The sequence below is a fragment of the Schistocerca nitens genome, chromosome 3 (assembly GCF_023898315.1).
Source record: "Schistocerca nitens isolate TAMUIC-IGC-003100 chromosome 3, iqSchNite1.1, whole genome shotgun sequence".
Taxonomy (NCBI): Eukaryota; Metazoa; Arthropoda; class Insecta; order Orthoptera; family Acrididae; genus Schistocerca; species Schistocerca nitens.
In genome coordinates, this window is record NC_064616.1 from 155,648,636 (window position 1) to 155,720,724 (window position 72,089).

General features: G+C 42.5%; 2 non-coding genes across 2 annotated transcripts; one reads left to right on the forward strand and one right to left on the reverse strand.

The window, feature by feature from the left end:
* Positions 1 to 41,077: 41,077 nt before the first annotated feature.
* Trnat-ugu (transfer RNA threonine (anticodon UGU)) lies at positions 41,078 to 41,152 on the reverse strand. Its single transcript has one exon. It is a non-coding gene; the product is annotated as a tRNA-Thr (tRNA).
* A 12,794-nt stretch (positions 41,153 to 53,946) lies between these two features.
* Trnat-ugu (transfer RNA threonine (anticodon UGU)) lies at positions 53,947 to 54,021 on the forward strand. The gene has a single exon. It is a non-coding gene; the product is annotated as a tRNA-Thr (tRNA).
* Positions 54,022 to 72,089: the final 18,068 nt, after the last annotated feature.

The window sequence follows — 72,089 nt, forward strand, 5'->3', positions numbered from 1 at the left end:
TTGTCACAGGCATGGGTTGGCGGCCGCAGAGGCCCATCGTTAGGAGAGTTTGGTGCACCGACAAGGGAACCTCCCCATCGCACCCCCCTCAGAATTAGTTATAAGTTGGTACAGTGGATAGGCCTTGAAAAACTGAACACAGATCAATCGAGAAAACAGGAAGAAGTTGTATGGAACTATGAAAAAATAAGCAGAATATACAAACTGAGTAGTCCATGTGTAAGATAGGTAACATCCAGGTCGGTATAAACTCGTGAGCGCCGTGGTCCCGTGGTTAGCGTGTGCAGCTGCGGAACGATAGGTCGTTGGTTCACGTCTTCCCTCGGGAGAATATTTTAATTTCAGACAATTATCAAAGTTCAGCCACTCACATATATATCAACTTCGCTCTCCAAATTTCCAGGACATGTTCAGATTTGCTTGGACATATGCAGGATTTGACGGTCTACACACGGAAAAATTTGAAAACGTTAAAAACATATGTTTTGACAGAGCACAGACAAAACTGTGCGACTGTGAAACTGTTGCATTCATTTGTTGCAGTTTATGTGACAAACTCTTATGTTTTCACACTTTCTTGGGAGTGATTATCACATCCACAAGAAAACCTAAATTGGGCAAGGTAGAAGAATCTTTTTACCCATTCACCAAGTGTACAAGTTAGGTGGGTCGACAACATATTCCTGTCATGTGACGCACATGCCGTCACCAGTGTCGTATAGAATATATCAGACGTGTTTTCCTGTGGAGGAATCGGTTGATCTATGACCTTGCAATCAAATGTTTTCGGTTTCCATTGGACAGGCACGTCCTTTCGGCTACTAATCGCACGGTTTTGCGGTGCGGTCGCAAAACACAGACACTAAACGTATTACAGTGAACAGAGACGTCAATGAAAGAAACGGACAGATCATAACTTCGCAAAAATAAAGAAAGTAAACTTTTCACTCTACGGAAGATTTGAACCAAGAACCTCTCGTTCCGCAGTTGCTCACGCTAACCACGGGACCACGACGCTCCTGAACTCGGACTCTCCTAGATGTTGCCTATCGTGCACATGGACTACTCAGTTTGTATATTTTGCTTAGTTTTTTCATAGTTCCACACAACTTCTTCCTGTTTTCTCGATTGATCTGTGTTCAGTTTTTCATGGCCTATCCACTGTGCCAACTTATAACTAAACCTGAAGGGGGTGCGATGGGGAGGTTCCCTTGTGAGTGTTTAGTCACACTTGTATTCTGCCTAGCATGAAAGTCTGATGTTAGTTCCGACACAGTTCGCTGTCTGTTCTGTTTTACCAGTATGTCCATCCAACAAAGTCCAACACCTGTAATGACGGATGGCCACCCAACCCCACAACATCTGGACATAGTGCCACCTTGGTTTGATCACGTGTAGAAGACAGTCACCACAGTACTACTCCAACACCTGACAGGTTTCATGAAATTCAAGCGGTATTTATTATCATGATGTGTAATTAGGACATTGGGTGGTTTTCGATCTAAGTTCTAAGGCCTCCGATTTTTTATCTAATTAACTACTCACCCGAAATCGATGAAACTGGCGTTACTTCTCGACGTAATTTCCCTGCAGACGTACACATTTTTCACAACGCTGACGCCATGATTCCATGGCAGCGGCGAAGGCTTCTTTAGGAGTCTGTTTTGACCACTGGAAAATCGCTGAGGCAATAGCAGGACGGCTGGTGAATGTGCGCCCACGAAGAGTGTCTTTCATTGTTGGAAAAAGCCAAAAGTCACTAGGAGCCAGGTCAGGTAAGTAGGGAGCATGAAGAATCAATTCAAAGTTGTTATCACGAAGAAACTGTTGCGTAACGTTAGCTCGATGTGCGGGTGTGTTGTCTTGGTGAAACAGCACACGCGCAGCCTTTCCCGGACGTTTTTGTTGCAGTGCAGGAAGGAATTTGTTCTTCAAAACATTTTCGTAGGATGCACCTGTTATCGTAGTGCCCTTTGGAATGCAATGGCTAAGGATTACGCCCTCGCTGTCCCAGAACATGGACACCACCATTTTTTCAGCACTGGCGGTTACCCGAAATTTTTTGGGTGGCGGTGAATCTGTGTGCTTCCATTGAGCTGACTTGTTTCTGGATTGAAAAATGGCATCCACGTCTCATCCATTGTCACAACCGATGAAAAGAAAGTCCCATTCATGCTGTCGTTGTGCGTCAACATTGCTTGGCAACATGCCACACGGGCAGCCATGTGGTCGTCCGTCAGCATTCGTGGCACCCACCTGGATGACACTTTTCGCATTTTCAGGTCGTCATGCAGCATTGTGTGCACAGAACCCACAGAAATTCCAACTCTGTATGCGATCTGTTCAACAGTCATTCGGCGATCCCCCAAAACAATTCTCTCCACTTTCTCGATCATGTTGTCACTGGCTTGTGCGAGCCCGAGGTTGTTTCGGTTTGTTGTCACACGATGTTCTGCCTTCATTAAACTGTCGCACCCACGAAAGCACTTTCGACACATCCATAACTCCATCACCACATGTCTCCTTCAACTGTCGATGAATTTCAATTGGTTTCACGCCACGCAAATTCAGAAAACGAATGATTACACGCTGTTCAAGTAAGGAAAACGTCGCCATTTTAAGTATTTAAAACAGTTCTCATTCTCGCCGCTGGCAGTAAAATTCCATCTGCCGTACGGTGCTGCCATCTCTGGGACGTATTGACAATGAACGCGACCTCATTTTAAAACAATGCGCATGTTTCTATCTCTTTCCAGTCCGGAGAAAAAAAATCAGAGGCCTTAGAACTTGAATGCACCTCGTACTCACTCGGTGCCCTGTAACCGTGCCGGCAGGTGTGGACGACAGTGCGGCCAGAGCCTGGTCGGCTGAGAAGCTCGCGGGCAACTCAAAACGGTCGCTAATACATCGCACTTTATTCCATTCCTCGGTGCTTACATTACTTCGTCATGGAAAGTGGGGAGTGGATAGGAGGAGCACTAAAAGGGCTTCAGTCTCAAAGGGTGCAGGTGGAACACAGGAAGAACGTAGATCTAAGAACCGTCGGTATAACAGTTGTAAATTGTCGTAGCTGTGTTGGGAAAGTGCCAGAGATCCAAGCGCTAAGAGAAAGCACTGATGCTCAAATTGTGATACGCACTGAAAGATGGCTCAAGCGGAGATAAGTTCAGCCGAAATTTTTGCAAAAGACCTAATGGTGTTCAGAAAGGATTGGCTAAACAGAGTTGGCGGAGGCGTGTTTGTTGCTGTTAGAAGTAGTTTATCTTGAACTGTGATTGAAGTAGATAGTCCCCGTGGGTTATTATGGGTAGAGGTCAGTAATCGGATCCATTTTACCGACCTCCAAACTCGAATGATACAATTGCTCAAAGGTTCAAAGAAAACTTGAGTCTAATTTTAAACACGTACCCGACTCATACAATTATAGTTGGGGGTGACTGCAATTTACTCTCGATATGTTGCCGAAAATACATGTTTAAATCCGGAGGTACGCATAAAACATCACCCGAAATTGTGCTAAAGGCATTCTCTGAAAATTGTTTCGAGCTATTAGTTCATGAGCCCACTCCAATAGTAAACGGTTGTGAAAACACTCTTGACCTCTCAGCTACAAATAATCCTGAGCCAATAGCGAGCACAACACGGATACAGGGTTTAGTGAACACAGCGTCGCTGCAGCAAGATGAATATCGTAACTTCCAAATCCTCCAAAAATAAACGAAAAATATGTCTATTTAAAAAAGAAGACAAAATTTCGCTTGACACCCTCCTGAGAGGCAATCTCCACTCTTTCCAAATTAACAGTGTAAGTGTAGACCAGATGTGGCTTGAATTCAGAGAAATAGTAACGACAACAATACCAAATAAACGAACAAACAACGGAGCTGATCCTCCATGGTACACAAAACAGGTCAGAATACTGGTGCAGAAACTATGAAAAAAGCACGCAAAATTGAAACGAACGCAAAAATCCAAGATTGGCTATCTTTTACAGAAGCTCGAAATTGAACGCGAACTTCAATGCGAGATGCTTATAGTAGTTTCCACAACGACACTTTTTCTCGGAGAAAATCCAAAGACATGCTGGTCGTATGTAAAGTATACTAGCGACGAGACACGTTTAATGCCTTCTATGCGCGATAACAATGAAAATGCTATCAATGACAGTGCTACTAAAACAGAGTTACGAAACGTAGCCTTCCGAAATTCTTCACCAAACAATACGAAGTAAATATTCCAGAATTCGAATCAAGAACAGCTGCCAACATGAGTAACGTAGAAGCAAATATCCTCGGAGTAGTGAAGCAACTCAAATCACTTAATAAAAGCAAGTATTCCGGTCCGGATTGTATACCAATTAGGTTCCTTTCAGATTATGATGATGTAACAGCTCCATACTTAACAATCATATACAACCGCTCTCTTGACGTAAGATCGGTACCCAGAGACTAGAAAGCTCCACAGGTCACATCAATATTCAAGAAAGGCAATGGGAATAATCCACTAAATTACAGGCCCATATCATTAACGTCGATATTCAGCAGGATTTTGGAACATATACTGAGTTCGAACATTATGAATTACATAGTAGAGAACGGTCTATTAACACACAGTCAACACGGATTTAGAAAACATTGTTCTAAAATACAGCTAGATCTTTACTCACACGAAGTATTCAGTGCTATCGACAAGGGATTTCAAATTGATTCCATATTTATCGATATCCAGAAGACTTTTGACACCGTACCTCACAAGTGGCTTGTAATCAAATTGCGTGCTTATGGAATATAGTCTCAGTTATGCGACTGGATTCGTGATTCCTTGTCAGAGAGGTCACAGTTCGTAGTAATTCATGGGAAGTGATCGAGTAAAACACAAATGATTTCTGGCATTCCCCAAGGTAGTGTTATAGGCCCTTTGCTCTTCCTCATCTGTATAAACAATTTAGGAGACAATCTAAGCAGTCGTCTTTTACAGACGACGCTGTCGATAGCAAAGTCATCAGAAGATAAAAAAAATTGCAAAACGATTTAGAAAAGATGCCTGTATGCTACGAAAATTGAAAATGGTCCCTAAATAATGAAAAATATAAGGCAATCCACATCAATGCTGTGGTGTCACCGCCAGACACCACACTTGCTAGGTGGTAGCTTAAATCGGCCGCGGTCCATTAGTACATGTCGGACCCGCGTGTCGCCACTGTCAGGATCGCAGACCGAGCGCCACCACAAGGCAGGTCTCGAGAGACGTACTAGCACTCGCCCAGTTGTACAACGACGTTGCTAGCGACTACACTGACGAAGCCTTTCTCTCATTTGCCGAGAGACAGTTAGAATAGCCTTCAGCTAAGTTAATGGCTACGACCTAGCAAGGCGCCATTAACCATTTGTAACGTTGCATGTATCTCAAGATAGTCTCACTTGTATCATCAAGAATGCTGTATACCAAAGGACGATATAAAAGTTAAGGGTTCTAGTAGCTACGTTCTTTTCTTTATCACATTCATTACGTATCCTGTTCCAGACTTCGCGCCAGTCGGCGTGTGTGTACGTGTGCCCTTTCGGCTACTTCACTGTGGACTGGCTGCCTTAACAGTCCACTACAAATGCTAAAGGGAATCCGTTAAACTTCGGTTACACGATAAATCAATCGTCTATAAAGGCGTTAATTCAGCTAAAATCTAGGAATTTCAATTACGAACAACTTAAATTGTTAAGAACACGTAGAAAACGTTTTGTGGAAGGCGAATCAAAGACTGCGTTTTATAGGCAGAACATTTAGAAGATGCAAAATATCTACTAAAGAGACTGACTAGACTGCGTTTGTCCGTCCTCGTTTGGAGTACTGCTGCGTTGTGTAGGATTCTTAACAGACAGGATCAACGGAGTAAATGGACAAAGGTCAAAGAAGAGCAGTACGTCTTGTATTATCGAAAAATGGAGGGGACCGTGTCACGGACATGATACAGGATTTGGGGTGGATATCATCAAATCAAATGCTTTCTCATTGCGGCGGGATATTCTCACGAAATTTCAATCACCAGCTTTCTCCTCCGCATGCGAAAATATTTTGTTGACGCCAACCTGCATAGGGAGAACGATCGTCATAATAAAATAACGGATATCAGAGCTGGTACGGATAGATATAGATGTTCGTTTTTTCGGGGCGCTGTTTGAGAGTGGAATAAAAGAAAATTAGTGTGAAAGTGATTCGATGAATCATGTACCAGGCACTTAAATGTGATTTGTAGAGTAGTCGTGTAGTTGTAGATGTAGATGAATATCGCTAGCAAGATCAACATGTGACGAGACATATAGACAAGGTAAAAAACTTACAGAAACTGGTATATCAATTAACAAGACAAGAGACAAGAAAGAAGAGAAACCTGTTTAATTTCATCAGCGAGCTAAGTAAAATATTGTTAGGTAGATTAGATGAAGCTAATGCTAAATATTACAGTCTACATGTAGTGAACATGGACAGAAATTCGAAATATCTATTGAGATTAACCAAAAAACAGGTAACAGTGGCCAGAACAACGTTATCAGGGGTAAACAGAACAGTAAGCGTGATAAATGACAATAAGGATCAACTAACAAGGGGAGTTCACAATGTTCGGATGACGGATTTACTTCAAACTTTGTACATCTTTGTTAGGCCATTAAAACAACATGATGTAGTAAGGTACACTAATATGGCAATTCCGAGAAAATCACGAGAAAAGTTTGACGCCTCTATTATGTAGCGGATGTATCTGAGCGTTGGTGCACTTGTTAGAGTTCATGGTGGTCAAATGGTTAGCATTCAAGCTAGATCAGACGAGCGTGTCTGAGGCGACGGTTAGAACCCCGCTCAAACTTTAGTTTTAGTCTATATATTTTCATCACTGGTCATATTACTTAACTTATATCACATTTGAGAGGTAATATGATTTTTAAAACGCCACGTGTATTTGCATGAAGCTTTAGTGATTTTCATGTTATTTGACTACTTACTTTTTTTAATTAAATGTAATTCTTAGAACAAACACACTTATAACTATCGACAAGTAAATGAAGAGACGCGTAGAGTTTTCCTGAAAATGTATGCCTGTCGTGATTTGCGAAATCCCTTATACATGCTGTCTGATACGGTACTTTGCATCTTTCCGCTTCGAGCTGCAGACACTGACGCAGGCCCCCTTTGGCAGTTAACCTGCGTAATGGTGACGTTGCTAACGTAGAAAGAAAGAATAGTGCAGGTGTAAATTTTTTGACTATCACAGAATTTACACTTGAGCTTTAAAAATAAAGGTTTGAGTGGGTGTCGAAACGTCGCCTCATATACGTTCGTCTTACAAAGCTCGAACGCTAACCACGTTTTTTTAATACTAAAATTTTCCCCTAGGAAGTATAAAAGGGTTAAAAAAAAGAAAAATTGCCACCGCCACTTTTGCCCTAACTAAGAAAACAAACCACCACTTCAGGCTTTGACCTCTATCTAATTCTACTCTCAGTACGACTAACCTAGAGCTATGGGGGAGCAAAAAGGGATAAAGGGAACGAAACCGCAGGGGAGCCATGAATATTAAAAACAATTCGTTTTTTATTTATCTTATTTTATTTCAACTTTTTATTTTTATTTATTTTTTTAATTCTTGTTTTATTTATGAGCGTCGGCCAGCACGTCCAAACGTGTCTTCTCGTTGAGTGGGCGTAGATCGATAATCGGTTCTGTTCTGTTCGGGTAAGTTCAGATCAGTTTTCGGCTTCTCATGGCTTGGAGGTTCCAACTGTGAGACGGATCATTACAGTTGCCTACTAAGAAATAGGAGAAGTATTGCTGATAGCTTGGCTTGCGTATGAGGAAGCAGTGTCGTTCGTTGAAATAATACCAATATCCTAGCACTGATTTATGGCCAGAATTAAAAAGCTAACGGATCGTGTGGCCACAGATCCAGTTGAGAGAGTGAGTATTGGTGGTGGGGTGAAAAGTCCCCTCCAGGAATAATATAAATCTAAGCGGATGTTTGGCGTGTAAGAAACGCCAAAATACGCCGGGCAGAGGTCCAGACGTCGGACGCTGGACTTCAGTGGAACCGATGGTCAACTATGTCGTTCACTCCACAGTGGGTGCAGTGGGGTGATTCAGCTAGAAAGATGCGATGCGATGTTTGCCATTCACTGTGATATACCACGCTGATTGGACGTCGGATTCGAGAAAGCGGGCGTGGACCGCTTTCTGTATGTGCCGCTACACATACTGGGGATACTTAATTTCGATAGGTTTGTGTGGGTGGCACTGTTGTAACGCATTGTAAACTGTTTTCGTCTGAAACAAACGCGTAAGTGGTAAAGACTGGTAGACATAACTGAACAGCGCCGTGACTGTGGTCGGCACATGTGTTAGTCCAACCCCACCACTGTCCTGTGGGAGTGTATGATCTGACGAAAGAGCCCAATGCCATTAACAGACGGCGGACTGGGAGAGTTGGGATCGGTAGTATCTGAGCCACATGTGATATACGGGAGGTATGATAGATGTTCACATACTGGGCGCGCTGAATAATGTCAAGGGCTCATAGCGGGTGATCTCCAAGGCTAGCTCTGATAGTCTGCAGCAAACGCCTACCGTTAATAACCGCTGATCGACGGAGATCGGCTGTGAAATCTGTGCCAAGACATCAATCGATGGAGGCAACGCTAAGGGGGGCGACACTTCTCTCCGGTAGGCCCTCAGCAATGAGCAAGACCTTGAATTTGGACATGTAGAGAGCTGCCCGATGCTTCGCCGTAAGTCGCCACCCATGTTAGGGCTGCTCGAACTTCATCCTCACTGCGCAGATAAAGGATGAGGTCGTCTGCATAGGCCATGCAACAGAAACAGTGCCCATGGAACGTCATACATTCTAAACGTTGGAGCAGTCCCTGGAGCAGGGGTTCCAAAGTGAAAGCATATAAAATCGTGGAGAGGGGGCAGCCTTGCCGGACAGATCGCGCTAGGGCCAGGGGCGACGCGAGGCGACCACTGTATATGATTCTGGAGGTCGTACCGCTCAAAGGCGCTAAATTACCGTGACAAAACTGCTGGGGAAACCTATATGTTCAAGAACGGTCCGCAAACAGGAGTGGTCTACACGGTCGAAGGCCTGGCTAATGTCTAGCGACGCCAAGGCACCAGGGAGATGTTGCTGACGGGAAAATGCTGTTAAGTCTCAATAATGGCAAAGGGCCATACGGATATTGTTGTCACCTCCTAGGGAAGTCTGGTCGTAGGAGGTGACGTGACGTGCGACTTTCTTGAATCGCGATGCCAGCAGCGGTGTAAATATTTTCGTATCACTGTTGAGCAACGTGTTTGGGCGATATTCGTGGACGCTCGATCGGCCGTGCGGTTTGTGGACAGGTGTAATGCTGCCCTCGAGAAAGATGTTAGGCACCACTGTTATCGGGGACATAAACTCTTGTGCGATGGACGTCCATTTGGAAGCCAACAAACAGTTAAAACTTTTGTAAAATTCGATGGGGATACCATCAGGCCCTGGCGATCTGTTATCAGATCCCACTGTGATAGCATCGAGTACCTCATCCACGTCTTCCTGGAGTTTATGCGGTACCTCCACCAGTAGAGCGCTCGTAGTAAGTCGTGCGACCTCTATGATCAGTTCCACGGAATGCGGTACAGCTGCGTACAATTCGGCGAAATGATTGTGGAGAGCACGGCCGATGGTTTGCCAGGTCTCATGCCAGTGGCCTTTCACGTCCCTTTCACGTTGAACAGAGCTCTGTGTTGTAGTTGTCTTTCCTGGAGGGGGTGGTACAAATGGTTCAAATGGTTCTGAGCACTATGGGACTCAACTGCTGTGGTCATCAGTCCCCTAGAACTTAGAACTACTTAAACCTAACTAACCTAAGGACATCACACACACCCATACCCGAGGCAGGATTCGAACCTGCGACCGTAGCAGTCGCGCGGTTCCGGACTGCGCGCCTAGAACCGCTAGACCACCGCGGCCGGCGGGGGTGGTACATCGACAGATGTTATTGAGGTATATGGTTAGAGGTCGGAGATCAGACTGCAGTGCTTTCCAGGTGACGGCACATGAGCAAGGAGATCTGCGTCTTTGTTCGATGTACCACTGTCTGCCTGACTGGCGAAAAAGGCATCGTCGCACAGTCACGAAGAACTGTATAATAAAAGTTCAAGGTATTAGTACGCCATTCCTTGGCTTCCTTACCATAGCTCATCGATGATTTATGAAGCGTCGGCTTTCACGGGAGAGCCACCTAGATAAGATGGGGCTATAGGCGTCACGATGACGCCAGCATCGTGCCCATGGATTCTGGATCATGTGGCGACAGTCTGGGGAGGTCACGTAGGTGACACTCATTTTCCACATACCATGAATATGCCACACATGCTGTCGGGCAAGAGTGACGTCGCAGATGTATGCTTCATGGTCTGAAAAGGCTATGGGCCAGACTTCTGGTTGGCAGGTGCCATTAGCAACTGGGCAGGTGAGGTAGATGCAGTTTGTGTGGCTTGATGAGTGATTGGTGTAAGAAGTGTAATCCAGTTGGGTTCCATGGAGATTCGTCCAGCTGTCAATCAGTCGCCGGTGATCGATGACCACCGAGAGAGCCGCACAAGGTGAATGCTGGGGGAGTTGGTCAGCAGGCCCTTGTGTCGAGCTGAAGTCCCCATTGAACACCAAATCGTCTTGTGGGCTTGTGAAGAGCGGTGGGACCTCATCAGCGAAGAATGTATATCGGTCATGACGGCAGCTTGAGCCAGATGGTGCATAGATGTTCATGATACTCCCGTCAAGTAGGGTGAGGGTCATAGCCCATGCACTGGGGATGTATGAAACATCCTCTGCAGGGAGCCTGTCACGTAGAAGGATGGCGACACCGCTACCAATACTGAAGGAGTGAGAAACATGGATTGGAAGTCAGCGACGAACACCTGCTGTAAGAGTGCTCCAATATTAGCATCTGAAGAGTAGATGGTGTCCCAGAACATGGCCAGTTTGTGGGGGGGTTCGGTTGGTGGCAAGATCCATTGTGGCGACACGATATTGCTGCGTACAGTCCCTTTCAGACGATGCAAAATGCGTGATGGAAGCATCCTGCAGGTCTATACCCGCCGGGTCTGCCGCATTGGTCATGGTTACTGGCAGAGCACCGGCTCAGGCGCATCAGTGGGATGCTCTCGCTTGGACACGCTGGTGGTCTGATCCGCTCCCCTGAGGATGCTGGTGTCGAAGATTTGTGACAGTATTTTACTGTCAGAGTGGGGGAAGCAAGTGTTGCGACAAAACCTGTGGGGGATCTGTCGTCCACATGTAATGGCAACATTGAGTATGTATTCTGGACAGAGAGGATCCGTTGCAGGAGGGCCGTCAGCAGCGGTCGCCTCATGTGAGAGAACACAATTTGGAAGGTCACCATCAGACATCCGGTCGTCATGTCGCGAGGCCATCTGAAGGAGGGCGTCATCAGAGGGTGTTATTCAGCGTTTCTTGCACTTCCTGCGCGACCGTTGTTTCCTAATGTATTGATCCGAATCAGAATGTGATCGCCCATCATCCGATGCTATACGTGTCTGGATAAAGGCAGAAGTCGGCACGACATCTAGCTCGACTTCTATGGTTCGAGTATGGTCGTTCGTCATGGTCCTGAGATTGGATGGTACTGGTGTGAGCAATGGGGGTTATGCCAGGCTGGTCTCGTCGGCGTGTTGTGGTGCGGTGGGTGGCGTTGTCGAGGCTTCAGGCGTATCCTGAAGTGGCGTGGTCGGGTTCTGTGCTACCGCCGCGCAGGTGACAGTTGGGGACGTGAACGTCGATGCTGGAGTCACTTCATCCAGCTGTGTCTGTATCAAAAGTCGGAGTAAACATTCGGACTGGACATGTCCTTTCTTCACACATCCGGAACATGGTCGTGGCTGGTCATCGTACATGACGATGGCCCGCACACCTCCACTCATCAAATACGATGGAACGTGTTTCGTCAGCTCAGTTTTGATCTGCTGGACGCCATAGGTCGTAAATGTTTGCCACTTCTCCAAGAGGTGACCCAAGATGTTGCCATATGGTTGGAAAGCGTCAGTGAGTACTTCTTGAGATACCTCGAAGGGAGCTCAATCACCCGCAAGGTTCGGAGCCCGAATCCCGCATGGTTCACTGTCACTGTACCTACATGTCCATCAGAGTGTTTAAATTTTAGTCCGACGGCACGTCGCCGGACAGCTTCAACGCATAGCGCCTCCGTCAACATCTTGATGTACACAACACTTCCTGTGATTGAAAAATGTATTCCGATTACGTCCAGGAGGTTTAAACGTAGATCCTCTCGTATGAATTGTTCAACTTCAGAGGCTCTTGGCCGTGGATGTTCGGCCTGAAACGTTACTTTGATCGTCGCACGGCGGTAAGAGTGCGCCATAGATACGTTAGTAGTGGATTCTATAAACATAAATACCGCGACGCGGAAGTAAACAACGCCGAGAACGGAGTGCTGGCTGGCGCACGGGGTAGTTCCGCACGCTACCTCGGCTTACAGCCGACTAACCACTTGACCATCATTAACTCTCACATGCTGCACCAACGTCCAGTACCTGCGCAGAGATATCTCATTAATACACGCGTAAGACCTCTCTTACGATTTTCTCGGAAGTAGTGCACATTACTACTTGCACATTCCGTTGTCTTAATGACCTACTAAAGGTGTACACTGTTTGAAGTAAATCTGTGATACCAACGTCATGCCCACCCCTCGTAAGATTTGGCATGGAGAGGTTAGAAAGATTTATTAAGACATATGTTGAGGAAACATATAGGATTCAAACGAATTGCCACTTTGTAATGACACATGAACAAGTATTGAAACCGTCTGATTTATGTGGAGATATCGAATCAGAGTATGAACAAATGATGACTGCTGTAGTTAACGAGCAGAAAGGTATTTTTCAACCTCACATAATAAATCTGATACAAATAATGAATTTCCTCAGCTTAATACGCGATGACGTAAAGCACGTAATGTCCTCTGTTCCACGAGCCGAATCATCAGAGTACCTCTTGTTAAAGTTGATCAATATAGATGTATTTATGTCAGGAGGCATCCCTTAGTAGATGAAAGTATGTTTATCTTATGTAGGGTGTTCCCGTTACCAAAAGAAATCTCTTAGTTAAAAGAATAGTATATGTTTATCCAGCCAAAAAAGGAATACTTGATTAGTGATGATGCAAAATGACAATATGCTGAACTGCCTTTGGAATTTGTTGCGAGTTGAGTAAGGACAGAAAGATTTGCAGGCACTATTATCAATCTCTGGTCAAGAAGAGTGCGAAGCAAACCTGCTTCATGTAGTGAACACGATACCAAGTGATTGTGTAAAGAAAATTGTCTATTTAAATCAAAGCATTTGGACAAGTTTAAATAATAATGAATGGTTATACGTAGTTTCTGTAGAGGAAGGTCTGACAGTGCTGTGTCGACCCCAGGATATATTATTAACAGTAGTTGGAAAAATAAGTTTTTACATTAAATGTAAGGAGATGTGGTATTCGAACATTCATAGAGACAGATCAAACAATGTGCACCAAAACGGCTAAGAAGGATGTAAAACCACAATTAGAGTTGGACATTAACTGTTCCGTAGTGAGTAAGGAAAAGACAAATATTTTCTTTTTAAATTTAGATCCACCACTAGATCATTTGGTCGCACAATTGGACAATTTGAATGTCGCGACCAACACGAAGGAAGGACACGTCCTCGATATTTAAAAAATTATCCCTTTGCATTATATAAAAGCTTAACTTCTCTGCAGTAATAATGTTAATTTGTTGTTGTAGACAATGTAAATGTTTTAAAGAATATTTTATGATAATATGGAAATATTTTTAAGACAGTGATTGTTACAATAAGATATGTGTACGAATCACCACAGTAAATCAAGGAAATTAAGGAGCAGAAAACATCCTGGATAGACGACTTCTTGACAGGAAATAGTAATCTATGAAAGAAGTCGACAAAGACAACAGCATTCGATTTCTTTTAGAAATAGACGAGAGACTAAGGAAATAAACTTTCTAGTTTAAGATGCTAGGGGAAACTGTTAAGTATGAGAAGAACAATTTTATTACCGTGTACCAAAAACTGTAACATTGTAACGTGTAATGAAAATTTTTACTTTACCTATGTAATTGTTCTAAGAGATCATAGTTGTGACCTTACCAAGTGTGATGAAACTTACTAAGAAGAGTTCATGATTGTAAAAACAGAACATGTTAACTGTAAATAAAAGATTTAAGTGGCGCTATTCTCCAGAGTGACATCAACTACATGGGCTGGGTAGGTGTCGTATCCACAGAGGAAAAGTACCAAGTCTTGTAACGAAAAAGTAAGTGAGATCCAATGCGTAGCGGTGATCAGCGGGGTGTCAGGGTCACTCGTCGGCCACACGCAACTGGCACCGGATGGCGGTGACCACCGGATGGGATGAGAACACAGCAGCATTACTTGTATCCTTGTCAAGTATACTCAGTACACATCTAGATCAAAATATGAGAACGGAAAGTTTTCCAAAGTGACTGCTAGAGGAGGAAAGAGAGGCTTTCTGGAAAGGGAATCTAAACGTCATGCGAAGGCAATAACAGTCTAGAAACGCAGTATATGGAAACACTACTCTCCCCTTCTACCCAGCCTATGGAAAGTTAACCCTTAACCGGAATCGTGGGTCATTTTGGACCCGCCGACAACAATAAAATCGTCTAACAATGGAAACGCGAGGAGTTTCAGCTTTGCGCGCCAGTGTAATCTCAGTACATTGTGAGGTGCACCAGAGACCGGGAGCTCGCTGCTTGACATTTCCGGGAAGTGGAGGTGCCATCCCTGGGTCCAATTTGACCCGCGATTGCAGATACGGGATTGTTCTAGTCAGTGTATACTGAATTATATTGTGGTGTTTCAGGCACTTTGTTGCCACAATGCAGCGGGGTCTCACTGAAAAAGAAATCTGTGGACTATTATTAGACGAAAATTATTGAGACACAGAATCTTTAAGCGATTTTCAACCTTGTGATGAAGAGAACATAAGTGACGATGACATAAGTGACGATGAAAATACACAACAAGAAATTTCTTCTGGTTCAAGTAATTCATAGTCTGATGATTCAGGAGAGGGAGATAGCCAGCTGTCGAGTAGTGCATATTTTCGAGGTAAAAAGCGATTCACGTGGTCTATTCATGCACCAGCTAGGTCCAGAGGCACTAGCCACATCATCACTCATCTGCCTGGTCTCATCAGTACAGCTCGTGATAAACGGTGTAAGGTGTATGCTTCGCCGGCGATGGGCGAGGCATGACAGAATCTCTGACCAGAGAGTAGTTTATTGTTAGTTGTTGCTTGTCGCGTGTCTGCGCTAGTCTGCGCGAGTCGACAGTAGAAGTGAGTCTGCGCTAGTCTGCGCGAGTCTGCAGTAGTAGCGAGCGGACGGTAGCAGGGAGTCGGCATGCGTCGGCTGTGTGCTTTGGTTGCGACTCTGGCCAGGACTCTGGAGGATGAGTATTGTTGTAGAAGGTAAAGAAGCAGCCTTGCACATATTTAATAATGTATGTTAATTGTAATTTAATTTGTTCAGAAAAAATGCCTCAATAATAATTTTTTTATAAAGTAACTCTTTTATAGAAAAGTATTCATTTCAATTTAAAGAATTTTTCCACTCTTTTGAAGAAAAAGTATTCATTTCAATTTAAAGAATTTTTCCAATGCATTCCTTCCAAGAATCAAAAAAAATTATACGCCAGCATTGCACGAAGCTGTGTCGATAGATAAGAGCAGATATAGTTGCAGTTTTTATTGAGGTAAGAATTTTGCTTTTGTTATTCAGAATACAGGGCCGAAGGTCAGCGCTGCTGTCCTTATAAAATTTACCAGATATTATTATTTCTGTTAGGAGGTTACATTTCGTTCATGGTTCATTATTTAATTAATATTGTTGTTGGTTTATGGTCAATTTTCATTCCTTAATTTTTGTGGGGAGTTTAAGCTTGGGTCCATTTCACATTTTTTATTAAACATTATTCTGTTGGGAGGTTACACTTGGCTCCATTTCACAAATTCTCATTTATTAAAATTTTTGTGGGGAGGTTACAACGGAACATGTCACCCTTTGAATCATGGCAGTTGCTGATATCAGATGAAATGATTGCACATATTTGCGCTCACACTAATCAGAAAATAACAGAATATTCAGAAATGTATAAAACTAATGCTATTTACACTATCTATGTGAGTATTATGGAAATGAAAGCATTCGTTGGATTGTTGCTATTTTTAGGTGTATTGAAATCTGGCGATGAAGATGGGCAACTGATGGGACAGGCCGAGATATATTCAGAATAACGATGTGAGTAAAGCGATTTATGTTCCTGTTATCTGCTTTGAGATTTGATGATGTGAATTCTTGGGAAGAAAGAACTAATGATCCCACTGCTCTCATCTCAGAAATATTTGGAAATTTCATTCAGAACAGTGAAAAAAACTATAGCTGCTCAGAATATTTGACAGTTGATGAAATACTTTGTCCTTTTAGAGGGAAATGTTTTTTTCAGGATTTATATGAAATAAAAGCCTGCTAAATATGGCATCAAGATCATGTGCCTTTGCGACGCTAAAACACACTATTTATACAATGCTTTTATCTAGGGGCAAAGCAATCGCTAATAAAACAAGCCAACTTTCAGTTCGTACACAGAATGTATTGCAGCTTGCAGAAGCTTTATTTGGAACAAACGGAAATATAACTGCCGATAACTGGTTCTCTTCTGTGGAGCTGGTTGACAAACTGATCGAAAATGGTGTGACTTACGTTGGAACGATGCGCAAAAATAAAAGAAAAAGACCATCAGAATTTTTAGCCAATAAGCAAGGGTAGTAGGATCTACGTTATTTGGTTTCGCAAGGATAAAACATTGGCATCTTATGTTCCAAAAAAGAATTGAAGTGTAGTGGTGATCTCACCAATGCACCATGACAATACAGTCAATGAAAACAGTGGAAAACCTGAGATAATTGAATTTTACAACAGAACGAAAGGAGATGTTGATACAATATGTCAGAAATGCACCAGTTATTCAGTCTCTAGAAGAACTCAACGATGGCCATGAGTAATTTTTTCAGCAATATTGAATGTTGCGAGTGCAAATGGATTCGTATTAACTGTTAACAGTACATCGCGATGTATAATGAGTGAAATAACGGACTCAAATAACTTGACCGATAGTATTTGCGACATGCAGTGTAATGATGTCAATCCTCCATTTACAGACAATCACTGCGTACCGACTACTTGTAATGATTTTTATCCTAGTGATGAACAAACGAATTCGATTGTGTCCTCTGTTAATTTTACGACAATTGATGACGCGGGACGTTCTGTTACAATGAACGCTGCCCAGCTTGACACACCCGGTTTGCAAAATTTATGTAATGAACAGACAAATTTTTCTAACGAAAATGAACAGTGTACTCAAAATACGACGGATTTATTTAATTCCGAGGTAGTGACTAACAGTGCACATCCGATTGGCCAACCTTTTCGAGAATTACAGAATGACCAAATGGTCACACAAAACGTGACAAATGCAGATATACCAACACACAGCATAGAAAATAGAGTCGCTAATTTTGCCTTGGATCAAATTATGGCAGTATTGCTACAGTTTAAAAAAGAACAAGAAAACAATTACAAACAGTCGAATGAAAGACAAGAATACAATCACAAACAACTTAGTGAACAGAACAAACAGCTTAATTAAAATTTCTAACAACTTAGTGAACAGAACAAACAACTTAATGAAAAATTAGACAACAATTCCAGACAGCTTAGTGAACAGATTACAGCCGTTGGCGCGCAGTGTCATGATACTAAGGAACAATTACGAGTGGAAATTTAGGCTTGTGCTAGGAAAAGTAGTGAAGAAATTAGATCTGTTGCTCAAGAATTAAGGGATATGCAAACAGCTACAACAGAATCGCTTAGAGACGAAATTAGTGCAGTCGGTAAACAATGCTCTGAAAAAGCAACACAGCTACGCGACGAGTTTAAACTAATGACAGCAGAACTTTCTCGCACACTGGATGCAAAAGTAGACGCGAAATTCGACCAACAGAACAGTCCAATTGACTAACGTTTTAATCACCACCTACAAAACAGGCGCGTTTCCGTAAATTTATACAGGAGCAGAATAAAGTAAAACGACAAGTTATGGAAAAAATTACCGCACAAAGACAGGAAGATAAACGTAAATTGTTTACGAAAGCAAAAACATACGTAGACAACAATATTGCTGCAGTATCGGACGAAATTAATACAATCAAGCAGTTGAACACAGAATTGCGTGATGAAATTTCTGATCTTAAATCAAAAACAGATACACACGCAGTAGATATTCAGACAGTGACAGACAGACTCGAACAATTAGAAGTAACACAGGATTCCGGTGACATCAAAACTGACGTTAAAAAACTGAACGAAACCACACGTAAATTACAAAAACAGATTAATGCTTCTGACAATAAAAACGATGATCAGGTAAAAATACTGACTGAAAAATATGATGAATTGGCCAGTCGTATTGATGTTATTGAAAGTAATAATGACAACAAATCAGACGACTTCACCGATTTCGTTTAACCAAACACCTGAATTCCAAAATTTACAGCAGACAATCAGTGAGATAGATTCGTCTAATAATACATTGCGTTGAAAATTGTCAATTTTACAACAAGAAGTGACAGAGATAAAAAATATTTCAGTTAATTACACGTCACAGCATACGGCACATTCTGAACATTTCTCACACTCACACAGCCAGTATAATTTGGGTAATTTACAGAGAGTACGTGACTTAGATTCCGAACAGTCACAGGCAAATAGATTCTCATACAATGCTGAACCTGTTCAGACGTACAGAGACGATAATTTCGATTACAAACATTTTCTATCAGTGAGAAAATTTAAAGTATTTAAAAATGACAGAACACAGATTCACCCCTTGGATTGGATACAACAATTTAGCTTTGCTTTTCCACCGACTTGGCCCGTAACACATAAACTTGAATTTATTTGCAGTTTTTTGGAAGGCGAACTGGCAACTCGTATGAGACCGATCGCGAGACAATGCTACTCTGTAGAAGAATTTCAGAATGCCTTTCTGTCAGCGTATTGGTCGAAGACGACACAGCGCGGAATTGAAGATCATCTAATTAGTTTACCGAATTATGAGAACTCAAATTTTCCCAGTGTCACACGTTTTTTTTAACACATGGTCCAACAAAACCAGTACTTAAGTGAACCATACAGTGAATCTGCACTTATTCAATTATGTATTTCTAAATTGCCACGATCATTAAGAGTGTCACTTTTAACGGGTCAACAGAAAGAAAATATTTCGGCATTTAGAGATCTGTTACAGCTTTTAGAAGTGCAGCAATCGGATTATTCCTTTATAAACAAAAATTTTTCATATAATAACCAAGGTCAACAAACATACAGCAATTACGACCAGCCAGGCAATTTCAATAGCAAAGCCAATAGACGCTTCAGGAACGAAAACTACCAGAACTTTAATAACAGACAAAATTTTAAGTATCAGTATCGTCAAAATTATCAGCAGCAGGAACCACGTTTTGGTAACAATAGAGGTTTTTCCCAACAACAGCAACAAAACCAACCGGTTAGCATACCTAACCAACAATGTAATGTACAAGGTCAACCTAGTTTTAATGTTTCGCCACGTGCACGTATAGTCTCAGCCCCAACAAATAGTAACACACAGCAACAAGGGAATCAGTACGTACAGAAAACCCACTATTTCAATTCCTATCGGAATGCACCGTATAGAAATGACTATCATGACAGACGTAAAAATAATGAGCACAATTCTCAGCGTACATTTAATAACAGTCGATCTTATCAGCAGCAAGAACATCAGCAACAACATATAATCATGAATGAACCATACAGTAGGTATCATCCAGAACGTAATACGTCTGGAAGAAATAATAGAACAGTACAAATAGTGGAAATGCCACAGCATCCTCCTGAAAATAATAACACGTCAGATCGATTTTGACTAGATACAGTACAGGTTGCATCTTCCAGCAACGTAAGCAATACTTCAGATACACAGAATGTTGTTCACGAAAATGTTATTACTTTTGACGACATCCGAGACACTCTTTTGCAGGAAAGACCAGTTGTTCAAAAAACTATTTCACACCCTGTCATCGAAGTTAAAATTGGATCATCGAAATTTTCAGCAGTAATCGATTCTGGATCACCTATGTCAGTTATAAATGAAGAAACTTTCAACGAGTGTAACAAAGAGAATACCTATCCTACGTTACCATTAGGTAAAACAAAAGTAAAATGAGCAGTATCGAGTAAAGGAGTAGATGTAAAATTACAGACACATTTATCATTTTGTATTGCAGGTCATACATTTCACTCAAATTTTTGGATTATTCCGTTATTGACGACAAACATTATTTTAGGTACGAATTTTCTGGTACAACACGATGCCATTATTGACTTTCAAAATTCCTATTTAATGTTGAAGGATGAAAATGTACAACTAGCTTTAGAATTTCAGCACTCTTTATCTGCAGAAGAACAAAGAATTAATCGGACAGAGGTCATTTCTGCATCACGTAACATAGACTGGAATCCCACATTGTTCACAGATAAGTACGTACACAACTATAATACTCCAGACGAAACCGAGTATGACGTTATACAGACGATTTCTGATAAAGTTAAACAGAGCAGTGCAAATACAGACGACGAACGCACGCAATTACACAAAATTCTTTTACAACAAGCTCCAGTTTTTGACAACGTTCCTGGTACTATGTCCGGTTTTATGTATGAATTTCAAGTTAAACAGCACGACACATTTAAAGCCAAGCATTATCCCATTCCATATATTCACAGAGAACAAGATAAGAAAGAATTGCAAGCTGTACTTGACCAGGGAATTATTGAACCGGCAGTTAGTCCGTACATAAACCCGCTCCATATTGTTAAGAAAAAAGATGGTTCACTTCGCCTCGTACTTTATTCGCGGCACATCAATGACATTATTATTAATGAAACAGATCGCCCACAGACACTAGAAGAACTTCTACAAAAATTTCATGGTACTGCTATTTATTCCATATTAGATTTGAAATCGGGATTTTGGCAAATTCAGCTGCATCCGAACTGCAGAAAGTACACAGCATTTCTCTGTTTTGGTGACTGTTATCAATTTTGTAAATTACCATTCGGTTTAACTATTTCTTCAGCAGCATTTATTCGCGGTTTGAATACAATACTTCCGACAGAACTTAAAGACAGAATCACAACGTACGTAGACGACATTCTTATTGCAGAAGCTAACTGGTCTGAACACAATCTGATTCTTGAACAACTGTTGCAAACTTTTCGTGCACAAGGACTCACAGTTAATCTCGGTAAATCGCACTTTGGTAAAACTTCTGTAAAATTTCTTGGACATGTAATTTCAGCAGAAGGCATTACGCCTGACCCGGAAAAACTTCAGGCTTTACGTGACATTACTGTTCCTACGACGAAGAAACAACTACGCAGCTTTTTGGGTTTAATTAACTTTTTTCGTAAATTTATTCATTACTCTGCTTTAGACACCCCTAGATTATGTCAATTGACAGGTAAAAACACTATTTGGTCTTGGGATAAGCAAGAACATTCTGAATTTATGAACCTGAAACATGCATTGTTCAATGCACCACTTTTATCGCACCCAGATCTTACTAGAAATTTTTCCATTGCCACCGACAGTTCTAACACCGCTTTAGGCGTACACATTTTTCAGGAAATTGAAGAAGATGGTTCTACAGTAATTAAAAACATCGCCTTTGCGAGTCGCATTCTGTCACCTGCTGAACGAAATTATTCTGTTACTAAACTTGAAACATTATGTGTTGTATGGGCTTTTACCAGATTTAGGCATTTTCTTTATGGAAGACACACTACAATTTACACAGATCATAGAGCGATACAGTTTTTACTTTCCGCTAAATTTACACACGACAGATTAAGTAGATGGAAACTTTATTTGCAGGAATTTAATTTTACAATTGTTCACATTCCCGGCACACAAAATATTGTAGCAGACGCACTATCTCGTTCTCTCAGCAACAATCAGCAAGACATCGCAACCAACTTCTGCAAAGCAAATTTCAGCGTCATGTACATTCAACAAGTTGCATTTGAAAATTTCATTTCGTCGTCATTACAAGACATAGCACAAGAGCAGAATAAAGACAACGTATGGAAAGAGATTAAACACCTTTGGCAAGATAGGAATAATGTTACCATTAGAAACCATTACACTGTACGCAATGACATTCTGTTTCGCCGCTCTCATCCTGACAGCAACAATTGGTTATTATGCATTCCTGACGAACTTGTTAACAAATTAATCTGGTATGCTGATTTAAGTTACGCACATTTCGGAGCCAGAAAATGTTTTCTTATACTGAGACAGGACTGTTATTTTACCAACATGGAGAAGCGTATTCGACGAGTTTTAGCGTCATGTAAAATCTGCCAGAAAGCTAAATCAGATACGACTTCACATATTCCTCCATTACATCCCATAGTTCCTGTTAAATTAAGACACATGGCCGCTGTAGACATTTTTGGTCCGATTCCCGGAACTAATAGAGGTTTTTGCTACATCTTTGTCGCTGTTGAACTCACTTCAAAATTTGTTACCTTCACTCCGTTACGCAAAGCTACTGCTAAAACTGTTTCGAAAGAATTTGTAAAACTCTTTCTATTTCATGTAGGGCATGTGTTGAAAGTAATTTCCGACAATGGATCACAGTTTCGATCTGCTATATGGACACGTATGTTACGAGCTAGAAACATTTCTGCGATATATATATCCAGGTACAATGCTTCTTCGAACCCTTGTGAACGATTAATGAAAGAAATTGGTAAACTGTGTAGAATTTACTTCCATAAAAAACATATTGATTGGGACACACACATACTCTCATTCCAAGATGTAATTAATTCCATACCGAATGAATCTACTATGCTATCTCCGTCTGTTATACTGAAAAATGTTGAACCACCTAACAAAATTAAAGAATTAGTAACATTTCCTACATCTCGTCGACTACGACACCATGAAATAATTGACATTGCGCTGAACAACATCAAACGTGCCGCAGAGCGCCGGAGAAGACAGCGAAAACAGGTTTGTATACGCCGTGACTTTCACGTTGGACAGAAGATATTAGTACGTACACACTATTTATCGAATAGAGGAAAAGGTAGGTGCAGTAAATTTGAACTTCTATACGCAGGTCTATATCGGATTCGCAGCATTCCTCACCCCAATGTAGTACACGTCGAAACTTTGAGAACCAGAAAAACCAAAGGGAACCACCACGTGTCGAACGTCAAACCTTTTATTGAATGAAAATACTTTATGATTTATCACACTGTAATGCCATTTTCTAATTTTTTATGACCGCTTATGCAATTATATTCACATGAACACCTACTGATGATTATCGTAATTTTTTATTGGCAAGTGCCCGGCAAGGTAAGGTTAGCAGGTCGCTTTTCTTGTCGTTACACATCAGACCGTGCATATTTTCCATATTTTTCTGTATGTATGATTGTTTTCCTTTTTTGTTTGTATGTACTATGAAATATTTAAGATATAACAAACACCAGTTGACTTTAACATTTTGCCTTATGATATCTCAACATCGTGACTACTTTACTTTTTTTTGCTGCTACATTGTGATACACTGTGTACATTTTTGCTTCTGAACACTGTCGATGTTTTTGACATATTACGTTTTCTGTCATGCTATGCTGTATGCTCAATTATGTTACTATAAACCAGTTTTTATCTAATGGGTATATGAATTAAATGCAAGACATTAATCTTTGTTCATCATTTTCAGAAAGAAATAACGTGCAAACGAAATAAATTAAACAGAAATGGGAATTTCACCTTCGGAATGAACGAAAGAGGATGCAATACCTCATGATGAAGAGTAAATGGATCAGAATTAACAAGCATTAACAAGAATATACTATACACATCGTAGAATAGCAGTCTTAACTAATTTTTTCTTTCAGAATACGAGGCGATTGATGCAGGCTGTCAGACAGGACTACACATTTTAGTTTTAGTGATGAAATATGATAGAAATAAGGAATAGTTGTATAATGAATAATGAAGTGACTCTTTTGCAGATGATAATGAATGGTGATGAATAATGATGAAGAATATACTAATATGGATAATGAAGTTTTTTCTTTGCAGATGAAAATAATGATGAAGTTTATCTATTTGCCGTTAGTTAAGATATGCTATGTAGTTATTTAAGTATTTGTTGCAGTTCATTTTGACAGTATGTGTTATATCGTATGGTATGATGACTGAAGGTTTTGGAAAGGACAGCTAGAGAACATATATATTTTTGTACACATTTCACTACCTGTTAATTCGAAGTTCATTACTTTTCAGCATAATATGCGTTTCTTCTTTCAGCTCAATAATCCATTTTGTATTTTTTCCAGGAGAAGCTTTTCATGATACTTACTAAACCTGTTACTTATTAAACCTGTACTAGTACTTGCATTTTCTTTTACCCAGTTGTGTCTATCATTTATAAATGTGATCACATATACTGCCTTTGTTTCATAACCTTGCTACAGCTGACTCATGACGAATGACGTTATACATCTTCATTTGCAGCAATAACTCAAAAGCAAACAAAGTAATTACCAGTCCCAAATAATGCTACTAGTTTAAGAGAGTTCTAAATAATACTGATCAGCTCTGAATAGTATGTCACTTGAATAATGACTTCAGAATAATACAAAAAAAAATGGTTTGTAACTGGCCAATGAATGCCACTGTTTATTGTAATAAGATGACATATGATGCCAATGGTTACTATAATTAGACTAATTATGTATAAATGCTATGCCAATAATTAACTCATTTTGCATAATGACTTCTGAAGAATACAAAAAAAATGCTTTGTAACTGGCCAATGAATGCACTGATTATTGTAATAAGATGGCCAATGAGTGCCAATGACTACTATAATTAGCTGAATTATGTTAATACTATGCCATTCATTAGCTCCTGTTTTCAATGATGACTTCTGATGTTTTGTAACTGGCCAATGATTACTATAACTAAGTGAATTATGCTAATACTATGCCATTCATTAGCTCCTGTCTTCAATGATGACTTCTGATGTTTTGTAACTGACCAATGAGTGCCAATGTTCTCTGTAAACAAACGATTTATGAACATTGTTCTGTAATACTACATACATGGTACAGAAATGTTCTGTAACTGGGCGATGAGTGCCACCAATTACCCAAATCAGTTGCTAGACTAGTGTAATTCTCAATGAACACTACTATGTGACATAATGTCCTTCACCTTCTGCCCTAATTACCAGAAATTACTGCAATATCCATTTTTCCTGTTTATCCTCATGATCATGGAGCACTATATTTGGTTTTTGCACTAATTCTACGTTGGTCTACTTTACAAGAACATGGTGTTGACACGACATGCTGTCCACCACCTTGAGCGATGGAGATGTTATTATGGTCCCACTGTTTGGTGTATCTAGTGTACCACCAAAATGATAGCATGGAATATTATTACGACATTTCAGTGTCTTGGCTACACTGATTAATACTTCAAGGAAAAGAGCTTCAGATTGTCTCACTTGGCGTTGTGCTTCTGTAGAAAGATATGGACTTTCAGTGCAGCTGCGTGCAACCTAAAGTGCTACAACCATGACGCAATCCTTCCCATTCCTTTCCTAATTCTTGTAAAATGATAAAGACATATACTGTGCGTGTGCACTTCCTTTCATTTGTTAATAAGATCAGTTGTCCTGAAAATACTATAGACTTCTATAGTGCATGTGGACTTTATTTCACTCCTTAATATGTTTATGTGTTGTAAAAATATTAGAGAGTTTTTCAGTGCGTGTGCACTTTATGCCATTTGTACTCATTACGTATACATTTTTTGTGATTCCCAGATATGTTCTGTACTACAGTGCGTATGCACTTTCGTCATTTTGTTAACATGATTTGTATTCATTGCATATACATTTTGTGATTTGCTGATATATTCTGAACTACAGTGCGTGTGCACTTATGTCATTTGTTAATATCATTTGTACTCATTACGTATACATTTTGTGATTCCCAGATATGTTCTGAACTTCAGTGCGTGTGCACTTTTGTCATTTCTCAATATGATTTGTACTCGTTGCCTATACATTTGTGATTTCCTGAAATGTTCTCTACTACAGTGCGTGTGCACTTTTGCCATTTGTTAATATGTTTTGTACTCATTGTGTATACATTTTGCCATTGCTTGATATGTCTGTACTCAGTGTGTGTGCACTATATTTTATTTCATGTTCGGCACCTATATATATCTGTAAATATTCTGTGATTGTAAAGTTAATTAATTATGAAAAATTTGTTGCTCATGGCAAGTCCAATTGACTCACCATTGCTGCCAAATTTTTGCCCCCCCAGTGGAGGGTTATGTAAGGTGTATGCTTCGCCGGCGATGGGCGAGGCATGACAGAATCTCTGACCAGAGAGTAGTTTATTGTTAGTTGTTGCTTGACGCGTGTCTGCGCTTGTCTGCGCGAGTCGACAGTAGAAGTGAGTCTGCGCTAGTCTGCGCGAGTCTGCAGTAGTAGCGAGCGGACGGTAGTAGGGAGTCGGCATGCGTCGGCTGTGTGCTCTGGTTGCGACTCTGGTCAGGACTCTGGAGGATGAGTATTGTTGTAGAAGGTAAAGAAGCAGCCTTGCGCATATTTAATAATGTATGTTAATTGTAATTTAATTTGTTCAGAAAAAATGCCTCAATAATAATTTTTTTATAAAGTACTCTTTTAAAGAAAAGTATTCATTTCAATTTAAAGAATTTTTCCACTCTTTTGAAGAAAAAGTATTCATTTCAATTTAAAGAATTTTTCCAATGCATTCCTTCCAAGAATCAAAAAAAATTATACGCCAGCATTGCACGAAGCTGTGTCGATAGATAAGAGCAGATATAGTTGCAGTTTTTATTGAGGTAAGAATTTTGCTTTTGTTATTCAGAATACAGGGCCGAAGGTCAGCGCTGCTGTCCTTATAAAATTTACCAGATATTATTATTTCTGTTAGGAGGTTACATTTCGTTCATGGTTCATTATTTAATTAATATTGTTGTTGGTTTATGGTCAATTTTCATTCCTTAATTTTTGTGGGGAGTTTAAGCTTGGGCCTATTTCACATTTTTTATTAAACATTCTGTTGGGAGATTACACTTGGCTCCATTTCACAAATTCTCATTTATTAAAATTTTTGTGGGGAGGTTACAACGGAACATGTCACCCTTTGAATCATGGCAGTTGCTGATATCAGATGAAATGATTGCACATATTTGCGCTCACTCTAATCAGAAAATAACAGAATATTCAGAAAAGTATAAAACTAATGCTATTTACACTATCTATGTGAGTATTATGGAAATGAAAGCATTCGTTGGATTGTTGCTATTTTTAGGTGTATTGAAATCTGGCGATGAAGATGGGCAACTGATGGGTCAGGCCGAGATATATTCAGAATAACGATGTGAGTAAAGCGATTTATGTTCCTGTTATCTGCTTTGAGATTTGATGATGTGAATTCTTGGGAAGAAAGAACTAATGATCCCACTGCTCTCATCTCAGAAACATTTGGAAATTTCATTCAGAACAGTGAAAAAAACTATAGCTGCTCAGAATATTTGACAGTTGATGAAATGCTTTGTCCTTTTAGAGGGAAATGTCTTTTCAGGATTTATATGAAATAAAAGCCTGCTAAATATGGTATCAAGATCATGTGCCTTTGCGACGCTAAAACACACTATTTATACAATGCTTTTGTCTAGGGGCAAAGCAATCGCTTATAAAACAAGCCAACTTTCAGTTCGTACACAGAATGTACTGCAGCTTGCAGAACCTTTATTTGGAACAAACGGAAATATAACTGCCGATAACTGGTTCTCTTCTGTGGAGCTGGTTGACAAACTGATTGAAAATGGTGTGACTTACGTTGGAACGATGCGCAAAAATAAAATAAAAAGACCATCAGAATTTTTAGCCAATAAACAGGGGTAGTAGGATCTACGTTATTTGGTTTCGTGAAGGATAAAACATTGGCATCTTATGTCCCAAAAAAGAATCGAAGTGTAGCGGTGATCTCACCAATGCACTATGACAATACAGTCATTGAAAACAGTGGAAAACCTGAGATAATTGAATTTTACAGCAGAACAAAAGGTGGTGTTGATACATTAGATCAGAGATGCGCGAATTATTCAGACTCTAGAAGAACTCAACGTTGGCTATGTGTAATTTATTCAGCAATATCGAATGTTGCGAGTGCAAATTTATTCGTATTATGGAAGGCATCAAATGGTGGAAAACGTATGAAACGTAATCATTACATAAAAGAAAGTGGACTACATTTGATAAGGCCATTTACCGCAGAAAGAAAGATGGAGTAGTCTTCATTTTCAGTAGATTTGAAGAGTAGGATAGATAATTTTATAGGGGCAGCTGTTGACCCACAAAATGACCTACGACTAGAAAATTCATCTTGTAATTAAAGTGGCTCACGAAAAAGAGGAAGATGTTATTTATGTGGTCCTAAAACCGACAGCAAACAACCACAAAAATGTGACAGATGTTTTAAATTCATCTGTAAATGACATGCAGAAAAAAAGTGTTGTGTACCAAGTGCCATTCTTAGTTCACTTGCTGATATGCACTCCTGGAAATGGAAAAAAGAACACATTGACACCGGTGTGTCAGACCCACCATACTTGCTCCGGACACTGCGAGAGGGCTGTACAAGCAATGATCACACGCACGGCACAGCGGACACACCAGGAACCGCGGTGTTGGCCGTCGAATGGCGCTAGCTGCGCAGCATTTGTGCACCGCCGCCGTCAGTGTCAGCCAGTTTGCCGTGGCATACGGAGCTCCATCGCAGTCTTTAACACTGGTAGCATGCCGCGACAGCGTGGACGTGAACCGTATGTGCAGTTGACGGACTTTGAGCGAGGGCGTATAGTGGGCATGCGGGAGGCCGGGTGGACGTACCGCCGAATTGCTCAACACGTGGGGCGTGAGGTCTCCACAGTACATCGATGTTGTCGCCAGTGGTCGGCGGAAGGTGCACGTGCCCGTCGACCTGGGACCGGACCGCAGCGACGCACGGATGCACGCCAAGACCGTAGGATCCTACGCAGTGCCGTAGGGGACCGCACCGCCACTTCCCAGCAAATTAGGGACACTGTTGCTCCTGGGGTATCGGCGAGGACCATTCGCAACCGTCTCCATGAAGCTGGGCTACGGTCCCGCACACCGTTAGGCCGTCTTCCGCTCACGCCCCAACATCGTGCAGCCCGCCTCCAGTGGTGTCGCGACAAGCGTGAATGGAGGGACGAATGGAGACGTGTCGTCTTCAGCGATGAGAGTCGCTTCTGCCTTGGTGCCAATGATGGTCGTATGCGTGTTTGGCGCCGTGCAGGTGAGCGCCACAATCAGGACTGCATACGACCGAGGCACACAGGGCCAACACCCGGCATCATGGTGTGGGGAGCGATCTCCTACACTGGCCGTACACCACTGGTGATCGTCGAGGGGACACTGAATAGTGCACGGTACATCGAAACCGTCATCGAACCCATCGTTCTACCATTCCTAGACCGGCAAGGGAACTTGCTGTTCCAACAGGACAATGCACGTCCGCATGTATCCCGTGCCACCCAACGTGCTCTAGAAGGTGTAAGTCAACTACCCTGGCCAGCAAGATCTCCGGATCTGTCCCCCATTGAGCATGTTTGGGACTGGATGAAGCGTCGTCTCACGCGGTCTGCACGTCCAGCACGAACGCTGGTCCAACTGAGGCGCCAGGTGGAAATGGCATGGCAAGCCGTTCCACAGGACTACATCCAGCATCTCTACGATCGTCTCCATGGGAGAATAGCAGCCTGCATTGCTGCGAAAGGTGGATATACACTGTACTAGTGCCGACATTGTGCATGCTCTGTTGCCTGTGTCTATGTGCCTGTGGTTCTGTCAGTGTGATCATGTGATGTATCTGACCCCAGGAATGTGTCAATAAAGTTTCCCCTTCCTGGGACAATGAATTCACGGTGTTCTTATTTCAATTTCCAGGAGTGTAGATAACATTTGGACACTTTCATGTTTCGTTTTCATTATTTTTGTTTCTGACTGATGACATAAATAATCTCTATTTATGTTAAGAGGAAGGTATGAGAAACTCCATAGTATATTTAGATTTTTTAATGTAAGCCTTTTTTGTAATCATGTAGCATTCGAAAGTAAGGTGCTACAATTTGTTGTAAAATATGAGACATAGAACTTAAAGTTAAAAAATAACACTATGCAGAACTTTTGCTCAATAAAAGTTGTTTTATATTTGAAACAAACCTTATTTTAATACAATCATTACGCATTTACATGTGGATTATATCTCTGATGGGGATTATGCTGAATTTTTATTCAAGGGTCCATTTGGACCCGCGACCCAGTTATGTTCGTCAAAATATCGATTCCAGTTAAGGGTTAATAAAGAAGAGTGGAAATCGGAACCAATGAGAAGGCAACACGCCTTCAGCATCACGTCATGCTAGGGACTGACGGGAATGAAAGGGAAAGGCTGAACAAAATTAGGGAGTATGGCACTTCTCGAGCGAGTGTGACAGAAATGGAGGATTGGAGTCAGAGAGTCAGAGGATCCAAAAGAAACTAGTATTGAGGAACTCTGTCATAGAGTAGGTACAGTACCAGTTAACAGTGATATTCAGTATAGATGGAACGATGCAAATCACTCTCTCTGTATAAGGGCTTGGCCTCTTTGTGGGTACGAAGTCCACCCAGTAAGAGTAGCAGATGACAAGCCATTGTATGAAATAGACTAGGAATTATAAAGCATTTTGCAAGGAGGAATAGTTAGTGTAAGACTCCCTCTCACATACGACAACCGGTTAATTCACTTCTAGTCAGCCCCTGTTCGTCAGTCCCCGACAACATTCACGTATGGGACGCGACAAATGGTGTTTTAAAACGTCTACTTCTCTGCCTCCCTAATGGTTGAGGTCGTTCTTCCTCCTGTGATGCGGGGAGGGGCCGCTGAGAACCAATCAGTGACGGCGCACTAGACTTAGGGAACAGAAAGCGAATTTTTAACAGAACTGGTAGCACATGGGATGCATTCGTTAGTTCTGTTAGAGCAACGGCAATAAAGAATCAGCAAAAGGAAAGAAAAGTGGGTCAGCTATGCTACATAGGAAAGCAGGAAAATATGGCTCTGAGCACTATGGGACTCAACTGCTGTGGTCATCAGTCCCCTAGAACTTAGAACTACTTAAACCTAACTAACCTAAGGACATCACACACATCCATGCCCGAGGCAGGATTCGAACCTGCGACCGCAGCAGTCGCACGGTTCCGGACTGCGCGCCTAGAACCGCGAGACCACCGCGGCCGGCAGGAAAATAGCATCTCTGGCTGAAGGAAGAAGTTTAAAGCTAACGTTACGTTACCATTACAGAGACAAGCGTGGGAAAAGGCATCCATGGTGGACCTCCGCTGCATGTGAGTCATTAGACCAACAAAACTAAAGAATTAACCAGTAATTTTTCCTAGTATGAGCCATGTCTAACAGAGCTCTCAAAGTGTAGAAAATGAGATTAACGCTAAAACATTCTACAAACCAATTAAAAAATATGTAAGAATGGAGTACAACGTCCTTCCCACATATTAATGAGTTATGACTGGAAAATTTTGTCAGTGTACTTTGGGAATTGTTCATTATGAAAAACATGTTTTGGTAAAGAAAACGGTAATAGGGGAAATTTTGTTTGGAAATCTAAGTTAAAGTTGGCAACGATAACTTGAGACCAACGAGATTTATGTTTAGTAGCTGTGTCCACAATAAAACTGCGTCTGGAACAATGATGACATCTATTGTGTCATCTTTACACATTATTTTTCCCACAGTTTAGCTTCTGGTTTGTGCTCCATAATGACGTCAAAAATAGAATAACATTATAGCTTTGGTGTGAAAGAGAGGCCAGTGGGCAAACAAGAGTATACATAAGAAAAATACTGATTTGTAAGAATTGAGAGTCGCAATTCGCGAGGCGACACGTATTTATAAATTTTGTCTTCAAATCTCGACCTCCAAAAGTTTTACAGTGCCTTTCCGAATGATCTTGAATCAATGGCTGAAGTGTTAACTAGTATGTTTTAAAATATTATCAAAGTTCGTCTTGTTAGAGCTGCATGATTACACTGATTAGCTATGCATCATCACAAACATTCATTGTCATTTTTTAATAATTTACGACGCAAGTAAATTTCAGTCAAAGTATATATTTAATTAACTCACAAAATTTGCAAACTTTTATGAGGAAGTCCTGGAATGCTCATTATTGTTGGAATTAGCAATACACCTGTAGTATTACTGTTATTGTTACGAAATTTACGCTGTTTTGTCATTGTATTTGAATGTGAGTGGAAAAATTGGAAATTTGTGGAAATTTCCTATGGGGTCAAACTGCTGAGGTCATCGGTCCTTAGGATTACACACTAATTAATCTAACTTAAACTAACTTATTCTAAGGACAACACACACACCCATGACCGAGGGAGGACTCGAACCTTCGACGGGGGAAGCAGCGCGAACCGTAGCAAGGCCCCGCAGACCGCATGGCTACCCTGCGCAGCGAGTGGGAGTGAATTTTAATTCTATTTTTTAATGTTTTCTCTAGTTGTGGCTATATTTTTGTCACTAGAAATCATTATTTGCGCAAGATTTGTGATATGTCAGATGCTCATAGTCTGTGTATTAGATTTAGTTGTTCAGAAGTAGGATTTTAAGAAGTTCAAAAAATGACTCTGAGCACTATGGGACTCAACATCTGAGGTCAACAGTCCCCTAGAACTTAGAACTACTTAAACCTAACTAACCTAAGGACATCACACACATCCACGCCCGAGGCAGGATTCGAACCTGCGACCGTAGAGGTCGCTCGGTTCCAGACTTTTCAGAAGTACCAAGGCATATATAATTGTAGGTGTCGAGAATAACTTGTCTGTTACCGAACAGTAGTGGTAATTTACAATGGATAATCCGATAGCCTCCTGGCTGTGTATTCTGTTGACGAACTAGAACTAGCCAAGATAGTCATAGGAGTGTTAAACATAAAACATGGCAAAAGAACACAGATAGTTTTGATCCTTCACGGAAAAGCCATTAATACTCTGAGCTAATAATATCACATTCTATGATAAACTAATAAAATTACGTTTTTTACCTAAGAATTTCGATGGGTGATATTTAAAACGAAGCCAAAAAAATTAAAGCTATACAAACGAGCAGCACTTCTAGAATACCAAATAAATCCACAAGACTTTTTTTCACAATACCATAAACATAAATGTCTACAAATTGCTAACGGAGTTAATCTTCACAGACTGAAAAAAATTACGGAATAGGTATTTATATAATTATAATAAGTGTGATTCCATTTTCCATGCAAGAAAGGACACAAATGCTCTGACCAGTTAGGCAAAATAAATTAATAAATAAGGGCTTCGAAAAATTCTAACTATCGGTTCAAGAAAGTCAGTACAGAGTTAATAATAATTACCTACTCACTAACCTAAACTGAGAAAAAAAACGCACTTTATGATATACTAAAAACAGTTACACTCATACTGCCCTAAGAATTTTTGTGATGCTCTCCTTATCGCAAAATGAAACATTATTTACCGATCACATACTGTAGTTATGTAGCTTTATTCTCATGTATCAATTACTATAATTCTGTTAGAATGTATATCGCTTCTTAACTTGCTTAGATTCTGTTATTTGCAAGAGGAGTAAGCAGTCATATGTTTCCACTGTAGTGCATACAAAATATTCTGTATTATCGTGATCGATAAGATACATTATTTATCCTATGTCACTGATGATGCCCGAATACCGATCTGGCAAATAGATAGATCTGAAGGGCAGCTCATGGTGTACAACAAGATATCCTTTATCAAGAGACTTTTACACTTACGTTCATTTCCTCTTACGACGTTCCAGCAGCAAGAGCCGAAACGTCTGGCAGAAAATCATGATCATAGACTAAGTTACATAAACCACATGTCCAACGAGGCAAGTAAACAACGACTATGAATATCTACCTTCTACATGTATTTTCCTGATATGATTTTATGGGTTCCTAATAGGGGATATGGGAAGATGATCTGGTAATTAGCTGACATTATTGTAGATCCTGTTTATCATATCCATTGTGCGCTTCCGTAGCTCAGTGGTCGCTGGCACGGTAGCTTAACGTGTTCGGTGAGAGGATTGTCATCCTCTGCAGTAAAAAGACTGAGTCAAGTTGTTATCAATGGAGTTTGAAAGACATCGCGCAGCATCTGAACAGAACTACTGTTGATAAGTGACGAAGAAACAGATGTAAAGAAATAAAACCAAAAAAGTGGTCAGCATGTCTGACTGCAATGCAGAGGAGGTGGATCCATGTCCGGTACTATCGGGTGTTTTTCCTAGGTGGGAGAAATAGAATCGGGTGCACTTACTCCCGTGATGCCTATTGAGAAGTTGCTTGTGTCAGAAGCAGTGGCTCCAAGTTCAAGAAAGCCGGCAGTGGTCTGGACAGCGCTGAGCTGACCCCACACCCTTCCATACCGCATCGAATGACCTCATGACGTCATTGGCAGGGATCAACAAGTCTGTCGGTCGGTGCAGATTGAGCTATCAGAGCCAGAAGGCGGCGCTTTGCTTGCTTTTGGTATCATATCCACTCGATGGTCCTACATTTAACCACTATTAATTGGTTACGTCGTTACAGCTGCAGGCGATGATTATTCCGACACAAACGGCTTAATAGTTTCCCATTTGTTAATTGGCCCCCGCACTCACAGTCATTATACAAGCCCCTGCTCGACTACTAGTTTCTTAGTATGCAACTCGCCACTGCCTTTGTTCTCAGTAGCACGCCTGATTGCTAATTCACCGGGACCTTTGTTGCCATTCACGTCTACGGTTGCTGTGCAGTTCCAACCTGAATACGACAGCAAACACCGTGCTAGTTCCTACCTACCATTAAGTGCTCTTCACTCAGACTGAAGCTATTAACGAACGTCTCACACCACCCTAACAACGCACAAATCAGTGAGAGCTTTTACATTATTCAAAACAGTGTCACTCACTTAAAATCATAAGACACACGGGGTTGTTAGAGTATTCATATTCCACATCTTTTCCAACAAGGAGAATTGCCAAACAGCCGTGCGATTTGAGAAGTTATTTCATTTTCACCACCAGTTTCGGCTATTCAGTATGCCATCTTGAAGCCCAATACGCACATTATCTATTCAAACATATCGATATTGGCTTTCTGGAGCCATCAGTATCTGGATGTCGTGAGTCCGTATTTCAAGTGCTTCCTTCGAAGGTGACAACAACTCCAAGTTGTCACGTCTTCGAAGAAAGCTTGGAATATGAATTCACAACATACAGATACTGATGACTCCGGTATGACAATATCGATGTGTTTGAATAGAACAACTCCAAGTTGTCAAGTCTTCGAAGAAAGCACTTCAAATACGAATTCACGACATCCAGATACTGATGCCCCCAGTATGACAATATCGATACGTTTGAATATCTATACACGAGGTGCATATGGGGCCTGAAGATGGCGTATTGAATTGCCGAAACTGGTTGTGAAAATGAAATAAAGAACTTCTCAGATCACACGGCCGTTTGGCGATTTTCTTGTTAAATATTTGACCAGCCGCTGTCCCGCGTCCACAGTGGATGAACAGAGATATTCCACGTAAGTTACATAAGTTGTACCACCATTTCCTCTGAAATTCAATAGAAATATTCCACACATATTTGACTTTATATTTCAAAAGACTCTTCAGTGGCTGTGAGTTAATTTTTCTTTCACAAATATTTTAGAGTTACTTGACTTTGCTTCGTGGAAGCATAGGCTGAAAATCGCAGCTCAGTTTGGTTTTCAACTGATTTGGATTTACTCCAAATGTTCTACTTAAAATTGTTGTTAATCGTGGTCACCAATTTCTGACAGACAACAAGAAATTGGATCGACTAGCTTTGGCAACGTTGCATTATTATGTTTTGTAATGTTCATAAGAACCAGAAACGACGACGAGTTTCACATAGGAACGGGTGACGAAAACAGAATGGAAGTTTTCTAAATAACCACAGGCGAAGGCGTAGCGTTTTCAAACTCAACTTTCTCTACGAAAAGGCAGGACAACGCAGTGACCGAGGCGTTATAGCGTATTCGTCAACAGAAGGGTTGAAGTCACTCTTCTTGCCGTCCATTTTCAGGCTCCCTATAGTTTCCCTGTACCTCTTTAGGTGATTGCCAGAAAGGTTCCTCTGAAAAGACAATTTCATATCCTCTGCTGGTCCAATCGTAACATGTAGCCTGTTTCTATAGACGTCGCCGTCGACAGGACGTAAAATCATAATAATGTTACCGTCCTCCCTTCTTCCAACAAAACGCAATCTGACGCATAATTTGTGTTTTGTCTTTGGGGAGGGAGCCTATACAATGCTTGTGCTTTCATAAGATTAACAAACGACGGCGATTTGTATATTACACATTGGCTTTCGGAAGTTGCTAACATATTAGCTACCATGCGTTGAAATCAACCCATTGTTGTTTTTGCGCTTTCACATAGCTGTGAGGAAACTTTTCAGAAAGATCATACTTAGAAGATCTTTCTATCTGTTCTGGAGACTTGGCCGCTTACTAATTCACATTTTTTGCCAGAGGATGAGTCGATATTTCACAGACATCGATCTGAAAATTCGGGCGGAATACTAGCAACGTATGGAGACTTAATATGAATGACATTAATAAAAAGTGAATTTTTTATGATGGTGATGGCGTGGAGTGACGATAATCGAGGCGACTGGTTCATGGAACCAAGTAAATGTCCGACAGTAATTACATTAATCTATTTCTTTCGAGCGAAAGATACATCAGTCGTAGTTTTTCCAGGCAGTGGTCAGCGGCCCAGAGGCGCAGGCTGGTCTCGTGCGGGGAAACATGCTCACAAGGGAACCTCCCCATCGCACCCCACTCAGATTTAAGTTGGCACAGTGGATAGGCCTTGAAAAACTGAACACAGATCAATCGAGAAAACAGGAAGAAGTTGTGTGGAACTATGAAAAAAATATGCAAAATATACAAACTGAATAGTCCATGGGCAAAATGGGAAACATTGAGGAACTTACGAGCGCAGGAGCGTGGTCCCGTGGTTAGAGTGAGCAGCTGCGGAATGAGGGGTCCTTGGTTCAAGTCTTCCTTCGAGTGAAAATTTTAATTTTTTTATTTTCGCGAAGTTATGATCTGTCCGTTCGTTCATTGACGTCTCTGTTCACTGTAATAAGTTTAGTGTCTGTGTTTTGCGACCGCACCGCAAAACCGTGCGATTAGTAGACGAAAGGACATTCCTCTCCAATGGGAACCGAAAACATTTGATCGCAAGGTCATAGGTCAACCGATTCCTCCACAGGAAAACACGTCTCATATATTCTATACGACACTGGTGACGGCATGTGCGTGACATGACAGGAATATGTTGTCGACCCACCTAGCTTGCACACTTGGCGAATGGGTAAAAAGATTCTGCTACCTTGCCTGATTTAGGTTTTCTTGTGTATGTGATAATCACTCCCAAAAAGTGATGAAAACATAAGAGTTTGTCAGATAATAAAAATTAAACTTTTCTCTCGAGGGAAGACTTGAACCAAGGACTTCTCGCTCCGCAGCTGCTCACGCTAACCACGGGACCACGGCGCTCCTGAGCTCATACTATCGTTGAAGTGGCCTATCTTACGCGTGGACTACTCAGTATGTATATTTTGCTTATTTTTTTCATAGTTCCACACAACTTCTTCCTGTTTTCTCGATTGATCTGTGTTCAGTTTTTCAAGGCCTATCCACTGTGCCAACTTATAACCAAATCTGAGGGGGGTGCGATGGGGAGGTTCCCTTGTCATCTCTGAAAACGGCTCAAATGACGTACGACCAGTGCACGGTGTCGCCCTGTCGGGCGAGCGGCAGCTGAGGTGAGGTTACGTGGTCAGCACTCTGGCAGTGTAACGCGGCAACAGCTCCACAGGTAGGCAAGCAGGACGTCGCTATGACACACTCCACACAAGGTGATCTCGCTTTGCAGCTGGGCGACTCAGTCCGGAAAGCACTCGAGAACGAAGAGTTGGACAGAGAATCCCAGAAGAAGTGGTAACGACAGTGACCTGCAGGGAAGTGCCCACAGTTACTGAGTGTGCCCACACAGGTAGGCAGCAGCTTTACAGTTAGTCAGGCTCTAGATATTGAGCCTCTAGGTGGGCACACTGAAGTTGGCAGGAGTCGACTTGCTGATGGTCTCCAGGCTAGATTCACCGTTTGGTTTCTGGTAGCATCAGGCCTAAGCGGAGCCGGTAGTTTCGGGGCTAGCGAAAAAGGCGCCTAATAGTAAGAGCTAGGTGACCCATTTCAATTCGTCTATGAGTGAAGAGCACCTCCCATAATTGGTGGCAGGCAGCCACAGATACTGCTTGACAAAAATGGGTAGTATTTATGGTAGCTCGGTCCACCACAATTTTCTCGCCCCAACAGTCCTCGTCAGATAGAATGAGGAAGTAGCAGAGGGTCGGACCTGGAGAGTGACGAAATCCAGTTTGCTGGTGCTGCAGCCTGCTTGTGGACTTGCACGATATTAGTTTTCCTACCACCCTGGCGGCGATTTTTGCTGGGCTGTTAGACTCCGCTTGTGGCGTCTTGCGATAGCACTCCTGCTAACATCTGCCTTCTTTCCTTTGTTAATGCTTCTTGCACCCTCGCGTGGTGACATTTTTTTTTTTTTGTCGATCCCGCCCCGGGTCTTCGACTACTGAGTGACAGAAGCTGTGTCTCAGAACGCCTTCTCTCTTTGGGACATCCAGTCCACCTGATCGCAAACTGGCAATGATTCTGGAAATGACTCGGTACACTATTTACAGTCTTACATGTATACATTCCAGTCAAGTTTCCCTCCAACCAACTCAGCTTGAACCACAACGTTCACTAGCTGCGTATTTAATTAATCACTAGTTATTAATGGTGACCAATTTGGTCGAAATTTTGTGTAAATGGAGCTTTGGTCGGCGGGAGATTCTTAGGCTTAAATAGACTTCGGCTGTACAGACAAGCGTCAAGACCACAATTTTGTATGAAGTAGAAGCCTCTATCACAATGACTCTGTGGCGTTGCTAACTGTGATACCGCTGCTTGTGGTGAAACATCTGCTCTGCAGTTAAGTGCCCTGAGTTGGTATTACTTCATCCAGAGAGTCGAGAAGATCAGATTCTAAGCTTCCGTTGAGGTAAGTTAGGTTTTCGGCTGGGAGATTAAAAGTTGGTCGCGAGAAGTCACAAGTCGCGCCATTCGTTAACATATCGCTGCCTTGCAGCTCCAACAGTTCCACACACTTAGGTCGACGCTGGTCATAACAGTTCGTGATAACTACAAGTGGTAGTACGTGGAATGTATCCAGTGCACCCCTGTTCTCTGAAAATATGGTTGCTGCTTTTGTCACTCCTAGAAATAACTGTACCTCACATGCTCCAGCAGCAGCCTGGATCACTTGGTGTGCGCATATAGTGACTTGCTCCCACTAACAGCCTGGAGTTCGGCCTTTAGCATTAATACATGGTTTTATCCTTCCTGGTGACATGAGTAACATCTCCTTCATTCAGATTTGTAAATACTTTCCCTGAGTCTCCAATCTCACTGGAAAAAATTTGAAATTTGTGGTACGTTCTATGGGACCAAACTGCTGAGGTCAGCCGGCCGCGGTGGTCTCGCGGTTCTAGGCGCGCAGTCCGGAACCGTGCGACTGCTACGGTCGCAGGTTCGAATCCTGCCTCGGGCATTGATGTGTGTGATGTCCTTAGGTTAGTTAGGTTTAAGTAGTTCTAAGTTCTAGGGGACTGATGACCAAAGCAGTTGAGTCCCATAGTGCTCAGAGCCATTTGAACCATTTGCTGAGGTCATCAGTACCTAGGCTTATACAGTACTTAATATACCTTAAACTAACTTACACTAAGGAAAACACACACACCCATGCCCAAGGGAGGACTCGAACCTCCGATGGGGGGAGCCGCGCGAACCGTGGCGAGGCGACGTAAACCGCACGGTTACCCACGAGGCAATCTCATGGGTACAGGCAAATTGTATAGCATTAGTAACGGGCGTTGGTGCTTACTACCGGAAGTCAGACCACAACATATAGTCGAGAGCGGTCGGTGTCGATCTGTACCATTGCAAGGTGCTGTCTTTGCCATTGCAAGGTGATAGAATAGTAACAAGGTTTTCTCATCCGGAGTAGCAATGAGTTCCAATGTAGCGAGTAGCTCTTTTTGTGCCTTACGTTGGTCAGCCAGGATTGGCTATGGTGGCAGCAATGTAGGGCTTAGATGCCCACGTACCGCATGGTATATGGCTTCCTGTAACCCTACTACGTCCACTCAGGTATCCCCTACACTGTCCAAGAGTCTCGCTACAACCACCCTTTGCGGCTGGTCCCGGCGGAGGTTCGAGTCCTCCCTCGGGCATGGGTATGGGTATTTGTCCTTAGGATAATTTAGGTTAAGTGGTGTGTAAGCTTAGGGAGTGTTGACCTTAGCAGTTAAGTCCCATAAGATTTCACACACATTTGAATATATATGACGGTAGTATCTGTTCCCGAAAGAACGCAAACCGTGGATGACCATGCAGCTTTGCTAGAAATGAAATGATAATTAAATAGACACCCTAGCTGCAAACAGGCGTTGATATACTTCACTGGGGACATGTTAAAAATGTGTGCCCCGACCGGGACTCGAACCCGGGATCTCCTGCTTACATGGCAGACGCTCTATCCATCTGAGCCACCGAGGGCACAGAGGACAGTGCGCCTGCAGGGATTAATCCCTTGCACGCTCCCCGTGAGATCCACATTGAGTATGATGGGCAAACATCTATTAGGCGCACTACGAATGTAGTGGTGTGGACATGTTGGGAATGTGGATCTCACGGGGAGCGTGCAAGGGATAAGTCCCTGCAGACGCACTGTCCTCTGTGCCCTCGGTAGCTCAGATGGGTAGAGCGTCTGCCATGTAAGCAGGAGATCGCGGGTTCGAGTCCCGGTCGGGGCACACATTTTCAACATGTCCCCAGTGAAGTATATCAACGCCTGTTTGTAGCTAGGATGTCTATTTAATTATCATTACACATTTTAATATTTGTGAACAACCACCCTGGTGTCCAGTAGGTCTAAATGGGTCTGTACAATGCTAAAAACCAGGCTAACCGTACTGCTGGCCATTTTTCTACAATCCGTTGACAATAGCCTTAATAGCCGGCCGCTGTTACCGAACTTTCTAGGCGCTTAAGCCCGGAACCGCGCTGCTGCTACGGTCGCAGGTTCGAATCCTGCCTTGGGCATTGATGTGTGTGATGTCCTTAGGTTAGTTAGGTTTAAGTAGTTCTAAGTCTAGGAACTGATGGCCTCGGATGTTAAGTCCCATAGTGCTGAGAGTCATTTGAACGATTTGAACCCTAATAGCATCCTGTTGTTGTTCAACACACCATGCTCTCGGTTCGTTAGCTGTGTGATGTGCTGTTCCGTTAGATCCTTATAACCTTCCACTACTCTCTTCACCTGTGCTAAACTGTCACTGCGTCCCCATACATCAGTGGTATTCACCGTCCTGAATGCAATTCTCAAAATCCTACCTCCTGCGTCTAACAACTTCTCTTCCATCAACGTAATGTATGTAGCTTCAAATCTAACATCCATAGCTTGAAGTAAATAATCTCGTAGGCGTTTGTAGGAGAGGCTCAATCCCTGGTTCCCTCCCTGTATGACCACCCCCGACCCCCCTTCCTCTCATTCTCAAGGTGCAGTTCCGAGAGCACTTCTTCCAGGCTCTGTATTTCCTTTCTCAATTTCCATACATTACATATTAGTTTTAGCATCCAGTGATGGTTGGTTGCAATGACGTGTTCTAGCCTGTAGAGAATTAGCCCTCCCCCTCACCCTAGTGGAAAGTTTTACAGTGCACTTTAGCTTGCTGTTATTTTTCAAAATATCGGGAATACGATATATCGGCATTTAAAAAGATGTCACTATTGTCTCTCGATATATCGATAAAGGTATCGATATACCGACGGAAAAAAATCGACTAAGCGGCCTATGAAAACATCGGCTGCACATTGCGAATATATTGCAGGTTTTAGACATGTATATTTCGGTAGTTATTTATTATTAGCTATTCTGTATATCAACACGCTAGCAGCCTGCCTAACCCCCTCAAAGCAAAACTGAAAGGAAAATGAAGCACGTTCACGCTTGGCGATAACCAGTTTGCTGACAGTGGTAATTGCATGTAAGTGGCACAATAAAAAGTGTGCGATGGGTCCGTCGTCCGGTTTCGTCACATATCGGATTTGTCCGGAACACTTCATGTCGATTTACCTTTTTTTTTTTTCATTTCTTTCAACGCCAGCGACCAGTCATTGTAGCGTCAAAATTGTGTGGTGAAGCTAAACGTTGCAGTTTATGTTGGTAGCACCGAGAACCGGTTACGTCAGCATTTCCCCTCACACGTCTCCGGCCACTGCAAAGACCAGTCTTGGCATCCAGATTTTTGTTCATTTTCAGCAACCTGTTTTGAAGAATGCTGCTTTAAAGGAATAATACACTAGTTGCATTAAAATTGTTTATTTACGCAACTGATGTGCATTTTTTTCAGATCTGGAGTCTTGTTATTCCATCCACACCGCCAGCCCCTAGTACAGTCGGACTTCTTCTTTTGTGCCATCTATACTTGCTTCACAAACTCAAAGAGAAAGATTGGATGCGATGAAAGCTCAAAAAGTTGTAAAACTCCTTCATATAGTAAAATTAAAATTATGTTTTACTACCATTTCAAAGAACAGCTTCAAATATTTATCCAAAATTATGAAAAAATATAATATAAAATAAAAATATCGACCTTCGATAGTGCCACTTTTATATCGATATATTGACATATTGGGAAAAAATTTGCCGATATATGTCGAAACTTTTAGGAAAGAACATTGATTTATCGGTATATTGATATTATGTATGCTTACCCACTTGTAGCTGCAGAGGCGCAGCACTGCCAAGACTATGATACACCCCATGTCATCGTTGTTTATGGTGTTACTTCAGGAAAGGAAGTTGCAGTCAGTCTTTCTCACTTCTTCCAGGTCCATCGTCTATGACCAACACCTTATACTACAACCCCAAACATATAAGAAACTCTACTCCCATAACCTGATGTCGCTGGCCACCATTACATCGCACATACACCAAAAATTATGCATCTAAATATACTACTTCTCCTCCCTCAGTCTCAATGCATATGGAAGAGTACATATAGTTTGTTTGGGTTAGTCTGGTCTCCTCTTTTTCTATCTACCCTCCCCCTCAACCGAGTGAGTGCTGCCATCACAGGAGGCAATGAATCAGCGCATCTCTGTAAGGATGAACGTGGCCAACATTTTTCCGTTCTATTCTTTGGAGTGTTCGGGCTTGTCAGTATGACCCATTGCCCTACGTGATAATGCGATAACTTACCACTGCATTTATCCAATCCTTCTTGATGGTCTAATGGCTTGGTATTAGCTTTTCATGTCAGTTTACACACTTCTTTCAACGTATTTGCAAAATTTTACACAGGTTCACCATTCTTTCCCCACTTTCAGTTTAATTACTTCAAATGAGGAAGGAATTTTCCTGCCATACTCTACCTGAAATGGTGACACACGTGCTCTCACGGGATTTGTTATGATGGCTATTCACGTAGTAGGTTAGCATCTTACCTGTCGTCCGATGCACTGGTTCTGTCTTTCTGTTAGCCTGTCGATGTAATGGGCTTGTTCTTGATTTTCGAAAATATGATAAGTGAAATAATTGATTCGTCAGTTCTGACACAAAGTTGGTGCCCTGATCCGTGAATATTGCCTCCGGAACACCAAACCTTAGCAGCCAGTTGTTTACCATCACATGTGCTACAGTGTCGACTTGTTGTTTCGGGACACCGATCATTGCCACTCTGCAAGAGAAATGATCCATAAACGTCAGAACGTAGCCGTTTCCCGCTAGTGTCTGGCTAAAAGGCCTCAGAATTTACATTCTGATCATTTCAAAAGCTTTAGTAGCCTCTGGTAACCCCTGAAGCGGCGCATGTCGATGATTTAAGTTTACAAAAAAATGATTCAAATGGCTCTGAGCTCTATGGGATTTAACTGCTGTAATCAGTGCCATAGAAAGTAGATCTACTTAAACCTAACTAACCTAAGGACATCACACACATCCATGCCCGAGGCAGGATTCGAACCTGCGACCGTAGCGGTCTCGCGGTTCCAGACTGAAGCGCCTAGAACCGCTCGGCCACTTCGGCCGGCTTTAAATTTACACATTGTGCACATGGCACACAGTTTTATGTATACTGTTTCAGGTCTTGTTTATTTAGTCTCTATTCGTAGTGTAAATATATATTTTGGTCGGTGGTCTTACGTTCCCCATGACCATGTATCCCATGATCACAATGTGATACGCTGGCCTCTGTGGCCGAGCGGTACTAGGCGCTTCAGTCCGGACCCGCGCTGCTGATACGGTCGCAAGTTCGAATCCTGCCTCGGGCATGCATGTGTTTGATGTCCTTAGGTTAGTTAGGTTTAAGTAGTTGTAAGTCTAGGGGACTGATGACCTCAGATGTTAAGTCCCATAGTGCTTAGAGCCATTTGAACCATGTGATTCCTTTAATACTTCTTACCTTATTGCGGTAGGCAATGCCACAGGTCCCATGTCTCGCGCAATATCCCACCACGAGTGGCAAATTGCGTTGTGAAAAGCTGGCACTCTGCATCAGCAGCCTGCACTGTATGTCACTCTGCAAGACTATGAGCCACTGTCTGCTCCACACCAGTTTTCCTGCTAAGCGCATCTGCACTATTTGTACTTACGGATCACTTTGAAGCCGAAGATAGTCAGTTCGATACCGATACTGGTAATGACACCTGGGAACTGTGAATGTACATTTTGGTCGGTCCTATAGTACTAATACCAACTGATGATACCAAGGCCTTAGGATTATTGTGGAAAAATATCTATGTTGTCCAAGGCTGTCCAGAATTTCCGTGATATTTGGTATTGTGTATGTGTGTGTAATTGTCTGTGCAATGATACATTTGTGATCACCACATCATGTACGATTACTTGATGGGTCCTTCAACCCCAACAACTATATTAATGCTGCATGGCCTGCCAGTAACTTAATTTTTGTCCTGTATAAGTAGCAATGGAAGTATGTTACGTTGTATATTACACTTGACACGTCTTTTTCAGTGGTAGCATAATTTTTTCGGCTTTGTCCGACTGCCGTGATGCCTAAGCAACTGGATGCCACTTATTTCTTGACTTGAACACAATCCCCTAGCACCAAATGATGAAATGAATTCCTTTTCGCCGCGCGGGGTAGTCGCACGATTTGAGACGCCTTTGGCCGGCCGTAGTGGCCGTGCGTTTCTAGGCGCTACAGTCTGGAACCGAGCGACCGCTAAGGTCGCAGGTTCGAATCCTGCCTCGGGCATGGATGTGTGTGATGTCCTTAGGTTAGTTAGGTTTAATTAGTTCTAAGTTCTAGGCGACTGATGACCTCAGAAGTTAAGTCGCCTAGTGCTCAGAGCCATTTGAAGCCATTTGAGACGCCTTGTCACGGTCCGTGCGGCTCCACCCGTCGGAGGTTCGAGTCTTGCCTCGGGGACGGGTGTGCGTGTTGTCCATAGCGTAAGTTAGTTTAAGTTAGATTAAATAATGTGTAGGCTTAGGGACCGATGACCTCAGCAGTTTGGTCCCATAAGACCTTACCACAAATTTCCAATTTTTCCAATTCCTTTTCATAATCGAGAAGGCTCAACATGAGAGTAGTTCTTAATACTTCTCGAAGTTTTTCAAGTACAGTTTCACACTCTGGTGTCCATTGGAACTTAACTCCTTTTTTTTTCTTTAAATGTATGAGTGGTCAGGCATGCTATATCTGCAAATCACTTTACGAACTTCCTACAGTAACTAGCCAGTCGCAAAAACTAATGTAATTGCGTACTCGTTTGAGGTGTAGGAAATCTTTATACAGTGTTCAGTAACTATGGATCTGTTCTTACGCCATCTTGGCTAATTATGTGTACCATGAAATTCAGTTCCTTCAGTGCAAAATGCTACTTCTGTATGCCAATGGTCAGCTGTGCTGAATGCATTTTTTTGAACTTCCTCTCAACCATTGCACATATTGTTTCATATCGTTTGCAAGCACTAATATCATCAAGATACACTATACTTTGTTTCGGTTTCTGTTGTGTTGGCAGAAGAGCCAACACCGTGTTACTTGTGGAGGCCGAAATGCACACGTTTTAGCTCACGCAGGCTGGCGTGAGGAGGGAAGACCTATACTGACGTGAGGTCTGGAACATGACAAGGAATTAGAGTTCAGAAAGCGGTCGTAATTAGTTTGATACTTAACTTTAATCCATTAATGATGAACGTCGCTCTTGACGGTACATGATTCACAATATTATCTGTTCAGAATACATTCTTGAAGAATATGGCGCCTTGCTAGGTCGTAGCAAATGACGTAGCTGAAGGCTATGCTAAACTGTCGTCTCTGCAAATGAGAGCATATGTTGACAGTGAACCATCGCTAGCAAAGTCGGCTGTACAACTGGGGCGAGTGCTAGGGAGTATTTGTAGACTAGACCTGCCGTGTGGCGGCGCTCGGTCTGCAATCACTGATAGTGGCGAGACGCGGGTCCGACGTATACTAACGGACTGCGGCCGATTTAAAGGCTACCACCTAGCAAGTGTGGTGTCTGGAGGTGACATTACAGTTTCAACCATCTTAAAACTACACCAACTATCTCTGAAACGTGGTAGGTGCATTTTTCAAACCAAACGGCACATGCCGGTACTGATAAGGACCCCAGTACACTGTAAATGAAGGTTTTGGGCTGTCCTCTGGTACTACTTCCAATTGATGATATCCACATCTTAGGTCAATTGTGGAAAAATATCTATGTTTTCCTAAGTTGTACAGTATTTCGGTGATATTTGATATTGTGAATGAGTCCGTGCATTTAGATATTTGTAATTACATCACAATTGATATTTTTTCCTACTGTCCAAAGATCTTTACAGCACTATGACGGCAGCCCATACACTAGTACTTTTCTCAAAGATGGCATTGCACAGTTGCTAATTAATAAATTCTTCCATTCTTGGTTGTATATGACGGAGCACTCTTTATGGCTCATGGTACACCGGTGACTGATTCCTAATTGGAATCTTTGACTGTGTCAGTGGTTGCTGGCAATGAGTCGCGAGAGTTAAATAACTCCTCGAATTCTAACAGTAATTCGCCATTACTACTTGCTGTGTCTAGACAAGACAGTCTAGACACAAGGGAGGTAGCCGAAAGGGCACGCGTCAACTCAAGCCGTCTTGCGTTAAGTCTGGAACAGGATTCGTAATGAATGTGATAAAGAAAAGAACGTAGCTACTAGAACACTTAACTTTTATATCGTCCTTTGGTATACAGCATTCTTGATGATACAAGTGAGACTATCTTGAGATACATGCAATGGTACAAATGGCGCCTTGCTAGGTCGTAGCCATGGACTTAGCTGAAGGCTATTCTAACTGTCTCTCGGCAAATGAGAGAAAGGCTTCGTACGTGTAGTCGCTAGCAATGTCGTCCGTACAACTGGGGCGAGTGCTCGTACGTCTCTCTAGACCTGCCGTGTGGTGGCGCTCGGTCTACGATCACACAGTGGCGACACGCGGGTCCGACATGTACTAATGGACCGCGGCCGATTTAAAGCTACCACCTAGCAAGTGTGGTGTCTAGCGGTGACACCACACTACTTATCTCCGATCCTTTCAAATGTTTGACTTTTGCACATGATACTGATATAACGGCTGCTTGCCCATAGATGGGTTCCGGAAATGTATAGATCACCCTTGTCTATAACCTTTAATTCAACACACTCAAGCCATAGGTACCAAAATTATCCACAATGATGGGCACTGCTCATTCTTTACTTATTTCCTGTATGCATACAATACCCCTGTTCACAAAACATCGCTCTTTATTTTATTACTCAGTTCTCCTGCTTAACTGAGTGGTAATGCGCTTGCCTACAATGCAGTGGTCCCGTGTTCTATTGCCGGCCGGGTTGGAGATTTTCTCCGCCCTTAGACTGGATGTTGTGTTGTCCTCAGCATCATCTCAGCAAGTCGCCCAGTGTGGTGTCACCTGAAATAAGACTTGCAGCCTTTGGCCGATATTCCCCGACCAACAATGCCACACGATTATTTCATTTTTTTCATCTCATAATCGTTTTCTATCAGTGGTTCTACCACACACGACAAGTTTTCGGGAAGTGTCATCCATACATTTACCCAAATTTGTTTCCTTGTACTTTTTGGCACTTCGTTATGCGAACTGAGCCTTAATGAATTAACATACAGTTTAATTCTTCTGTCTTTCATGCCTGAAGACCCTTGTGACAGAACATCATAGACACCACTTTCCCTCACAAGGAATCATGTTCCCCCAAGTTTCACCGTGCGTTATCCAAGGTCAACTTCAAATCTAACCCTAGAATCAAGCATTACCCTTCACCTACATGGGGAAAAACTTCCATACCTTTCCGCAATCATTTCACTCCACCCAGAAAATTTAACACCAGTGAAGCTAGCGATCGTATGTCATTATCCCCCACTCCACTTAACCTGTGAGGGGCAGTCATATGCCGGCCGGTGTGGCCAAGCGGTTCTAGGCGCTTCAGTCTGGAACCACGCGACCGCTACGGTCGCAGGTTCGAATCCTGCCTCGGGCATGGATTTGTGTGATGTCCTTAGGTTAGTTATGTTTAAGTAATTCTAAGTTCTAGGGGACTGATGACCTCAGATGTTGAGTCCCATAGTGCTCAGAGCCATTTGGCAGTGATATGAAAACCGAATACCCGCCACAACGCGACAATTAAATGGTTCAGTTTCAAAAGTAATCACCAAACGTGTTAAGATAGTTATTACACTGGGAGACTAGACGATCAATTACTGTTCCGCAGAACGCGGTAAGTTGCTTACCGATCCACAAGCGTACCCGCAAGATTACTATGTCATCCGACCGAAACCGATGTCCACGCATATCTTTCCTCAGGTCGCCAGTGACGTGAAAATCACACAGTGAGAGATCTGGGCTGCACGGAGCACGTTGAAGTATTTCCCAACCAAGTCGCAGTTCGGGCGGATTTGGAATTCTCGTTGTTGTTTACTGACTGATTATTTGCAAAAAAATGGCTCTGAGCACTATGGGATTTCACGTCTGAGGTCATCAGTCCCCTAGAACTTAGAACTACTTAAACCTAACTAACCTAAGGACATCACACACATCCACGCCCAAGGCAGGATTCGAACCTCAGACCGTAGCAGTCGAGCGGTTCCAGACTGTAGCGCCTAGAACCGCTCGGCCATCCCGACCGGCTGATTATTTGCACTTCGCCTTTTACCCTGTACCCCTCACTCTTGCAATCTCGCTCCCTCTGTTCCACATTTCTTACAGTTTTTACGGTGTTATTGACGGCACTCTTTTCGCATGGGACTTGAACTTCCTCAACGGTAGCACTTTACATCACTAGAGAAGGCGTTTCTCCTGTCACGAACTTTCATCGTCGCATCTGTTTCCTCTAGTGTCGTGACTACGCTAATCGCCAGACAGGTCCTTTTGAAATTCTGCACGCACCTTCCTTGACACATTAGGTAAAAATTCCCCTCGAGAAATCGTCTAATGATGTATGTCTTATTTCCTACAGAATGATTCTATTCATTTTCTCCTTATCCATCAGCTGATAGGTTTCACAGTGACCCTTCATGTCGTATCTACAAAATCGAGGACAGACTCATTCTGCTTTTGTGACACTCCATTTAGTTGTAGCTGTTATGCGTACTATACCGTTGTACCAGGCCTTTTCTGAGTTCGCCGAATGGTTGAGCATTCCTTAGGTCCTCATGGTACATAACATACGCTTTTGTTCCTCTGTCAAGCACAGCTTGGTCATTTGTAACAGTTGATCGTATCCAAACCTCCTGATTTTGCACCTGTCAGTGCGTTATCTATAAATGCTTGTATACCTTCCTGTATTTCCCGAAAAAGAATGAACAGATCAAGCGGTAGCTGAGTCGAAGATAGGAGCAGTCAAACTGTACGAGGTTCTGACCTCCCTGACAGCATCTGACTGCTTATGCATTTCAGTATTAACAGCTCTCGGCTGAGCTTCCTGTTCCAGTGAGGACTGTGCAGCTACCGGGGTGGTAAGAATCTATGTCTTCGAGTCAGTCGTTATGGAGCCTCTGTCCAACACAAGAAAAATAATAGGAGTGGCAACAGAGAAAATGTGAACAATAAAAGTCTAGCTAACAGTAGCACTAAAATATTAGTCCTAGTCATTGCACTCGATCAGCAGCCATCTGGATTCATGTAACTGGCTGGCATAATACCCAAACAGACGGCATGTAGAACATGTGACTGGGACTGATTCTGTACAGGGTTGTCTAACAAACTACATTGCACACATCTTACTGGATGCAAGTCCAGGTCTTCATCCGGCCTAACAAACTTCATTCTCAAATTCCTTCGACAGTCCAGGCATTCTGCCGTCACACTTGGCAACACCACACAAGAAGAAGAGAAAAACAGCTGCTGCACACGACCCACTGTGTTCTAGACGCTGTAATTCACAGCTGTAGACGTTGTCTCAAATCCTGTCATCCATTCCCGACTGTGATTGTCGGACGACAATTCTGTCACCAGTTGTAGCGGCGCAGCATACCTGACGCCAGTTGTAGTTGGATGTCTGGATGGATGGTGAAATTAGGTATCTGCTACCGATAGCGATGGCTTTGAGTGACGATTACCAGGGAGTCGAGTTCATGGAACCAGGCGGATGTCCGACGGCAAGTCTTAAAACAGCAATTACAATGATATGTTTATTCTGAGCAAAAGCCACATCAATTGTGTGGCCAGCTGTAGGTCATCGTGCTGAAGACACAGGCTGGTATCGAACGAGGGAAGATGCTCAGCTCAGAAAACGACCTCAAGAAACGACCAGTGCGCAGTCGTCCTATCGAGATGGCAGCTGAGGTGAGGTTACGTGGTCAGCACTTCAGCAGCGTACAGCCGCATAAGCTCCACAGGCAGACTCCACAGAAGTCGGATACCCTGTGTAGCTGAGCGGCTCACTGCAGAAAGTACTCAAGAATGCAGAGTTGAACCGAGGTCACCAGCGTAGGTGGCAGGGACAGTGGTTTTCAGGGGCAATCCTGCAGTGGTAGAGTGTGTCCCGCATAGGGAGGTGGCAGCTTGGCAGCTAGTTAGGCTGAGGTACGAGCCGTGGTCCTCCAGGCAGGCACTCTGTAGTTGGCAGGAGTCGACTGTCAGATGGTCCCAGGCAGGATGGCATCAGTTCAGCTACCGGTGGCGTCAGGCCTAAGCGTACCACTGGTTCCACAGCTAGAGAAGACCGTGCCTAGTAGTAGCAGCTAGATGAGCAATTTCACATCATCGACAGGTGTGGAGTACCTCTCGAACTGGTGGCAGGTGGTGACAGATACTGCATGGCTGAGATGGGCAGTATTTATGGCAGCTCAGTCAACTGCTGTTTTTCCAAGGTATTAGCCCTTGTCACATGGAACAGGGAAGCAGCCCAGTGTTAGGCCTGGATCGTCTCGAAGTACAGGTCACCGTTGCTGAAATCTGCTTCCGGGTTTCCATGATGTCAGCGGTACTACAACCCAAGCAGCGACTCTTGCTGGGCTGTCAGAGCTCACTTGTGGAATCTTCCGAAAGCACGCCTGCTAGCATGCGCCTTCTTGCCTTTGCTAAAGCTTCTTGAGCCAGCTGTGGCGACATTTTCCTGCTGACATTCCTACGCTAAGCGACAGTAACTGCAGTGCAACAATATTAATGCTCACAAGGAGAACATGGCAAGTGCAGTAACCCGATTTCCCAGAAAATTCGCTCAGTGGAAGATTAGCGAAAATAAATGAACAAGTGTCTTGGCTTATCCATAGATACTCGTCTGCTTTTGAGAGAACGATCATCAATGATTTGGACGTACTTTAGATGCCCTTTAGCGCGCGATACGCCAAATACAGCTAGTGTTCGAAAGACGATTATTCCTTTTACTCGTGTTTATTACGTTGATCGTTTATACATCACTACCCATGCCTGTAGAATGTTACTACACGAATGTTTCTTATCAAGTTAGGTGATACAAGGGCGTTATGTTAATTGTAAATTACAGCGGTGTTTCACAATAACTGTCATACATTTGTTATACAATATACAGTATATGTGTATGGTACTTCCAGGGGTTACGATCTTTTTATATTCTCATTTTCTTATCTTTCGTTCTGATATCAATTCTTAATTCTTATAATTTATTCTTATGTTTATTCTTCAGGAAGATTTGGACTATTCCCTTGGATCACCGATAGTAGAAAATTCGAAATATACAAATTCCGAACACCACGAGCATCACGTAAAGGCTGGTTTGCCACAGCGACCATTCTTCGTATGAATCTAACTCGGGAAAGCAGCGTCGTTAACATTACGGAAGATTTTACGCGTTGGCAATAATTTCGCAGCAAACCAAGCGTAACACTACGAGAATTACACTGAAAACAATTTCAAATAATTTTTCCATTCATTTATAGTTTTTTTAAAATTATATCTGACGTTAGTATCTGTTCCCGAACGAACAGTTACCGTGGATGACCATGCAGCTTTTGCTAGAAATGAAATGATAATTAAATGGACACCCTAGCTGCAAACAGACGTTGATGTACTTCACTGGGGACATGTTGAAAACGTGTGCCCCGACCGGGACTCGCACCCGGGATCTCCTGCTTACATGGCAGACGCTCTATCCATCTGAGCCACCGCGGGCCCAGAGAATAGTGCGTCTGCAGGGACTTATCCCTTGCACGCTCCCAGTGAGATCCACATTCCCAACATGTCCACACCACTACATTCGTAGTGCGTCTAATAGATGTTTGCCCATCATACTCATTACTCGTGGCAGATTAATCTACCAAGTCCTGTACGAGTTCGGGCATAACGTGTGCGTTCGCACAAGAAGGTCAATGGCCGGGAAGCCATATTTTAACTATATATGACGTTAGTATCTGTTCCCGAACGAACAGTTACCGTGGATGACCATGCAGCTTTTGCGGTCGGGGCACACATTTTCAACATGTCCCCAGTGAAGTACATCAACGTCTATTTGCAGCTAGGGTGTCCATTTAATTATCATTTCATTTCTAGCAAAAGCTGCATGGTCATCCACGGTAACTGTTCGTTCGGGAACAGATACTAACGTCATATATAGTTAAAATATGGCTTCCCGGTCATTGACCTTCTTGTGCGAACGCACACGCTATGCCCGAACTCGTACGGGACTTGGTAGATTAATCTGCCACGAGTAATGAGTATGATGGGCAAACATCTATTAGACGCACTACGAATGTAGTGGTGTGGACATGTTGGGAATGTGGATCTCACTGGGAGCGTGCAAGGGATAAGTCCCTGCAGACGCACTATTCTCTGTGCCCGCGGTGGCTCAGATGGATAGAGCGTCTGCCATGTAAGCAGGAGATCCCGGGTTCGAGTCCCGGTCGGGGCACACATTTTCAACATGTCCCCAGTGAAGTACATCAACGTCTGTTTGCAGTTAGGGTGTCCATTTAATTATCATTTCATTTCTAGCAAAAGCTGCATGGTCATCCACGGTAACTGTTCGTTCGGGAACAGATACTAACGTCATATATAGTTAAAATATGGCTTCCCGGCCATTGACCTTCTTGTGCGAACGCACACGCTATGCCCGAACTCGTACGGGACTTGGTAGATTAATCTGCCACGAGTAATGAGTATGATGGGCAAACATCTATTAGACGCACTACGAATGTAGTGGTGTGGACATGTTGGGAATGTGGATCTCACTGGGAGCGTGCAAGGGATAAGTCCCTGCAGACGCACTATTCTCTGTGCCCGCGGTGGCTCAGATGGATAGAGCGTCTGCCATGTAAGCAGGAGATCCCGGGTGCGAGTCCCGGTCGGGGCACACATTTTCAACATGTCCCCAGTGAAGTACATCAACGTCTGTTTGCAGCTAGGGTGTCCATTTAATTATCATTTCATTTTTTTAAATTCATTCACCAGACATACAATTAGTAGATGAATAAGGACACTGTTATTTCAGTATACATTGGAAAACATGTGTGTACTAATCTTCAACGATTATTAGTAGGTAAAAGAAACACAGAAACAAAAAGAAAAGTAATAATGGGGTTTCGAACACGGGGCGCAAAAGTGTGAATACGCGACGCTAGCCACTTTTTTCATTTTCTTCGTCATTATTTGGGTCATTTGGTCCGGGCGGATGTCACATGATATCTCATCAAGTTTATCGTTGAACACTTCACTACTTCACTCCGTCTTTCTTTTCTTTTTTTAATTAAAGAGGACAGCAAGCCAAATATACTGAGCCACCGTGCCAGCGTCACTGAACTACTTCGCAAACTTTGACCGTCATTTTGTCATAATCGGTCGAATATGGGTACGGATAAACCGAAACACGTGTTCGTTTATTTTGACCCCAACTCCACTGAGGAAAGTTTCTAGGAAGTCGTGTTATAGCACTTGCCGTGTTCTCCTCGTCAGTGTGAACACATTAGAAATCATAGTGCAAATTCTTATAAAAATTTTGATTGATTATAACTGTGTATTACTAACCTATTCATAATTCATGACTCTCAACCCCAGTTGCAGGATGCCTATGCAACGGCTTTCAGGGGCAATAAAAATTTGATTTCCTATATTTCATGTAATTATTGGCCGAATTTAAAAATTTAAATCGCTTTTATGTTCTACTCATTAACTGGTGTAATCTTACGTTAAAGGCTTAACACAATAAGGCTACTATTACAGTTAGATACTGTGAATATTCCATGAGACAGCATATCTCATTACGCACAAATTGCCCTTACTAAATTCATCGGGTGTTTGAGAATGAAAACCCTTAACGACTTCTATCAAACTTTAAACATGATTTCAAACCTTTTCTAAACTTTTTCTCTCTTGTATTCTTAACTGTACTGATTCCTGCCTCAGTCTTAAGTAATGACACTGCGGTTTGAATAAGACAATATTTTATTGAAGCATGACACAGGCAGGCAATGAAAACATTAGCTAAAGTGTTTCAGAAACTGGCATTGAATTGTCTATCAGGTTCTTCGGAACCACGATGGTCTTGAAAGTAAGAAATTCAGTTTTTTCCGGTCACGGTTAGTTGCTTAACTTGTGTTGCCAAAAGAAAACATTACTTTGAATTTAAGTTAAGGAAATATTTTCACTAAAATTTAGTTCGACATGTTACATGACGATGCGTCTTTGCATATTTGCTATCCAACTACACTTTAATGTAACTTCATAGTTAAGTGCTTGTTATGTTGAACGGTACATTGATTTATTCTATATCCTTGAGAAATTTTTCCCTGTCTGTTGTGATGACATTATGCGACGTTAGAAATACCGACCTAAGCTTAATTCCTACGCCGTTACAAAATGGGAGAGCAAGATTAATCATATGACATCGATTGTAGGATTACATAACGATGCACGACGGACAGAAATTGACAGGTGCCATTAATCACAGGTAGCGGTAGTCAGATAATTGTATGTTTATTATCATATTGTTCGTAGAATGTGGTCACAAATTCTAATAGTTTAGGTATGCAGATGTATCATCCAAGGATGGCCAAGAGCTATGATGTGGACTAATGACCAGTATTTGCTGCAGTGCATTTGACGGAATATATAACCTCATAGCAGTTTCGGTGTGCCATTCTTATGGTCACTAGAATAGTGAAAGGATCCAGGATCGAGTACGAGAGGCTTCCCGAAGGTTCAAAATGGTTCAAATGGCTCTGAGCACTATGGGACTTAACTTCTGAGGTCATCAGTCCCCTAGAACTTAGAACTACTTTAACCTAACTAACCTAAGGACATCACACACATCCATGCCCGAGGCAGGATTCGAACCTGCGACCGTAGCGGTCGCGCGGTTACAAACTAAAGCGCCTAGTACCGCTTGGCCACACCGGCCGGCCTTCCCGAAGGTCGCACGCACACAAGGCGATGAGCTGCTCAAGGCCCGCCACAAGAGGAAACTTTTACGGTGTTTATACCATCCATACTGTATGATTAAATGACGATGGCGTCCTCTTGGGTAAAATATTCCGGAGGTAAAATAGTCCCCCATTCGGATCTCCGGGCGGGGTCTACTCAAGAGGATGTCGTTATCAGGAGAAAGAAAACTGGCGTTCTACGGATCGGAGCGTGGAATGTCAGGTCCCTTAATCGGGCAGGCAGGTTAGAAAATTTGAAAAGGGAAATGGATAGGTTAAAGTTAGATATAGTGGGAATTAGTGAAGTTCGGTGGCGGGAGGAACAAGACTTCTGGTCAGGTGACTTCAGGGTTATAAACACAAAGTCAAATAGGGGTAATGCAGGAGTAGGTTTAATAATGAATAGGAAAATAGGAACGCGGGTAAGCTACTACAAACAGCTTAGTGAACGCATTATTGTGGCCAAGATAGACACGAAGCCCACACCTACTACAGTAGTACAAGTTTATATGCCAACTAGCTCTGCAGATGACGAAGAAATTGAAGAAATGTATGATGAAATAAAAGAATTTATTCAGATAGTGAAGGGAGACGAAAATTTAATAGTCATGGGTGACTGGAATTCGAGTGTAGGAAAAGGGAGAGAAGGAAACGTAGTAGGTGAATATGGATTGGGGCTAAGAAATGAAAGAGGAAGCCGCCTGGTAGAATTTTGCACAGAGCACAACTTAATCATAGCTAACACTTGGTTTAAGAATCATGATAGAAGGTTGTATACATGGAAGAACCCTGGAGAGACTGAAAGGTATCAGATAGATTATATAATGGTAAGACAGAGATTTAGGAACCAGGTTTTAAATTGTAAGACATTTCCAGGAGCAGATGTGGACTCTGACCACAATCTATTGGTTATGACCTGTAGATTAAAACTGAAGAAACTGCAAAAAGGTGGGAATTTAAGGAGATGGGACCTGGATAAACTGAAAGAACCAGAGGTTGTACAGAGTTTCAGGGAGAGCATAAGGGAACAATTGACAGGAATGGAGGAAAGAAATACTGTAGAAGAAGAATGGATAGCTTTGAGGGATGAAGTAGTGAAGGCAGCAGAGGATCAAGTAGGTAAAAAGACGAGGGCTAGTAGAAATCCTTGGGTAACAGAAGAAATATTGAATTTAATTGATGAAAGGAGAAAATATAAAAATGCAGTAAATGAAGCAAGCAAAAAGGAATACAAACGTCTCAAAAATGAGATCGACAGGAAGTGCAAAATGGCTAAGCAGGGATGGCTAGAGGACAAATGTAAGGCTGTAGAGGCTTATCTTACTAGGGGTAAGATAGGTTCTGCCTACAGGAAAAATAAAGAGACCTTTGGAGAAAAGAGAACCACTTGTATGAATATCAAGAGCTCAGATGGAAACCCAGTTCTAAGCAAAGAAGGGAAAGCAGAAAGGTGGAAGGAGTATATAGAGGGTCTATACAAGGGCGATGTACTTGAGGACAATATTATGGAAATGGAAGAGGATGTAGATGAAGATGAAATGGGAGATACAATACTGCGTGAAGAGTTTGACAGAGCACTGAAAGACCTGAGTCGCAACAAGGCCCCCGGAGTAGACAACATTCCATTGGAACTACTGGCGGCCTTGGGAGAGCCAGTCCTGACAAAACTCTACCATCTGGTGAGCAAGATGTAAGAAACAGGCGAAATACCCTCAGACTTCAAGAAGAATATAATAATTCCAATCCCAAAGAAAGCAGGTGTTGACAGATGTGAGAATTACCGAACAATCAGTTTAATAAGTCACAGCTGCAAAATACTAACACAAATTCTTTACAGACGAATGGAGAAACTAGTAGAAGCCGACCTCGGGGAAGATCAGTTTGGATTCCGTAGAAATACTGGAACACGTGAGGCAATACTGACCTTACGACTTATCTTAGAAGAAAGATTAAGGAAAGGCAAACCTACGTTTCTAGCATTTGTAGACTTAGAGAAAGCTTTTGACAATGTTGACTGGAATACTCTCTTTCAAATTCTAAAGGTGGCAGGGGTAAAATACAGGGAGCGAAAGGCTATTTACAATTTGTACAGAAACCAGATGGCAGTTATAAGAGTCGAGGGACATAAAAGGGAAGCAGTGGTTGGGAAGGGAGTAAGACAGGGTTGTAGCCTCTCCCCGATGTTATTCAAAATGGCTCTGAGCACTATGGGACTCAACATCTTAGGTCATAAGCCCCTAGAACTTAGAACTACTTAAACCTAACTAACCTAAGGACATCACACACACCCATGCCCGAGGCAAGATTCGAACCTGCGACCGTAGCAGTCCCGCGGTTCCGGACTGCAGCGCCAGAACCGCTAGACCACCGCGGCCGGCCGATGTTATTCAATCTGTATATTGAGCAAGCAGTAAAGGAAACAAAAGAAAAATTCGGAGTAGGTATTAAAATCCATGGAGAAGAAATAAAAACTTTGAGGTTCGCCGATGACATTGTAATTCTGTCAGAGACAGCAAAGGACTTGGAAGAGCAGTTGAACGGAATGGATGGTGTCTTGAAGGGAGGATATAAGATGAACATCAACAAAAGCAAAACGAGGATAATGGAATGTAGTCGAATTAGGTCGGGTGATGTTGAGGGTATTAGATTAGGAAATGAGACACTTAAAGTAGTAAAGGAGTTTTGCTATTTGGGGAGTAAAATAACTGATGATGGTCGAAGTAGAGAGGATATAAAATGTAGACTGGCAATGGCAAGGAAAGTGTTTCTGAAGAAGAGAAATTTGTAAACATCGAGTATAGATTTAAGTGTCAGGAAGTCATTTCTGAAAGTATTTGTATGGAGTGTAGCCATGTATGGAAGTGAAACATGGACGGTAAATAGTTTGGACAAGAAGAGAATAGAAGCTTTCGAAATGTTGTGCTACAGAAGAATGCTGAAGATTAGATGGGTAGATCACGTAACTAATGAGGAGGTACTGAATAGGATGGGGGAGAAGAGGAGTTTGTGGCACAACTTGACCAGAAGAAGGGATCAGTTGGTAGGACATGTTCTGAGGCATCAAGGGATCACCAATTTAGTATTGGAGGGCAGCGTGGAGGGTAAAAATCGTAGGGGGAGACCAAGAGATGAATACACTAAGCAGATTCAGAAGGATGTAGGTTGCAGTAGGTACTGGGAGATGAAGAAGCTTGCACAGGATAGAGTAGCATGGAGAGCTGCATCAAACCAGTCTCAGGACTGAAGACCACAACAACAACAACATACCATCCAAACAAAACTCAACATCATGAAAGTGCTGTTGTTATGAGAGGTAAGCGACGGCTTAACATCCATAGTGAGAGCAGACGTTTCTTAATTTACCGAGAAGCTAGATGCATCAAACTTACTTGAAAGGATTATCTTCAGACGACACTATGACTGATCAGGTGTATAGAGATGACATCCTTGATGCACCACATCGGAGCTGCAGGTGATAATCTTATCCTACAATACTACAATGTTCGATAAGATAGGGCTCGTCCTGTTTCTCCTGGAAAAAAAATGCAACCTAAATACAATACAACTTCTTTAAGATACTTACGACTTGCAGTTCTCCTGTTTAGGTTCTCTCTTGCTAAACGGAGTAGTTGCAAGTGATGATCGGCAGTGTCTTCCCATGGAGCTTATAGATATCATCATTGTATCAACATATATATTCGAGAAGCCATCTTTTAGAGTGTGCTGGAGGATGATTGGTAAACTGCTATCGTTTACCCCAGTTCTATCTATCTATCGCTTGAGCCTTGTCCCGCAGTTACGCAGGGTCAGCCATTGTTAATCGGATTAGGCATGTTAATGTTTAAGGGGTGGCCGGATGCCCTTCCTGCCGCCACTCCGTATCCCCCAGTACGGAATTAGTGTACACCAACTGTCTGCGTCGAGTGTAAGCCATGGAATAGTGCGAAAGTGTGCAGATGTCTGCGAGGCGTGTAACTGAGACGGAACGTAGGACCAGCCCGGTATTCACCTAGGGGGATGTGGAAAACCGCCTAAAAACCACATCCAGGCTGGCTGTCACATCGGCCCTCGTCGTTAATCTGCCGGGCGGATTCGATCCGGGGCCGGCGCGCCTACCCGAGTCCAGGAAGCAGTGCGTTAGCGCTCTCGGCTACCCTGGCGGGTTATCGTTTACCCCAGTCTTTGCACCATTTTCGAATGGTCCACACAAAACGTCCCACGCTATGGGATCCAGTTTCTCTGATTTCACCATCCTAACCATTTCGTGAAAAATGTGTAGTAGGAAGTAACATGTTGCAGTCTCTTCCCATGGAACTTATAGATATCTTCATTGTATCAGCATATATATTCAAGAAGCCATGTTTTAGAGTGCACTGGAGGCTGTTTGGTGAACTGCTATCATTTACCCCATTCCCTGCTCCAATTTTGAATGGTGCACACAAAACGTGCCACGGTATGGGCTCCAATTTTTCTGATTTCACTATCCTAACCATTTCGTGAAAAATGTGCAGTGGCAAGTAAGACGTTGCCTGACTCTCCTTGGAACGTAACAGTATCAAACGTTACCTTGTGTGCTGTGTTGCTGCTCAGAGTGAACAATGAGGACATTAAATTTGTTGTTCCAAACTGATTCAACTACCTCGTAGATTTCAGACATGTTGCAAATTCATCCAATGGATCTGTGTTTTCAGCTTTTATTTACACTTTTTCATGTGTTCTATATTTTATTTAACAGTTATGACATTCAAGCTTTCGAGTTATTGCTCTTTTTATGAATTTCCTAGTTTAAGGGAAACAAATGTTAATTATCCTTTTAACAAATTGTGCAAATATGATGTTCATAAAATAACTCATTGTCTTCCGGGAGTGACAAAAATACAAAGAGTTTACGAAATATTTACAATAATCCTAAATTGAATGTAATAGTTTAAGGTGAACACTGAAAATTCTACAGATGTGGCTCCGTTTTGCTATCGCTAATTTTGTGCCACGGAACGAGAAATTGTGCACATAAAGCAGAATAATCAACATTCAGTGTTTTGTAAGGTAATGAAGTCTTTTCCACAAACGTGTGGATTGGATGTTCGAAAAGGCTGACTTTCCTCCTTGAGTATTGTCTTTCCTATATCTACGTATACGGTAAGCAAGCAAGTGTACTTTCGGTAGCATTGTCATCCTCCACTTCGTTGCTTTGGTTCCATTCGATAATGAACTGAAATAATGAGTCTCGCATAAGAGTTCGATACCTCTAACTATACTGTGCTTGACATTTCATGAGATATGTGTGAGAGGAACTGATACTTTGCATGAATTTTCTTTCTCGAAAAACTCTTTGAATTCTTTGACTTTTCATAGGAAAGCTCTACGTGATGCACGACGCCACCCTTGTAGCTTCTGCACGGGCGTCTCACAACTGTTAAACGAACCCGTATCCCTCTTTTCTATATTCTAAAAAAATCAGCCACACTAGGATTTTGTAAGTTTCCTCTTCCATGGGTGAATTACATCTCGGTATATGCCTTCTGATGAGGTTGTTACTCCTACTAGTACAACTACTTTCATGTGGTCGTTCGACTTTAAGTTGCCCAAATGCAAGTTCCTGTTCCTTGTGTCCTATCACTAAAATAATAATGTAGCTTTATGTCCAAACAAGGTGTTTAAGGATAATATCCTGTATGCAGTTGGAGACAGTACTTACCAATACTAGAAAAAATCTTGTAAACATACAGCTCTTCAATTATTTTGATCCCACAGTCATTTTAAAAATTAACATATGCTTCTGGGATTTTCCCATGTGCTCAGGTATACTTATTTAAATCGGTAAATGATGCGAGTTAAATTCACTAGACACGTTCTGATTTCAGCAGAATCATTTCCCAGATAAGCTGCCATCAATAGAAGTATTTTCAAATATTTTTAGTGCATTTTACAGCAAGTAAGTTTCAGTTGTTGATAACTTAAGGAATTCCTGCCGATGCTAAATATGTTCAGAGTGGTTTTTATACTTCATGTTCATTGTGAATAGGTGTCAGCCCAAACAAAGTGATGTTTTACAGCCTCTATGCACGTATCCTCTCTATAAGGAAGGGTACAAATATTCTTGCAGGACGCATCAGGAGATTAAAGTATCGATTGTAATGTTACATTCACTTGATTACTTTTCTCATTGTGCTACGAAAGTATTTCCTACTTCTAGGTGTATCAGTCAAATAGCAGTCATATTGTGTTAATTTTCTTTCATGTATCACAGTTACGTGTAAAAGGGCGAATATTTTCAGGGCGTTTTCACTGAACCCAAATCTGTTATGTGCTCAGCTTAGTAAAATCGAAAGAAGTAACAGGCATTCAGTAGATTCTGAGACGGAGTGCTGAAAATTTACAATTAACACCTTACATTTTATTAGCGAATGAGGCAAGATTCACGCAAACAGAGATAATAAATTACCACAAAGACCATGTAAGGCAGCGATCTCGCAAGCAAGGAATCAAGTTCGCATTAGTATCAACGTGTATGTCGGAACTGGGGCTGAGAGACTAAAAGGGCCATATACTTGTACCTTCTCGCATACATTAACAGATGTTCTTGATCACCTGTTTCTAAGACACAACTAATCGACGACCGAGCGAGGTGGCGCAGTGGTTAGACACTGGACTCGCATTCGGGAGGACGACGGTTCAATCCCGCGTCCGGCCATCCTGATTTAGGTTTTCCGTGATTTCCCTAAATCACTCCAGGCAAATGCCGGGATGGTTCCTCTGAAAGGGCACGGCCGACTTCCTTCCCCATCCTTCCCTAATCTGATGAGACCGATGACCACGCTGTCTGGTCTCCTTCCCCAAACCAAACAACCAACCAACTAATCGGCATTATTGGAGAAAATACACTCGCAGAAACACAACGGATATACACTGCATGATAGGACGACATCATGCTTTCTATGTCCCTAAGACAGTGCGTAATATAAACGGTTAATAAGCGTTGGATAGGTCGAGGAGGTTCAATAGCACGGCCTCTTCCTTTATCTTTCCTTTATCCAGTAGATTTCTGGCTGTAAGGACACTGAAAGGCGTTGGTATAATCCACATCTACACGTCACAAGAGCGTGTGTCCCATGCATGTGGTAAATCAGAAGGCAGTCAGGTCTTAATGATTCTTTCAGAAGAAGGGCTGAAGGATGCAGAATAATAAGCAGGAATTATTTTTGTAGAAAAGTACGCTACATAAACCTGAAATAATCTCGAATTCATTGCCTATAGAAATAAATAATATAAAAACATTAGATAAATTTAGGAAAGAGTTAAAAATATGCAAATGTACAATACTTGTTGTAGCACTGAGGAATAAAAAATTATTCTCTTCCGCACAGGCCTGTAACTTTGTTCAAAATTGCATATAAGATATTTCAATATGTTTTTCACAATAAAGAAATATTATCCTGCTGTTTCTCAGTTGTGATTGTTTCAGGCAGTCGGACACTTTGAAACCTGTCGATGCGAGCCTGGCGAAGAGCTGGTGTGAAATTACGTATATGAAGTGGAGAGAATGGAGCGGTGTCAGTGTTTACTGTGTTTGTGTGTGTGTGTGTGTGTGTGTGTGTGTGTGTGTGTGTGTGTGTGTGTGTGTGTGTGTGTGTGTGTAATATATATACACTGTATATCTATTTCTAAATAACTTATCCATATCTTGGTATAAAATGATCGAAGGCGGAATTATTATTACTTATATTATAGTGGTAACAACATTGGACATATCCTGTAGTGTCAACAAATGGTTCAAATGGCTCTGAGCACTATGGGACTTAACATCTGAGCTCATCAGAACTTAGAACTACTTAAGCCTAACTAACCTATGGACATGACACACATCCATGCCCGAGGCAGGATTCGAACCTGCGACCGTAGCGGTCGCGCGGTTCCAGACTGAGTAGTGTCAACAGACAGATCGTTATCGTAGGACAGTGTGGCCCCTATCTCAACAAGTATTTGTCTCCATTCTTATGTTTACAGGCGATTTCTTCCAGTACTGTATCCTGTAAGAATAGGGACAATTTTTTAAAACACCCTATACATGAGAAATATATTAGTTTGTCTTACGTTGTGGGTCAACTGCCAGTTCCTGTGTCAAGCGCTACAATTTTCTGGCGTTGCCACTTCACTACACACAAATAAGCGAAATACAATTACGTATAACGATTTAAAACATGTGGTTATTTTGCCCGTTGAAGGTTCAGTGATATGCATAAAGACAAACTGTTATCGGTTTTGCAGCAATTATATCAAGAAATGTAACCATCTAGAATAATGTAAGCATGATCGAGAACATACTAATGTAAGACACTAGAAGACGGGGGCAATAATGTTGTATTTTTTCTAATGATGTTTGACGGTACTTCTAACGCATTTATTCGCTGTATGGCTGTCACTAATACGAATTGCAGTAAAATGATAAAGGATAAGGCTCACTTATGAATAATTGCAGAAACGTCTCTTGTAAAAGTTCTGGGTGCTGTGGCTTCCGTTGTAAAATGCGTCCGCGATATGAAGATACAGTACACGAACCACATGCAGATATGCGATCGGAATGTTTATTGCGGTTGACTGGTAGATAACTGAACTAAGGAATGAATCGAATCAAAGATATTCTGAGTACAGAACGCCATACCGAGAAGAGATGTTGAAATACTGGTAGGGATAAAATCCAGTTTTCACTACTAATCATAACAATATGTAGTACGTGTTGCCTAATCGTTCATTTTTAATTAGTATATAAATTTTCACTTGATGGAGGGCCTGTTTACCTGTTCTTTGACCAGTCTAAAACTGCGGTCGCTTTATTTGTTTGTGGTGTATTGTGAACGTTTTCTCATAGGCGAGGCAGCGAAAGCGGGGCCGCAAGCTTACGCAACTGACCCCTTGGGCAGCCTACGTCATTTGTAAATTGCAGCGCGGTGGGCCATGCCATCGGGTCATTGCGTATCAGTACTTTCCGCAAGTAGTTCCCTTTCTTTCTGCATTCAGTTACGTTCACGTCGATCGAAATGCCGTAAGGGGAGCCGAGCAGACGCACCCAGCAGCGGCAGCAGAGCAGCATTTGTCTGATGCACAGTAATTTAGTTTAGTTTCGCTTTTTTTCACGTGTTTCTGCAAAGAAGTGAACTATACTTGTTTATTTTCGTGTGTAGACTAGCGGTTAGCAAATTACTGAAAGTTTCTGTTTTTACGTAAATCTTGGTGCATATCCTTGTGTAAGGCGGCTTCCAAGTGTAATTTACCCGCCGTCAGACCACTACGTCACGCCACTTAGTTTCAATCTCGTGCTAGTACACACCATATAGTTTATATCAGTGCATTCTGGTTTCCATACTTATCTAGTGTAGTAGCTTTCGGGTAAGCAGAGTTTCTACAACAGGTAACTGTAGATGCATCCTCCTCAGCAGAGACATTTATTTCTGTTTAAGAGCTTGCCGTCTCAGGGCATAGTGAGAAACCTGCAGAGCAGTTTTTAGTGTTTCTTTATTCTCCTCGTTATATTTTGCGTACATCCAAACACAGTAGCGCCATTTGAGATCTTATATCTATTTTTACACACTACGATGTGGCTAGGGACTGTGCTTGTTGTGCGCGGATACAAGGCGGATTGGCTGCTGTCCGTAAAGAGCTGGAAGCAGCGTTGGCTACCGTGACATGTTTCTGGCTAATGCTCGAAGTTGCGGCGACATCGAGGCGCTAGGGACGAGACCTGCAACACCTTTGGTGTCGGAATCCTCTGGTGACCCGGCTGTCGCAGTATCTTCCGATACTAAACATTTCACCGCTCCGTCCTCGCTCGAGCGTGGGTGGCAGACAGTGGTGCATTCGCGTGTCACTTGGGCGGAAGGCGAATGAGGCAGCAGATCGCGTGCCTGACTCCCTACGCCTTACGAAGTGCTATCCACTGTTACTGACATCTCTGAGTTAATACGGGATGTCTCTCGTGTTGGGTCAGCGGCCGATTTACCTGCCCATTCCGGACAAGTGCAGACGGTAAGTATACTTGTCATTGAGGCCTCCAATGTTAGGAGGGCGGTGGAGTCTCTCAGGGAAAGCCCGCATCTTGTGGTCGTGCGGTACCGTTCTCGCTTCTCACGCCCGGGTTCCCGGGTTCGATTCCCGGCGGGGTCAGGGATTTTCTCTGCCTCGTGATGGCTGGGTGTTGTGTGCTGTCCTTAGGTTAGTTAGGTTTAAATAGTTCTAAGTTCTAGGGGACTGATGACCATAGATGTTAAGTCCCATAGTGCTCAGAGCCATTTGAACCATCTCTCAGGGAAACATGAGGCAAGGTGTTGTGTGATGTCCTTAGGTTAGTTAGGTTTAAGTAGTTCTAAGTTCTAGGGGACTGATGACCATAGATGTTAAGTCCCGTAGTGCTCAGAGCCATTTGATCCATGAGGCAAGGTGGGAAAGAATGCCAGTGTGCACTAGGTATGTTTCCCGGGGGATCTTGTCCATGATGTGGAAAAGGCCATGCTGGTGGCTATCGAGCGCACTGGGTCCAACCGGCTGCATGTAGTGGCACATGTCGGCACGAATGACGCTTGCCGTTTGGGTTCTGAAGGTATCCTTGTCTCCTTTCGGCGGGTGGCTGATTTGGTGAAGGCAACTAGCATGGCACGCTGGATGCAAGCTAAGCTGTTTGTTTGTAGCATCGTACCCAGGGTTGATCACAGCACTCTGGTTTGGAACAGAGTGGAAGATCTAAACCAGAGGATCAAACGACTCTGCGACGGTATCGGATGTGAATTTATCGACCTCCGCTATCGGGTTCAGAATTGCAGTGTTCTCCTTAATAGGTCAGGCGTGTACTGCACGCAGGAGGCGGCTACTAGGGTAGCGGAGTACGTGTGGCGTGCACATGGGGTCTTTTTAGGTTAGGGAAACGCTCGATTGGGATCAGAGACGAATGGCCTGATAAATTAGCCGCAATATCCTCAGAGAACGTTCGTCGTCGCAGGTCAGAGGTAGAAAATTTCAGGAGCATCCAAAGAAAGGACCCAGAATTAATATCGCTTACTGAAGGCTATAATGCACAGATAATATTAGGAACAGAATGTTGGTTTAAACCAGACATTAATGGCAACGAAATCCTAAGTTCAAATTGAAGCATTTATCGTCAGGATAGATTAGTTGACAATGGTGGCGACATGTTATTGCAGTAAACAATTCGATAAAATTTAACGAGCTTATCACGCAATCCGATTGTGAATTAATCGGATTAAGTTAACTATCAAAAATCGGTCAAAAATGGTAATCGAATGCTTTTATTGACTGCCTGGGTCAGGAGCTCTAGCGGTAGAGCTCTTCAAACAGAACTTGTAGCACATCGTTAGTAATTTTCCTGGTCATGCTGTTGTAATACGGGTGACTTCGGCTTGCCAGGTATTGATTGGTAGTGTAATGCTATCAAAACTGGTCGCAGAGACAGGAATCCGTGTGACATTTTTCTGGATGCCTTGTCGGAAAATTACTTTGAGCAGATAGTTAGAGAACCAACTAGTGAGGGTAACGTTTTAGACCTCCTGGCAATAAACAGACGTGAATATAACGAATCGGTTAAAGTACAGGAATATATCAGCGATCATAAGGCTGTGATAGGATCTATGACAACGGGATTTTTGCTTAGCAAGAGTGACAGGATACACATTTCAGAGTATCTGAGCAGTCAGTATCAAATATTTGGTGATGAGGACGAAGATGTGGGAAACAAATGGAAACAATTCAAAGGAATCGTGCAATATGCCTTAGACAAGTATGTTCCGAGCAAAGTCTTAAGGGATGGGAAAAAACCCCCATGGTTTAATGGCCGTGTTAGAAAACTGCTAGGTAATCAAAGGGATTCAAAAGAAGTAAAGACTTAGCTCACAAACAAAAGCTGAACGAAGCGAAAATGAGCGTAAGGAGAGCAATGAGAGAAGCGTTCATTGACTCTAAAAGTAGAATTGGTTAACCGATATGAGTAAAAACCCTAAGAGGCTCTGGTCGTAAGTAAAATCAGTAAGTGGGTCAAAATCATCTATTCATTCAGTCAGTGACCATACTGGCACTGAAACGAAAGATAACAGACAGAAGGCCGAAATACTGAATTCGGTGATCCGAAATTGTTTCACCGTGGAAGATAGTAACAAGGTACCTGCTTTCAATAGTCGTACGAAGGTCAAAATGGCAGATGTTGAGATAACCTATAGCGGAATAGAAGGACAATTACAATCGCTTAGTAGTGGAAAAGCTTCAATACCAGATGAGATACCTATAAGATTCTACAAAGATTATGCTATAGAACTTGCTCCCCTTATATCAATAATTTATCGTAAATCGCTTGAGCAACGAAGGGTACCTTGCGACTGGAAAAAAGGGCAGCTCATTCTCATTTTTAAAAAGGGCCATAGGATAGATGCACATAATTATAGACCTATGTTGTTGACGCCAATCTGTTGTAGAATTATGGAAGATGTTTTATGCTCAAGAATTATGACGTTCTTGCTGAAGGAAAATCTCCTCTACAAAAATCGACATGGATTCCGAAAACAGAGATCCTGGGAAACTCAGCTCGCTCGCTGAGATCCACAGCTCCGTAGACAATCGCGCTCAGGCTGAGGCCGTGTTCTTTGACTTCAGGAAGGCATTTCACACCGTCCCGCACTGCTGTTTAGTGACAAAAATACGAGCTTATGGAGTATCGGAGCAGATTTTCTACTGCATTCAAGACTTCCTTGCAGACAGAACCTAACACGTCGCTCTTAACGTAACAAAATCGACAGATGTCAAGGTAATTTTAGGAGTACCCCAAGGAAGTGTGATAGGACAGTTACTATTTACAAAATACAGGGTGATTCAAAAAGAATACCACAACTTTAGGAATTTAAAACTCTGCAACGACAAAAGGCAGAGCTAAGCACTATCTGTCGGCGAATTAAGGGAGCTATAAAGTTTCATTTAGTTGTACATTTGTTCGCTTGAGGCGCTGTTGACTAGGCGTCAGCGTCAGTTGATGCTAAGATGGCGACCGCTCAACAGAAAGCTTTTTGTGTTATTGAGTACGGCAGAAGTGAATCGACGACAGTTGTTCAGCGTGCATTTCGAACGAAGTATGGTGTTAAACCTCCTGATAGGTGGTGTATTAAGCGTTGGTATAAACAGTTTACAGAGAATGGGTGTTTGTGCAAAGGGAAAAGTTCTGGACGGCCGAGAACGAGTGATGAAAATGTAGCACGCATCCAGCAAGCATTTGTTCGCAGCCCAGGAAAATCGACTCACAGAGCTAGCAGAGAGCTGCAAATTCCACAATCAACTGTATGGAGAGTCCTACGAAAAAGGTTAGTTATGAAACCTTATACGTAACTACCTGAACGTCAACTACCCGAGGCGATGGATCGGCCGCCAGGCAGCCCATGACAGAGCACTTCATCACTGGCCTCCAAGAAGCACTGATCTTACCCCCTGCGATTTTTTCTTATGGGGGTATGTTAAGGATATGGTGTTTCGGCCACCTCTCCCAGCCACCATTGATGATTTGAAACGAGAAATAACAGCAGCTATCCAAACTATTACGCCTGATATGCTACAGAGAGTGTGGAACGAGTTGGAGTATCGGGTTGATATTGCTCGAGTGTCTGTAGGGGGCCATATTGAACATCTCTGAACTTGTTTTTGAGTGAAAACAACCTTTTTAAATACTCTTTGTAATGATGTATAACAGAAGGTTATATTATGTTTCTTTCATTAAATACACATTTTTAAAGTTGTGGTATTCTTTTTGAATCACCCTGTATACTAATGATCTAGCAGAAATCGTCAGATGCTCTCTAAGCCTGTTCGCAGATGTTGCGGTTGTCTATAACGAAGTAGCAACGTCAGGAGATAGTAACGATTTACAGAATGACCTCCAGAGAATTAATGAATGGTGCAGGCTCTGGCAGTTGACCACGAACGTAAATAAATGTAACATACTGCACGTACATAGGAAAAGAAATCTACTACTGTATAGCATCGGTATTGATGACAAAGCACCGGAAACAGTATCTGCCGTAAAATTTCTAGGAGTAACTATTCAGAGCGACCTTAAGTGGAATCACCACATAAAGCAAATAGTGGGAAAAGCAGATGCCAGACTCAGATTCATAGGAAGAACTCATCTACGAAGGAAGTGGATTATAAGGTGCTTGTTCGACTGATTCTAGAGTATTGTTTATCGATCTGGGATCTCTACCAGACAGGACTGATAGAAGAGAGAAGAGAGAGAAGATCCAACGAAGAGCTTCACGTTCAGTCACAGGATTGTTTAGTTGGCACGAGGGCATTACGGAGATGCTCAACAAACTCCAGTGGCAGACGTTACAAGAGAGGCGTTGTACGTCACGGAGAGATTTAATATTGAAATTTCGAGAGAGCAGTTTCCGGGAAGAGTTGGACAACGTTTTACTTCGCCCTACATACGCATCGTGTAATGACCTTGAGGAGAAAATTCGAGAAATTAGAGGCAACACAGAGGCTTACCGACAATAATTATTCCTACGCGGTATTCACCAGTGGAACAGGTTGGTTGGTTGTTTTGGGGAAGGAGACCAGACAGCGAGGTAATCGGTCTCATCGGATTAGGGAAGGACGGGGAAGGAAGTCGGCCGTGCCCTTTTAAAGGAACCATCCCGGAATTTGCCTGGAGCGATTTAGGGCAATCACAGAAAACCTAAATCAGGATGGCCGGACGCGGGATTGAACCGTCGCCCTCCCGAATGCGAGTCCAGTGGAACAAGGTTGGAGGACTTAGTATTGCAAAAAGCACCCTCCGCCGCACACCATTAGGTGGCTTGCGGTGTATGATGTAGATGTAAGCTACGGCACGTTTTCCATCCCTTCCGGAATAGGTGCACAAGTCTCACACAGGACTGAACTACCAACGAGAGCAATGAATGTATCCTGCAGATAAGTAATGATGACACATGTTAACGATTAAACTTTCTGTTCACTATAACTATATTATTGCTAAACAAATGGTATTACACCAAGACGCAAAAGGGTCTTTACAAAAATGCAACAGTTCTGAGTGGCATTTCTGTTACTGCAAATACACTCCTGGAAATGGAAAAAAGAACACATTGACACCGGTGTGTCAAACCCACCATACTTGCTCCGGACACTGCGAGAGGGCTGTACAAGCAATGATCACACGCACGGCACAGCGGACACACCAGGAACCGCGGTGTTGGCCGTCGAATGGCGCTAGCTGCGCAGCATTTGTGCACCGCCGCCGTCAGTGTCAGCCAGTTTGCCGTGGCATACGGAGCTCCATCGCAGTCTTTAACACTGGTAGCATGCCGCGACAGCGTGGACGTGAACCGTATGTGCAGTTGACGGACTTTGAGCGAGGGCGTATAGTGGGCATGCGGGAGGCCGGGTGGACGTACCGCCGAATTGCTCAACAGGTGGGGCGTGAGGTCTCCACAGTACATCGATGTTGTCGCCAGTGGTCGGCGGAAGGTGCACGTGCCCGTCGACCTGGGACCGGACCGCAGCGACGCACGGATGCACG